The sequence below is a fragment of the Triticum aestivum genome, chromosome 1D (genome assembly GCF_018294505.1).
Source record: "Triticum aestivum cultivar Chinese Spring chromosome 1D, IWGSC CS RefSeq v2.1, whole genome shotgun sequence".
NCBI classification, from domain to species: domain Eukaryota; kingdom Viridiplantae; phylum Streptophyta; class Magnoliopsida; order Poales; family Poaceae; genus Triticum; species Triticum aestivum.
In genome coordinates, this window is record NC_057796.1 from 437,039,158 (window position 1) to 437,110,384 (window position 71,227).

At 46.8% G+C, this 71,227-nt stretch overlaps 1 protein-coding gene and 1 pseudogene across 1 annotated transcript; both read right to left on the reverse strand.

Annotated features, from left to right (window-relative positions):
- Nucleotides 1-28,664: 28,664 nt before the first annotated feature.
- LOC123160205 (putative leucine-rich repeat receptor-like protein kinase At2g19210) lies at nucleotides 28,665-33,186 on the reverse strand. The gene is made up of 12 exons (XM_044578019.1): nucleotides 33,111-33,186; nucleotides 32,888-33,004; nucleotides 31,715-32,779; nucleotides 31,316-31,454; nucleotides 31,109-31,180; nucleotides 30,889-30,960; nucleotides 30,719-30,817; nucleotides 30,477-30,628; nucleotides 30,113-30,381; nucleotides 29,890-30,016; nucleotides 29,453-29,521; nucleotides 28,665-29,359 (listed from the first exon to the last, which is right to left on the reverse strand). Exons 1-12 carry the CDS (start codon nucleotides 33,184-33,186, stop codon nucleotides 28,665-28,667), a joined length of 2,952 nt encoding a protein of 983 aa, XP_044433954.1.
- A 12,971-nt stretch (nucleotides 33,187-46,157) lies between these two features.
- On the reverse strand, nucleotides 46,158-50,919 carry LOC123173411 (putative leucine-rich repeat receptor-like protein kinase At2g19210; annotated as a pseudogene).
- Nucleotides 50,920-71,227: the final 20,308 nt, after the last annotated feature.

Below are 71,227 nucleotides of genomic sequence, written 5' to 3' on the forward strand. Positions count from 1 at the left end.
GTTGTCGGGGGTGTCGTGTCGGGGGTCGGGGTGTCGTGTCGGGGTCGGGGTGCTGTTTCGGGGTCGGGTGGTCGGGGTGTCGTGTCGGGGTCAGGGGGTTAGGGGGTCGGGTGTCAGGGTGGAGTCGGGGTCGGGTGTCGGGGTGTGGTGTCGGGGTTGGGAGTCAGGGGGTCAGGGGGTCTTCTCATTCTTCTACTACTTCTACTTCTTCTCATTCTTCTACTTCTTCTCATCCCCCGTCTTCTACTTCTTCTTCTTCTTCTTCTTCTTCTTCTTCTTCTTCTTCTTCTTCTTCTTTCTCCTCCTCCTCCTCCTCCTCTTCGTCTTCTTCTTCTTCTTCTTCTTCTTCCCCCTTCTACTTATTCTACTTTTCGTCTTCTTTTTTCATCTTTTTTCACTTCCTTTAATTATGACTATTTCACTAAAACCTAACAGTAGTCTAATATAATCCAATCTAATTAATCTAATCTAGCTAACTATATAACCTAAACCTAAACTAAAAACCTAAACTAATTAAAACTAAACTATTTAAACTAATTAAACCTAAACTAATTAAACTAAATAACCTAAACTAATTAATTCTAAACTGAAAAAACATAAACTAAAAAACCTTATCTAAACAGAAAAGAAAAACAAAAAAACAGAAAAAAATAGGACACAGGGGGGCGGCAGGGGCTCACTGTGGGGGGCGGCGACGGGTCGGGGAGGGGGCCGCTGGAGGTTGGGGAGGGGTGCGGGGCGGCGGGGAGGCCGGCTACGCCGGACGGGGTCGACGGCGGCGGCACGGGCTGGTGTGGGCGGGGCGATGTGGAAGAGGCGGCGAGGGTGCGGTGGAGGTCGAGGCGGCGAGGGTGCGGTGGAGGTCGGGCCGGGGCAGCGGGGGGCCGGGCCGGGGCGGGCGGCGGCGGCGGGGTGGGAGGAGAGAACGGCGAGGAGAGAAGAAGTGAGTAACGGGCGGGGGGGGGGGGTACGGGCCGTTAGGTAGTGCCCTCTTTGCCGTCCGCCTATCTTTGTCGTCCGCCCTTTTTGCCTCTTTGCCGTCTGCTGGCGGACGGCAAAGAGGTGGGCCGTTAAGTTTTTTCCAAACGGGCGGGGGGTGGGGGCCACCTCACTCTTTGCCGTCTGCCAGCAGACAGCAAAGATTCTTTGCCGTCTGCTGGCTGACGGCAAAGAGCTCGCAGATGGCAAAGAGCTTCTTTGCCGTCTGCCGTTTCTTTGTCGTCTGCTTTTGGGTAGCTGATGGCAAAGAGCTTCTTTGCCGTCAGCTAGCAGACGGCAAAGAGCCGGCAGATGGCAAATTAGCTGATTCCAGTTGTGAATGCTGGTGCAAGAAGGAGCCCGTGGTGACGGCTCCGGTGACCGAACAGAGTCCGGCCAGGTAAATATATTAGTTAAGCCTGTGTTGACTAGCTAATTGATGCATTCATTGTTTTGGTATGTACACATATTAATTAACTCTCGTCTTTCTTCTTTTATCTAGCCCTCCGGATCGAGCACAACTTCGGTAAAGAGACGAGGCCCGAAGAGAAAGTTGCGCTCGGATGAAAGGTTTGAGATCACAGCAATCGCGCGCGATGGCCAACCGACTGAACCCATTCGGACAAAGGAAGCATTTGCTGCTTAGTGCAGGGTTCTTGTTAGGGACAAGATCCCGATCAGCTTCCAACAATGGTATAAGCCTAAGAAGGAAGACCCCGAGGTGTCTTATGTCAATGATATGCAGAAAGATGATCTTTGGACTGAGCTGAAGGCAAATTTCACCCTACCGCCAGAGGAGGATCCGGAGAAGCCAGTTAAAGAGCAATTAATCAAGTCTCATGCTCTTAAGAAGATGGCAGACCCATTCAGGAGGTGGAAGAATGAGCTGAAAACGTTTGTCGACAAAGAAGAGACACCAGAATTCATCGGCAAATATGAGAAGATCAGAGATCACTGGCCCGCATTTGTGGCCCACAAGACATCGGAAAAGAGTAAGAAGTTGTCAGCGACAAATAAGAAAAATGCTGCGAAGAAGAAGCTTCACCATCGCACGGGGTCAGGTGGCTACCTCAAAGCCCGGCCTAAGTGGGCCAAGGCTGAGAATGATCTGCTTGATAATGGGATCGAACCAGAGACAATGAACTGGCCAGACCGTTCCCGGACATGGTTCTTCGGGGCTGGCGGAACCTTGGACCCTGTATCGGGAAGTGCGTTTGGACGGACGAGCAAATGAGAATACCAGTCAAGAGGCTTCAGCACTATATCGATGCAGCGCACCAAGGGACGTTCGTTCCAGTCAGAGAGAACGACGAGCTCACAATGGCCCTCGGGAATCCTGAGCACCCCCTGGACGGACACGAGGCACGCCAGGCTCCGTTCCGTGGAAGGCTGGTTTTCCGGATGCAGGCGGTTACAAAAGCCAGGAGAGGAGGAAAAAAGTGGAGCAGACCCAAATTCAGAAGCTACACGAAAGGTTTCAAGCACTAGAGGAACGAGACGTAGCTCGCAGCAATCAACCTGCCGAAACTACCCCCGAAGCTACCCCGCCATCTCAGCGGAGAAGCAGCGTGGCTTCCACCAAGCTGCTTCAGCCGGAGCATGTCTTGACGGCTCCTGCTAGCTAGCCCATGGATGCTATCACGGAGTCTCAACATTGCCACCTTATGACGCGATGGGAGAACTTCAAAGTCAAGGCGGCTGTCAGCTCTGTTCGACCTCCTGAACCCGGCGCAACTTTTCACTGTCGTCCGATTCCAGAAGGATAAGCTAGGGTGACAGTGGACGAAATAACGGAGGGACTTGAAGACCTCCAGCTTGACCACCCTAGCGGTGAAGGGGAGACTCGGCTGGGTTCTGCTCTGAAGACTCCAAGCCTATGGCGGAAGGAGCTTATCAACCTTCCGAACTGGACGCCTCCGGCGAGTAAGGGCACTCCGCCTCCTCCTCCGCCTCCTCCTCCGGCGAGTGATCAGGGCACTCAGCCTCCTTCTCCGGCGCGTGGCGGCACTCCGCCTCCTTCTCCGCCTGCGCCGGCGTGCCGGAGCAGCCAGCCTCCTCCTTCTCCGCCTCGTGAGCAAGGGCGGAAGAGACCCGCCGCTGCTCCGGCTGCTCCGGCGCATCGTAGTCCTTCTCATCCGCCTCGTAAGCAAGGAAAGAAGACAGCCACAGCCGCTCCGTCTGCTCTGCAGGCGTCTAGCAGTACAGCCAGAGGCGGGAGGCAATACAGATTCCGTCCTTCTCTGAAGACTCCAGAGAAGTTTCCATACGAGAGGACCGACGAGGAAACCACGAAGATCGTGCGAGCCGAAGTGAAGAACTTCTTTGAAGGGGTGAAAGCAAAGAAACATCCACCTCCGGAGGAGAAGGTAGATCCGGTGAAAGCAAAGCGCACTCTGGCTGCCCTGACAAAACCACCAAAGTTTGCGCCGAAAGGCAACTATGAGTGCATTATTGGAAAGACATTTGCCGAAAGGCAACTATGAGTGCATTATTGGAAAGACATTTGCCGAAGCGGAGCGGTCGGGAAGTACTGTCAGTGATCAAAGGTTAAAAGAACGACGAGCTGGGAAAAAATTGCCCAGCTCGGCGAACAAGCGAACCAATCGTGCCCCCGCTCAAGGTGTCTAAAGACATCGTCGCTAATGATCCGAGGATGGTGGTCGGTTATAGCAATCTTGGAGATTACCTGCCCGACGATGTACATTATGATTTCTTGGAGGTGGACGAACACAAATACCATTACGGGAAGCCTCTCGTCAAAGATGAAAGATCTCTAACAACGATGATACGAAGATTACATGATTGGTACATGAAAACCTGCAGAGAGTCTGGGGGGAGGGATACTTTGATGCTGAGAGTTAAAGAGGAGCATGACCTCGTTGGAATTGAACTGTTCAATGTTCCATTTGATTAGTTCTTCCAGTTTTTCAATCAAAAGGCCCTCGATAAATCAACGGTCACTTGCTACTGTCTGTAAGTAGTACTACTTCTGTCATTAAGTCTCTCTATATAGGTCAGCTCTTTCATTGCATGTATTTATAATTATCATCACTATATTATGCAGATTGAAGATCGCCGAATTGAAGAAAAGACAAGTCAGTGATATTGGATTCATTAACACAAATCTCATAGATGCAACTGAGGTTTAATATCATGCCGAAAATACCGAGGCCAACTTGTTACGATCGTTGGTAATAAATGAAAACAAAGATATAATACTCTTTCCTTACAACTTCAAGTGAGTGTTACTGTCTTGTGCATATTCGGTTTCCCTTATTAGTCCAGGTTATAGTAATGTAATTGATGACTTATGCATGCGTGTGCAGCTTCCACTATATTCTCCTAGAGATTAAGCTGGAGCACGGAGTAGTAACCGTCTTAGACTCGAGACGAAAAGAACCCCAGGAATATGCGGACATGACTCAAATGCTCGAGAAGTAAGTTAAATCGATCATTATCCACCATATCAGCAACTTTGTTCATTTCCTGATATCAAGTAATTGTTTTCTTTGTCTGGCAGGGTTTGGAGAAAATTCACCAAAAAAGCTCCGGGACTGCCGAAGAAGCTGCAATTTAGACACCCGAAAGTAAGTACTATAGTAGCATGTTCCGCGCATCTCCTAGTGATTCAAGCGCTAGTTTCATCAATACCATTTAGCATGCTTGCTTATCAGTTTGATTGACCTCTATTTCTTGTAAAGTGGTTGTGGCAGGAACAAGGGAATGATTTCTGTGGATACTACATTTGCGAGTCCATCCGCCACACGACCTATGAGCGGGGCTACTCTGATGAACAATATGAAGTGCGTAAGCAATAATATTCACAATTTTATTTTATTACCATCGTTTGTGTTGAGTTTCATTTATTCATATATATATGTATTGACCCCCTTCTTCAAATTAGATCTTTCGGATGCGGGATGAACTCCTACCACCAGATCGTATGAAAGCAATTCAAGAGGAATTGGCGGCATTCTTCCTTGACCACGTGATCGCTAAAGACGGAGAATACCATGTGGACCTTGCTTCGTATATAATTAGGATATTATATTGTAAGAGATAATTATCGTATATATGTAGCCAGTATTGTCGGATAGATATACGAGAACTTGTTGTTCGACCAATCTCTCGGAGAAGGAGAGGTGGTCGATATCACTTCTCTCTGTATGCATATGTTCATGACGATCTTCTGTTTCCTTCATTTTCTTACTAGCTAGCGTGTCTAGTCCTCTCTATACGTATATAGTACGTAGCGTCGACCAAGCACGGAGATAAGAGAGGACACTTCTCTCTATTAATTAGCTAGCTAACACAATATATGAAACACCTAAATTAACCCCCCGAAACCCCCAACCCCCCCCCCCTTTAAAAAAACAAAAACCCCAACCCCTGAAATGCTGACGCGTGGATGCCTATTGGTCCCGGTTAGTGCCACCAACCGGGACCAAAGGCCCTCCTGCCTGGGCTCGCCGCACTGGCCACGAGGAGGCCCATCTGTCCCGGTTCGTGTAAGAACCGGGACTAAAGGGCTAGGGCATTAGTAACGACCCTTTAGTCCCGGTTCAAAAACCGGGACAAAAGGCCCTTACCAACTGGGACAAAAGACCCTTTTTCTACTAGTGGTATGGTGGCTGTTTTGAGGAAAGATATATGGTGGGTGTAATGCACAAGTGAAAGTTTCGCTGTACTAGAGAAGCTAGCAATGATGGAAGGGTAAGAGTGCGTATAATCCATGGACTCAACATTAGTCATAAAGAACTCACATATTTATTGCAAAAATCTATTAGCTATCAAAACAAAGTACTACACGCATGATCCTAGGGGGATAGATTGGTAGGAAAAGACCATCGCTCATCCCCGACCGCCACTCATAAGGAAGACAATCCATAAATAAATCATGCACCGACTTCATCACATAACGGTTCACCATACGTGCATGCTACGAGAATCACAAACTTTAGCAAAGGTATTTCTACCAATCCACAATTACTCACTAGTATGACTGTAATATCACCATCTTTATATCTCAAAACAATCATAAGGAATCAAACTTCTCATAGTATTCAACGCTTTTTATATGAAAGTTTTTATTATATCCCTCTTGGATGCCCATCATATTAGGACTAAATTCATAACCAAAGCAAATTATCATGTTGTTTAGAGAGACTCTCAAAATAATATAAGTGAAGCATGAGAGTTCAACAATTTCTATAAAATAAAACCACCGCCATGCTCTAAAAAGATATAAGTGAAGCACTAGAGCAAAATGGCCTAGCTCAAAAGATATAAGTAAAGCTCATAGAGTATTCTAATAAATCACGATTCATGCGTGTCCCGCTCAAAAGGTGTGTACAGAAAGGATGATTGTGGCAAACTAAAAAGCAAAGCTCATATCATACAAGACGCTCCAAGCAAAACACATATCATGTGGTGAATAAAAATATAGCCTCAAGTAAATTTACCGATAGACGAAGACGAAAGAGATGGCATCCCCGAGCTTAGATGCCTGGTTGTCCTTGATTATTACCTTGGGGTGCCTTGGGCTTTCCCAAGCTTAGGCTCTTGTCACTCCTTATTCCATAGTCCATCAAATATTTACCCAAAACTTGAAAACTTCACAACACAAAACTCAACAGAAAACTCATGAGATCCATTAGTATAAGAAAATAAATCGCCATTTTTTGGTACTGTTGTGAACTCATTATTTATTTATATTAGTGTAATATCTACTGTATTCCAACTTCTCCATGGTTCATGCCCCCCGATACTAACCATAGATTCATCAAAATAAGCAAACAACACATAGAAAACATAATTTGTCAAAAACAGAACAGTCTGTAGAAATCTGTATACTTCGTATACTTTTGTAACTCCAAAAATTCTAAAAAATTAGGAACTCCTGGGAAATTTGTATACCAATCTTGTGTAGAAAAATCAGGATTTTATCTCGCTTATGTGAATTACGAAAATTATATTACTGGGCGCAAAAGTTTCTATTTCTCAGCAAGATCAAATCAACAATGTTCCAAACTATCCCAAAGGTCTTACATGGCTCAAACACTAATTAAAAACACCAAAACACAACTACTACAGATGTAATAATGTGTATTCTCATAAAAACAGAAAAGAAAAATATTGGGTTGTCTCCCAACAAGCACTTTTCTTTAAAGCTTTTTAGCTAGGCATTGAGATTTCGATGATGCTCACATGAAAGATAATAATTGAAACACAAAGAGAGCATCATAAAATATGTGACAAACAAATTTAAGTCTAACATTCTTTCTATGCATAGGCATTTTGTAAGCAAACAAATTATCAAGGCAAGCAAAAACTAGCATATTCAAGGATGAAGAAAGAACAATAGCAATCTCAATCTCAATCAGGTTAGACATCATGCTCCTACGTCTTCAGGTTGGATGGCCCGGGCTCCCTCTGATGCTGGATTGCGACGATCGCCACTGGTGTGGCCTCGCCATGAAGTAGGGTGGCCACGTAAAGGTCTTCGTGAGGTGTCCTCTGTGACACCCCAAAATTTTGGCCTTGTTTTATTTATTAAAATGTTGCCAGGAAATAAAACTTTTCCATTTTTGTCAAGTTTTACCTGTTGTGATTTTGGATTTTTGCCTCTAGTGGGGAAAAACCTTCAAAAGTATTATTGGACTTGAATACTCTCTTTTATAAAACAATTCCTCATCAGTGGATCTAAATTTTCAAGATTTATTTTTCCTCAAAGCTTTATTCCTCTAAAATGATTTCTTTTGCATTTGGAGCCTGTTTTGCACTACAACCATTTGACAAATGCATTTAAAATTTCCACCAAGATTTGGGGATGTCATGTGATGGTTCCACATCACTTTTATGCAAAAATACCTTCTGGCCATTGGAAATTTTGAGCTCTACACCAACTTTTCCAATCTGGTCCAGTAGGCACTTTTGCACTACAACCCATTTAATTATTTCTTTAAAAATTCTTCCAAATGTTTGGAGATGTCAGTGGATGCATACAATTCATCTTCAAGCAAAAACCCAGTGATGTCCTTTGAAAAATTTGAGTGGATCAGCCTCTTTTGCATTCTGGTCCAATTCGATGATTTGTACTGCAACCTTATTTTCCTTTGCTCTAGTAACCCTGAGCTTTTTCCTACTTGTAGCCCTCCCTACCAAACCCTTAAGTCCAGGAGATTGGGCTCATTGGGGGTTTTGAAGTGCATGCTTTAAACCCTTTTTCTTTCTGTCCAAAACTGGAGTTTTGCAAAACTTGCACTAACAAGTTTCTGGTTTTGCCCAAGTGACCTTACCACCATCTTCTGCATCTAAAGAGACCCTGATCTGGAGATTTTGGCCACTCCAAGAGTTGCATAAATGCACTTGGCATTCTGTCGAACAGTTGGTGTGCACAGCCTGTTTTTGCATGAGTTCTTTGTTTGCACTGTGGACTTGCTCCAATGACCCAACAACCTTGTCCACTGAGCTCCTAGCCACCCCTACCCTTGTTATGTTCTTTGCCAGCCTCACCCAAGCACTCTAGAGCGCGCTGGCATTGCGTCGAACACCTGCCGTGCGTGCTCTGGGCGCGCCCAGAGCAAACGTTTTGCACGCGCGCGCGCTGAGCCAACACGCCGCACTGCCGCCCTCGTCGCGTCCCATCTCCGACCCCTGCTCGCCTGCCGAACCACGCCATGCACTCGCCCTCTCCAGTACCCTCCGAGCTCTCCCTGGCACCCTGCAGCGCCGCCTTGGCAGCACGCCGGCGTCGGCAGCGGATTCCGCCACGGACGGCGCCGCCCAAACCACCAGCGCACGCCAGCTGCCCCAGAGCACATGCCGTGCTTATCCTCCCACTCGTCGGCACGCTTTCGTCGCCGCCACGATGCCCTGCAACTACAGGAAAGTGGTCGCCGGCGATCTTATCCTCGGCCACCGCGGGAGCCAGCCTCGAGCGCCTATTTAAAGGGACCCCGAGCTCGACCGATCCCTCAAGCAACCCCAGGCCACCCCCATAGCCCTCCCACAGCCAGCAATCGACGGGAAAGCCCTTTCTTCCCCGCCTCCGGCAAGTTTGGTCGCCGTCGCAATCCCGTGTCATGCATCGCAGCTAGGCCCTCCCCCGCCAATCCAATGCCACCAAGAACTCCCCCGTAGTCGTGCGGAGCTTCCTAGCACCTCAGCTTCGGCCAAGGATCACCGGAGCCCAAATGTCACTTCACCACCGTAGCCTCCCTCCGCCACGGAGCTCGCCGCCGGTGACCTCCTCCGTCCCCACCTGCCTAACGCCCACCGAGAGGACCGCCTCGGTCTGGCCAACCCATCCCTGCCCTCAGATGCCCTCAAGGAGCCGTCGTTCGTCGCGGGCGATCGCCGGAGCCCCCCGCCGGTCGGGCACAGAGAAAGGAGGGAGAGGGAGACCAGTCAAACCTGACCAGTGGGCCCTCTGGACCCACTGTCAGTGACCCGCTCCCCCGCCCTCTCTGGTTAAGTGGTAGCGCAAAGACCGGAGTACGTCTCCTCTATTTTGAAAACGTATTCTTCCCCGCAGCGCTTTCCTTTTTTCTGATTTTATTAAAACAGAAGTTTGACTAATGTTTGACTGCCTATAACTTTTAAAATAAAACTCCAAATGAGTTGATTCTTTTTCCTTCCTCTCTCAAATTTCATCTAATTTATTTTAAGATTTATTTCAAAAATATTTGAGACAACTTTTGGTACTGTGTTTGAAATATTTGTTATTTGGATGTTTTGCAAAAATAGGATTTTGGAGAAAAGGGAAAGCTTCCAAAAAGTGCATCCTTTGCATACTCTTGAAGGCAAGCATTTCTGAACTCTGGCATAATATTTTGTTGTGGTGTTTTGATACGATCACAACACCGTTTGACTTGGAGTATGTGATAGCTTTATGTATCGATATACTCTCGTGCATGAGTTCACTTTGGAGTTGTTTTGTGGTCCGCAATGGCTACACTAATGATTTGGATCATCCTCGTGAGCTTCTCATGCATACCGGTAGGAAGCCGGGAAAGTCGTGGTCTTGGGTAGCCACGAGCTTGTCCCCTAGTCCCTCGTCGAGACGAGTATGCCCGGTATGGCACGGTGAGGCTCGAGGAGTGGTGATTTATTTCACTAGTGGTAATATTGTTGGAGGATACTTGGACCACCAGAGTCGGTCGTAGATCGAGTCTTGATCAATAGCTTCCTTATTTGTTGGTACCACCACTTGTCCCTGCAGGGGACAGGGTATGGTTCAGTAGGTTGTCAACCCCTTTCCAAAGCACACACCGTACAGAGGGGCCATAGTGGAAGATACCGGAGGCCTCCGGTAGGCATGCCACTTGGTCAGGGGGCATGGGTGTTTCCGGTTGGAGCCGAGGGGGGTAGCTCCCCTAGTATGCGCGCGTTATAAATTTTGTGATCCCATGCTACGTTGAGGTTGTAGCCTCCCCACTTAGAGTTTTGCTTGGCAGGTGTCGTGGGTGATTCCAGACACCGGTGAGTTAAGCTGGTGTGTGCAGGTCAGGCGTGTTTTCAACTAAAAGACCGTAGACGGAATTAGACCCGAGGGACTAAGTAAACCCGTTACTCGTGGAAAATGGTACTCCCTCTGCAGAGGATATATCCTGTTGGATAGTCATGTTCTTGAGTAAGGACCACAGTCTGAGTTGAATCTAGTAACGGTATTCGGATGTAGAACGATTTAACTAGAACTCAGTAACGGTATTCGGATGGAGACACGGCTAACCGGATCGTAGTAACGGTATTCGGATGGAGATACGACCTGACTAAATTATCGGTTTTCGGATGGAGAAACGACTGTACTAAATATTGTTTATGATTATGGCACCTATGGATTATGATCTTTATTATTTTGGACTAACCATTTATATTACGTATATTATTGAGTATCCCTGGGATGGTTCTACCTCCTGGATATTCACTGTGATTATTCTCTTATAAGCCCTTTCTGTGGCGTCGCTCAGACGCCCGACTGCGGCATGCTTGTTGTTCATTTACCTTTCAAAAAGCCCTTTATGTGGTGTCGCCCCGACGCTCGACTGCGGTATTATTATTCTTGCAGTTTCCTCTCGAGGAGTCATTCAGACCCTCGCTTGGTACCAGTATTACTATTCTTGCAGTTTCCTCTCGAGGAGTCATTCAGACCCTCGCTTGGCACCCAGTACTTTATATTCGTTTATTTCACCCACATGTGTGCATCTTGGTTTTTCATACATTTCGTGACAGACGTGTGATCACCTAATAATCCGGAGCTTGTTTGATATATTATACCCATGTTTCTTAATGTTTGCGAGTACATTCAAACGTACTCACTGGCTTGTCCCTGGCTATTGTCTTGGCCAGATTCCTTGCTGGGAGATAAGCCTCGCGGTGACAACCTCGGAACCTACGTGTTGACATTTGCAGCCTCGCGAAGATAGGAGTTATCCTGGTCAGTTGTTCTTGTGGGAAATGGAGTCCCATAGACGCAGATGTAACCAACCGCTTCCGCCCTCAACCACTAGAAACCAAGTGTTGTGCTCCTAGGCCTAAATGGTCTTGTACTACATATTTTTGTACCTCGCTTGGAATTCTTGTATCAAGTTGGTGCCTCACCAGCTAACAGTAATCCTGGGGCTGGTGGGCACAAGGCCGTTTTTCTGGGAAATTATTATCCCGAAAATCCGGTCGTGGCAGACTTGGTATCAGAGCCAGGCTGACCATTGGCTAATCCTATCTTAGCCAGGTCAATAAAACCAGGTTAACCCAAACCACCAGACCTTAGCCTAACCCCGGTCAAGCTTCCCGCGTAAGATAGCTCCACAGTGACCCGACACCCTTTTCGGCGGACGGTGCCCAACCTATCAACCTAGCCCGTCGATCACGCGCCAGTGACCGACACCCAACCCGTCTCTATCGCAAGCGTGCGGAGGAAGACTCCGTCCCCTTTCCCTATAAAAAGGGCACGCTAGCCTCAATACAGCACAGCCTCTTTCCCCCAAACCGAGCCACGATGCCTGGTCCCATCGTTCACAATGAGACCACAGCGACCAACCTTGGAGGTTTTGTGACCGTGCTCGCAAACATCACCCGCCGTGCCTATGCATTAGAGGAGCCTCCTGAGTATGTTGTGTACCAAGGACCCATGTACGGTGAAAGCCATCAGTACTGGGCCACTGTGCACATCTACGGTAGGGGTCTGTCGCCAGAACGCCCCTACAGGTTCACTGGAAGGACAACTTCCTTTGAGGCACAAGCCATCCAACTGGCAGCCCGCGAAGCTATAGTTCAACTCCGGCACTTGTCGCCCAGAGTTAACTGTCGCTCGTTCTACTACTACCCCAGTCGTGACGGGTATGGTAGGCCGCCCCAGGTTGCCAACGGAGACCACGAGACAGACCCTGCGTTGTTACATCTGGTGCGCTATGTAAGCGCACTAGAGCAACTATTCGATCAGGTCACTCTCGATCTGATCGCAGCTCGTGGAGAACTGGTTCGCCGAGCCCCGGCAAGGAGAGAAGCGGAGCCCGATGCCGATAACCCAGTCGTGTTGTTCGGACACCCGATCGATTCCTTGAGGTCTGCGCCAGCCATCAGCCAGAGTGCTTTGGTGACCCCAGAAGCGCTTCGTCGCCTTTTGGGAACCCATTCCAACGGGATTGTGGCCAACAACCCCCGCGATGGTCAGCACCACTTCCCCGACCCTGCAGCCCCTCAGCCTCAGCCAGCAAATCCCGACGGTGAGAACCGTGGAGAAGCATCGGCGTCCGCAAGGCCAGCCCACTTAGACATTAACGAAGTAGACTAAGTCGCTCAAAGTTGTATCGAGCCTTAGTTTTCCTACGCTTTGTAATGTGTGGCCTTGTATCGCTTTTGTTACATGCTGTCTGTTTGAGCGCTCTTATTTTTGGAGTAGTAGCTATGCATGTGTACGTTGGCGTATAGTTGCATTTTTATATTTCGGGCGCAGCTACCTAGACCAAACTCGACAGCACCCACAGTAATGCGTCACATTTATGTGATGTGTATATCTGTGGCCTTGACCCGAGTACAGGATCGGCATCCAGTCACCTTTCCTCCAGTGATTAATCCCAGCCCCGGTGCTATATAAAGGCCACTTCGTGACCTTGACGAGCACCCTTCACCTTTGTGCGTAGCACCCACAACTATTCCTTGCCATGTCGACCCCCAGTATTTATCTGAGAACCCCAGACGCAACCCCCGGCAGTTTTGTCAAATTATTGTGGGACTTTACCTGCAGTACTATGAGTGCCACCCGTCCACCCCAGTACGAGTTGCTCAAATCGAGGATCACTCCATCCACCTCAAAATATTGGGCAGTGGTGCACATCCCTCCCGCCTACCCAAACCAAGATCCCACGGAAGTCTCCTTCGTGGGAAAATCCATGCCGACTCCGCATATGGCCATAGAAGCTGCTGCGTACGAGGCGCTCACTCGTCTTCGATTCGCAGTACCCTATGCCAGCGAGCGAGGATACTATTATTTTCCGAGTCGTGCAGCACCCGGAGAAGTTGCATCTTTTCCTGGTGGGCGCATTGAGAGAGATCCAGTACTGGCCCACCTTGCCCAGTACGTCATCGCTCAGGAGCGTTTAACTCAGCGAGTAATGGGTTATCTACAGAGCCTCGCCGATTTAAATCCTCGGATCGCCATTGGCAGACCACTGAGGCCTGACCAAGAAGGGCCCATTCATCGACTGGTCAACCCGCTTCCCCCCATAGAAGAGGAGTGTGCCCCAGTGCCAGAGGCGTTTTCTCAGGACCCTGTCTTTTTACCGTTTTCTTTGTAAACGCCTCCGATGTATTTATTGTCCAGTACTTGTATTTATGTGTTGCAGCATGTTCGTAAAATTTTTGTGCGGCGGATCCTATTTTCTTTAGTTCCTGTTTTGTGAGCATTTTTACTGCTGTTAGTTCGGTTTTAATTATTTCTTCTCTCGCAACATGTTTTTCGAGGAGATTTCTTTCCCCGAGTCACTGCCGCGTCTATATTTTCACGACATGGATTTTTTATTCGCGCAGCATCGTAACAGCAAACTCTCATGCAGCAACCACTCGACCTCGAGCACTGTTACAAATCCTTGAGCACATTTTTGCGCCTATCTAACCGCACTCGAGGACACCACAGTCTCAGTAAGAAAGATTTGTGGGTGTTCATTCGAGCGCGAGTTGCCCCAGCACACCGACAGCAGTCAACCCCGATGCCGCGCCTAATCCACATGATCGCCGCCACCGCGGAGAGCTAACACTCGTGCGGCAGCATCACGACGATCATCCAGGATCATCGCGCACAGGATCACGGAGAACCCCAGCAGCACCGCCAAGCCTCCACACACCAGGACCACATACCAGTCCGGCATTGCCTCCGCCATTAGAGCCTCAGCTCGAGCTCCTGCCAGCAGCTATGGAGGAGAAGGAAGGAGAAGTAGAAGCGAGGCCAGGTGTGAGGAAGAAGAGAGGAGCACCGCGGTCGTTTTATAGCCCGAGATCGGTGTACGGTGGGCGAGGTCCACCAGCGCCACTCGTCGCTCGACCGCCGGTGTTCGGAGGCGAGTCCGCGAGCAGTGCCGACAGCGCCCTGGCCCGCGAGGTGAGTGCACGCTGCACCGGCAGCTAGCACGCCGCGCACTACCACGGTACGGCCTCGATGCCCTACGAGCTAGGCATCGCCGGAGGAGGAAGCGCGGGAGAGCGCGCGAAGGAGAAGAGAGTGCCAGAGGTAGGAGAAGAGGCCGACAGTGGGCCCTAGGTCCACCTGTCAGCCAAAGAGAGCACTGTGCTCTCGGGTGCGACCAGCGTATTTTAGTAATTTAGAATTTATTCTAAATTACTGTATCCGCGTAGAAATATCTCGTTTTCCCTAACCGTGGATTTTTCCACACTACGCCAGTGTAACACACTGTGGTTTTACACCACTTATTGCCCTCTCACTGTAGCCGTTTTGTTTTTGTGCAATTGAAGGATTTCTTTGATAAAAACAAATTTATTTCAAAACAGTTTTAACAAATCTCGACGACGAGATTTTTCTTAAGGGGGTAGTGTTGTGACCCCCCAAAATTTTGGCCTTGTTTTATTTATTAAAATGTTGCCAGGAAATAAAACTTTTCCATTTTTGTCAAGTTTTACCTGTTGTGATTTTGGATTTTTGCCTATAGTGGGGAAAAACCTTCAAAAGTATTATTGGACTTGAATACTCTCTTTTATAAAACAATTCCTCATCAGTGGATCTAAATTTTCAAGATTTATTTTTCCTCAAAGCTTTATTCCTTTAAAATGATTTCTTTTGCATTTGGAGCCTGTTTTGCACTACAACCATTTGACAAATGCATTTAAAATTTCCACCAAGATTTGGGGATGTCATGTGATGGTTCCACATCACTATTATGCAAAAATACCTTCTGGCCATTGGAAATTTTGAGCTCTACACCAACTTTTCGAATTTGGTCCAGTAGGCACTTTTGCACTACAACCCATTTAATTATTTCTTTAAAAATTCTTCCAAATGTTTGGAGATGTCAGTGGATGCATACAATTCATCTTCAAGCAAAAACCCAGTGATGTCCTTTGAAAAATTTGAGTGGATCAGCCTCTTTTGCATTCTGGTCCAATTAGATGATTTGTACTGCAACCTTATTTTCCTTTGCTCTAGTAACCCTGAGCTTTTTCCTACTTGTAGCCCTCCCTACCAAACCCTTAAGTCCAGGTGATTGGGCTCATTGGGGGTTTTGAAGTGCATGCTTTAAACCATTTTTCTTTCTGTCCAAAACTGGAGTTTTGCAAAACTTGCACTAACAAGTTTCTGGTTTTGCCCAAGTGACCTTACCACCATCTTCTACATCTAAAGAGACCCTGATCTGGAGATTTTGGCCACTCCAAGAGTTGCATAAATGCACTTGGCATTCTGTCGAACAGTTGGTGTGCACAGCCTGTTTTTGCATGAGTTCTTTGTTTGCACTGTGGACTTGCTCCAATGACCCAACAACCTTGTCCACTGAGCTCCTAGCCACCCCTACCCTTGTTCTGTTCTTTGCCAGCCTCACCCAAGCTCTCTAGAGCGCGCTGGCATTGCGTCGAACACCTGCCGTGCGTGCTCTGGGCGCGCCCAGAGCACACGATTTGCACGCGCGCGCGCTGAGCCGACACGCCGCACTGCCGCCCTCGTCGCGTCCCATCTCTGACCCCTGCTCGCCTGCCGAACCACGCCATGCACTCGCCCTCTCTCTAGTACCCTCCGAGCTCTCCCTGGCACCCTGCAGCGCCGCCTTGGCAGCACGCCGGCGTCGGCAGCGGATTCCGCCGCGGACGGCGCCGCCCAAACCACCAGCGCACACCAGCTGCCGCAGAGCACAGGCCGTGCTTATCCTCCCGCTCGTCGGCACGCTTTCGTCGCCGCCACGATGCCCTGCAACTACAGGAAAGTGGTCGCCGACGATCTTATCCTCGGCCACCGCGGGAGCCAGCCTCGAGCGCCTATTTAAAGGGACCCCGAGCTCGACCGATCCCTCAAGCAACCCCAGGCCACCCCCATAGCCCTCCCACAGCCAGCAATCGACGGGAAAGCCCTTTCTTCCCCGCCTCCGGCAAGTTCGGTCGCCGTCGCAATCCCGTGCCATGCATCGCAGCTAGGCCCTCCCCCACCAATCCAATGCCACCAAGAACTCCCCCGTAGTCGTGTGGAGCTTCCTAGCACCTCAGCTTCGGCCAAGGATCACCGGAGCCCAAATGTCACTTCACCACCGTAGCCTCCCTCCGCCGCGGAGCTCGCCGCCGGTGACCTCCTCCGTCCCCACCTGCCTAACGCCCACCGAGAGGACCGCCTCGGTCTGGCCAACCCATCCCTGCCCTCAGATGCCCTCAAGGAGCCGCCGTTCGTCGCCGGCGATCGCCGGCGATCGCCGGAGCCCCGCGCCGGTCGGGCACAGAGAAAGGAGGGAGAGGGAGACCAGTCAAACCTGACCAGTGGGCCCTCTGGACCCACTGTCAGTTACCCGCTCCCCCGCCCTCTCTGGTTAAGTGGTAGCGCAAAGACCGGAGTACGTCTCCTCTGTTTTGAAAACGTATTCTTCCCCGCAGCGCTTTCCTTTTTTCTGATTTTATTAAAACAGAAGTTTGACTAATGTTTGACTGGCTATAACTTTTAAAATAAAACTCCAAATGAGTTGATTCTTTTTCCTTCCTCTCTCAAATTTCATCTAGTTTATTTTAAGATTTATTTCAAAAATATTTGAGACAACTTTTGGTACTGTGTTTGAAATATTTGTTATTTGGATGTTTTGCAAAAATAGGATTTTGGAGAAAAGGGAAAGCTTCCAAAAAGTGCATCCTTTGCATACTCTTGAAGGCAAGCATTTCTGAACTCTGGCATAATATTTTGTTGTGGTGTTTTGATACGATCACAACACCGTTTGACTTGGAGTATGTGATAGCTTTATGTATCGATATACTCTCGTGCATGAGTTCACTTTGGAGTTGTTTTGTGGTCAGCAATGGATACACTAATGATTTGGATCATCCTCGTGAGCTTCTCATGCATACCGGTAGGAAGCCGGGAAAGTCGTGGTCTTGGGTAGCCACGAGCTTGTCCCCTAGTCCCTCGTCGAGACGAGTATGCCCGGTATGGCACGGTGAGGCTCGAGGAGTGGTGATTTATTTCACTAGTGGTAATATTGTTGGAGGATACTTGGACCACCAGAGTCGGTCGTAGATCGAGTCTTGATCAATAGCTTCCTTATTTGTTGGTACCACCACTTGTCCCTGCAGGGGACAGGGTATGGTTCAGTAGGTTGTCAACCCCTTTCCAAAGCACACACCGTACAGAGGGGCCATAGTGGAAGATACCGGAGGCCTCCGGTAGGCATGCCACTTGGTCAGGGGGCATGGGTGTTTCCGGTTGGAGCCGAGGGGGGTAGCTCCCCTAGTATGCGCGCGTTATAAATTTTGTGATCCCATGCTACGTCGAGGTTGTAGCCTCCCCACTTAGAGTTTTGCTTGGCAGGTGTCGTGGGTGATTCCAGACACCGGTGAGTTAAGCTGGTGTGTGCAGGTCAGGCGTGTTTTCAACCAAAAGACCGTAGACGGAATTAGACCCGAGGGACTAAGTAAACCCGTTACTCGTGGAAAATGGTACTCCCCCTGCAGAGGATATATCCTGTTGGATAGTCATGTTCTTGAGTAAGGACCACAGTCTGAGTTGAATCTAGTAACGGTATTCGGATGGAGAACGATTTAACTAGAACTCAGTAACGGTATTCGGATGGAGACACGGCTAACCAGATCGTAGTAACGGTATTCGGATGGAGATACGGCTTGACTAAATTATCGGTTTTCGGATGGAGAAACGACTGTACTAAATATTGTTTATGATTATGGCACCTATGGATTATGATCTTTATTATTTTGGACTAACCATTTATATTACGTATATTATTGAGTATCCCTGGGATGGTTCTACCTCCTGGATATTCACTGTGATTATTCTCTTATAGGCCCTTTCTGTGGCGTCGCTCAGACGCCCGACTGCGGCATGCTTGTTGTTCATTTACCTTTCAAAAAGCCCTTTATGTGGTGTCGCCCCGACGCCCGACTGCGGTATTATTATTCTTGCAGTTTCCTCTCGAGGAGTCATTCAGACCCTCGCTTGGCACCAGTATTACTATTCTTGCAGTTTCCTCTCGAGGAGTAATTCAGACCCTCGCTTGGCACCCAGTACTTTATATTCGTTTATTTCACCCACATGTGTGCATCTTGGTTTTTCGTACATTTCGTGACACACGTGTGATCACCTAATAATCCGGAGCTTGTTTGATATATTATACCCGTGTTTCTTAATGTTTGCGAGTACATTCAAACGTACTCACTGGCTTGTCCCTGGCTATTGTCTTGGTTAGATTCCTCACTGGGAGATAAGCCTCGCGGTGACAACCTCGGAACCTACGTGTTGACATTTGCAGCCTCGCGAAGATAGGAGTTATCCTGGTCAGCTGTTCTTGTGGGAAATGGAGTCCCATAGACGCAGATGTAACCAACCGCTTCCGCCCTCAACTACTAGAAACCAAGTGTTGTGCTCCTAGGCCTAAATGGTCTTGTACTACATATTTTTGTACCTCGCTTGGAATTATTGTATCAAGTTGGTGCCTCACCAGCTAACAGTAATCCTGGGGCTGGTGGGCACAAGGCCGTTTTTCTGGGAAATTATTATCCCGAAAATCCGGTCGTGACACCTCCAGATCCGGTGGTGGACTTCGATGGTGAGATGCAAACTACGATGACTACTTGACGCAGAAGGGGCCGTTGCGCAGAGATGAAGGTAACACATTGCATGTACATGCTGGGACGGAGGAAAGTGGTGGCGACAACACATGATTGATGTCGATGGTGGTGCCACTCCAGCACCAGGGCTCGAGCTCTGGGGTGAAAGCCTAGGTTACCTGAGTTGGTTGTGCCTCGCAATGATGATGTTTCTACATCATTACCTTGTTGAAGGTATTGCTCGGACATGCTCGGACTAGTTCTTCAGGGTGAAAACCTAGATTCTGACCTTGAATGGTTGGATCCGATGACAGCGGTGATTGAGCATCTCTCCCTCCCCGAAGGCGTTGCTGTTGAAGAACATCGTCGTTCGTGTTGTGTCATAAGATGATTGGTGCAGATATGGTCATTGATGCAGTTTGTCAATTGTGGATCTAATCGCTTTGTTTATTTTTCATCGCCTACACATAGCTTTGTGTTGGAAATATGCCCTAGAGGCAATAATAAAATGGTTATTATTGTATTTCCTTGTTTATGATAATTGTCTATAGTTCATGCTATAATTATATTAACTGGAAACCGTAATACATGTGTGAATACATAGACCACAACATGTCCCTAGTAAGCCTCTAGTTGACTAGCTCGTTGATCAATAGATGGTTATAGTTTCCTGACCATGGACATTGGATGTCATTGATAATGGGATCACATCATTAGGAGAATGATGTGATGGACAAGACCCAATCCTAAGCATAGCACAAGATCGTGTAGTTCTCTTGCTAAGAGCTTTTCTAATGTCAAGTATCGTTTCCTTAGACCATGAGATTGTGTGACTCCCGGATACCGTAGGAATGCTTTGGGTGTACCAAACGTCACAACGTAACTGGGTGGCTACAAAGGTGCACTACAGGTATCTCCGAAAGTGTATGTTGGCTTGGCACTAATCGAGACTAGGATTTGTCACTCCGTATGACGGAGAGGTATCTCTGGGCCCACTCGGTAATGCATCATCATAATGAGCTCAATGTGACTAATGAGTTAGCCACGGGATCATGCATTACGGAACGAGTAAAGAGACTTGCCGGTAACAAGATTGAACGAGGTATGGGGATACCGACGATCGAATCTCGGGCAAGTAACATACCGGTAGACAAAGGGAATTGTATACGGGATTGATTGAATCCCCGACATCGTGGTTCATCCGATGAGATCTTCGTGGAACATGTGGGAGCCAATATGGGTATCCAAATCCCGCTATTGGTTATTGGCCAGAGAGGTGTCTCGGTCATGTCTGCATGGTTCCCGAACCCGTAGGGTCTACACACTTAAGGTTCGGTGACGCTAGAGTTGTTATGGGAAATAGTATGTGGTTACCGAAGGTTGTTCGGAGTCCCGGATGAGATCCCGGACATGACGAGGAGCTCCGGAATGGTCCGGAGGTGAAGATCGGTATATTGGACGAAGGGTATTGGAGTCCGGAATTGTTCCGGGGGTACCAGGCTATGGCCAGCATGTCCGAAAGGGGTTTCGGAGGCCCCGGCAAGCGTTGGGGGGCCTTATGGGCCAAGGGGAAGGGGCAAACCAGCCCACTAAGGGGCTGTGCGCCCCTCCCAACCCCTCTCACGTAACCAGGACAGGTGGGGGCGCCACCCCTAGGGCAGCTGCCCCTCCCGGCTTGGGGGGCAAGTTTCCTAGGGGGTGGGGGCGCCCAAACACATCTAGGGTTTCCCCTGGCCGCCGCCTCCTCCTCTAGATCCATCTAGAGGGGCCGGCCCCCTCTCCCCTTCCCCCTATATATAGTGAGGGGGTGGGAGGGGAGCCACACCCTTCCCTGGGCGCAGCCCTCTCTTCCTCCAACTCCTCCTCCTCCGTAGTGCTTAGCGAAGCTCTGCCGGAGAACCACGAGCTCCATTGCCACCATGCCGTCGTACTGCTGGAGTTCTCCCTCAACTTCTCCTCTCCCCTTTTTGGATCAAGAAGGAGGAGACGTCCCCGGGCTGTACGTGTGTTGACGCGGAGGCGCCGTCTGTTCGGCGCTAGATCGGATCTTCCGCGATTTGAATCACCGCGAGTACAACTCCATCAACCGCGTTCTTGTAACGCTTCCGCTTAGCGATCTTCAAGGGTATGAAGATGCACTCCCTCTCTCTCGTTGCTAGCATCTCTTAGATTGATCTTGGTGACACGTAGAATTTTTTTGAATTATTGCTACGTTCCCCAACAGTGGCATCATGAGCTAGGTCTATGCGTAGATTCTATGCACGAGTAGAACACAAAGTAGTTGTGGGCGATGATTTGTTCAATTTTCTTACCGTTACTAGTCTTATCTTGATTCGGCGGCATTGTGGGATGAAGCGGCCCGGACCGACCTTACACGTATTCTTACGTGAGACAGGTTCCACCGATTGACATGCACTTGATGCATAAGGTGGCTAGCGGGTGTCTATCTCTCCCACTTTAGTCGGATCGGATTCAATGAAGTTGTCCTTATGAAGGGTAAATAGCAATTGGCATATCACCGTTGTGGCTTTTGCGTAGGTAAGAAACGTTCTTGCTAGAAACCCATAGCAGCCACGTAAAACATGCAACAACAATTACAGGATGTCTAACTTGTTTTTGCAGGGTATGCTATGTGATGTGATATGGCCAAAAGGATGTGATGAATTATATATATGTGATGTATGAGATTGATCATGTTCTTGTAATAGGAATCACGACTTGCATGTCGGTGATTATGACAACCGGCAGGAGCCATAGGAGTTGTCTTAATTTATTGTATGACCTACGTGTCAATGAAAAACACCATGTAATTACTTTACTTTATTGCTAACCGTTAGCCATAGTAGTATAAGTAATAGTTGGTGAGACAACTTCATGAAGACACGATGATGGAGATCATGGTGTCATGCCGGTGATGAAGGTGATCATGCCGCACCTCGAAGATGGAGATCAAAAGGCGCAAGATGATATTGGCCATATCATGTCACTTTATGATTTGCATGTGATGTTTGTCATGTTTACATCTTATTTGCTTAGAACGACGGTAGCATAAATAAGATGATCCCTCACTAAAATTTCAAGAGATGTGTTCCCCCTAACTGTGCACCGTTGCGAAGGTTCGTTGTTTTGAAGCACCACGTGATGATCGGGTGTGATAGATTCTAACGTTTGCATACAACGGGTGTAAGCCAAATTTACACATGCGAAACACTTAGGTTGACTTGACGCGCCTAGCATGTACAGACATGGCCTCGGAACACAAGAGACCAAAAGGTCGAACATGAGTCGTATAGTAGATACGATCAACATGGAGATGTTCACCGATGATGACTAGTCCGTCTCACGTGATGATCGGACACGGCCTAGTTGACTCGGATCATGTATCACTTAGATGACTAGAGGGATGTCTATCTGAGTGGGAGTTCATTAAATAATTTGATTAGATGAACTTAATTATCATGAACATAGTCAAAAGGTCTTTGCAAATTATGTCGTAGCTTACGCTTTAGTTCTACTAAGATATGTTGCTAGAGAAAATTTAGTTGAAAGTTGATAGTAGCAATTATGCGGACTGGGTCTGTAAACTGAGGATTGTCCTCATTGCTGCACAGAAGGCTTATGTCCTTAATGCACCGCTCGGTGTGCTGAACCTCGAGCGTCGTTTGTGGATGTTGTGAACATCTGACATACACGTTTTGATGACTACGTGATAGTTCAGTGCGTAATGTTAAACGGTTTAGAATTAAGGCACCGAAGACATTTTGAAACGTCACGGAACATATGAGATGTTCCAAGAGCTGAAATTGGGATTTTAGGCTCGTGCCCACGTAAAGAGGTGTGAGACCTCCGACAAGTTTCTTAAGCCTGCAAACTAAGGGAGAAAAGCTCAATCGTTGAGCATGTGCTCGGATTTTCTGAGTACTATAATCGCTTGAATCGAGTGGGAGTTGTCTTCCAGTTGAGATAGTGATGGTTCTCCAAAGTCACTGCCACCAAGCTACTAGAGCTTCGTGATGAACTATAACATATCAGGGATAGATATGATGATCCTTGAGCTATTCGCGATGTTTGACACCGCGAAAGTAGAAATCAAGTAGGAGCATCAATTGTTGATGGTTAGTAAAACCACTAGTTTCAAGAAGGGCAAGGGCAAGAAGGGATACTTCATGAAACGGCAAATCAGTTGCTACTCTAGTGAAGAAACCCAACGTAGAACCCAAACCCGAGACTAAGTGCTTCTGTAATGAGGGGAACGGTCACTGAAGCAGAACTACCCTAGATACTTGGTAGATGAGAAGGCTGGTAAGGTCGATAGAAGTATATTGGATATACATTATATTAATGTGTACTTTACTAGTACTCCTAGTAGCACCAGGGTATTAGATACTGGTTCGGTTGCTAAGTGTTGGTAACTTGAAATAAAAAGCTACGGAATAAATGGAGACTAACTAAAGGTGAGATGACGATATGTGTTGGAAGTGTTTCCAAGGTTGATGTGATCAAGCATCGCATGCTCCCTCTACCATCGAGATTGGTGTTAAACCTAAATAATTGTTATTTGGTGTTTGCATTGAGCATAGACATGATTGGATTATGTTTATCGCAATATGGTTATTCATTTAAGGAGAATAATGGTTACTCTGTTTATTTGAATAATACCTTCAATGGTCTTGCATCTAAAATGAATGGTTTATTGAATCTCGATCGTAGTGATACACATGATCATGCCAAAAGATATAAGATAGTAATGATAGTACCACATACTTGTGGCACTGCCATTTGAGTCATATTGGTATAAAACGCATGAAGAAGCTCCATGTAGATGGATCTTTGGACTCACTCGTTTTTGAAAAGATTGAGACATGCGAACCATGTCTATTGGTATATATGCATGAAGAAACTCCATACAGATGGATCGTTTGGACTCACTTGATTTTGAATCACTTGAGACATGGAAATCATACCACATGGGCAAGATGACTGAAAGGCCTCGTTTTCAGTGAGATCAAATAAGAGAGCAACTTGTTGGAAGTAATACATTTGATGTGTGCAATCCAATGAGTGCTGAGGCACGCAGTGAATATCGTTATGCTCTTACTTCACAGATGATTTGAGTAGATTCTAAGTATATTTACTTGATGAAATACAAGTCTGAAGTAATTTCAGAGTGAAGTAGAAGATCGTTGTGACAAGAGGATAAGATGTTTATGATATGATCATAGAGATGAATATCTGAGTTACGAGTTTGGTACACAATTAAGACATTGTGGAAATTGTTTCACAACTAATACCGCCTGGAACACCATAGTGATGGTGCGTCCGAACATCATAAATGCACCCTATTGGATATGGTGCATACCATGATGTCTCTTATCGAATTACCACTATCGTTTATGGGTTAGGCATTAGAGACAACCGCATTCACTTTAATAGGGCACCACGTAATTCCGTTGAGGTGACACCGTATGAAATATGGTTTAGAGAAACCTAAGCTGTCGTTTATTAAAACTTTGGGGCTGCGATGCTTATGTGAAAAAGTTTCAGGCTTATAAGCTCGAACCCAAAGCGGATAAATGCATCTTCATAGAATACCCAAAACAGTTGGGTATACCTCCTCTTTCTGATCTGGAAGCAAAAGTGATTGTTTCTAGAAACGGGTCCTTTCTCGAGGAAAAGTTTCTCTCGAAAGAATTGAGTGGGAGGATGGTGGAGACTTGATGATGTTATTGAACCGTCACTTCAACTAGTGTGTAGCAGGGCACAAGAAGTTGTTCCTGTGGCACCTACACCAATTGAAGTGGAAGCTTATGATAGTGATCATGAAACTTCGGATCAAGTCACTACCAAACCTCGTAGGACGACAAGGATGCGTACTACTTCAGAGTGGTACGTAATCATGTCTTGGAAGTCATGTTGCTAGACAACAATGAACCTACGAGCTATGGAGAAGCGATGGTGGGCCCAGATTCCGACGAATGGCTCGAGGCCATAAAATCCGAGAGAGGATCCATGTATAAAAACAAAGTATAGACTTTGGAAGAACTACTTGATGGTCATAAGGCTATTGGGTGCAGATGGATTTCAAAAGGAAGACGGACAATGATGGTAAGTGTCACCATTAAGAAAGCTCGACTTGTCGTTAAGATGTTTTCTGCAAGTTCAAGGAGTTGACTACGATGAGATTTTCTCACTCGTAGCGATGCTAAGAGTCTGTTGAATTATATTAGCAGTTACTGCATTATTTATGAAATCTTGCAGATAGGATGTCAAAAACATTGTTTCCTTGACGATTTTCTTGAGGAAAGGTTGTATGTGATACAACTAGAAGGTTTTGTCAATCCTGAAAGATGCTAACAAGTATGCAAAGCTCCAGCAATCCTTCTAAGGACTGGAGTAAGCATCTCGGAGTTGGAATGTACGCTTTGATGAGATGAGCAAAGATTTCGGGTTTTTACAAAGTTTATGAGAAACTTGTATTTCCAAAGAAGTGAGTGGGAGCACTATAGAATTTTTGATGAGTATATGTTGTTAACATATTGTTGATCAGAAATGATGTAGAATTTCTAGAAAGCATACAGGGTTATTTGAAAAGTGTTTTTCAATGGAAAACCTAGATTAAGCTACTTGAACATTGAGCATCAAGATCTATAAGGATAGATTAAAAAATGCTTAATAGTACTTTCAAATGAATACATACCGTGACAAGATTTTGAAGGAGTTCAAAAATAGATCAGCAAAGAAGGAGTTCTTGGCTATGTTACAAGGTGTGGGTATTGAGTAAGACTCAAGACCTGACCACGGCAGAAGAGAGAGAAAGGACGAAGGTCGTTCCCTATGCTTTAGACGTAGGCTCTACAGTATGCTATGCTGTGTACCGCACCTGAAGTGTGCCTTGCCATGAGTTACCCAAGGGGTACAATAGTGATCCAGAAATGGATCACATGACAGCGGTCAAACTTATCCTTAGTAACTAGTGGACTAAGGAATTTTGTCGATTATGGAGGTGGTAAAAGAGTTCGTCGTAAAGGGTTACGTCGATGCAAACTTTGACACTAATCCGGATGACTCTGAGTAGTAAACCGGATTCGTATAGTAGAGAAGTTATTTGGAATAGCTCCAAGTAGCGCGTGGTAGCTGCATCTACAAGATGACATAGAGATTTGTAAAGCACACACAGATCTGAAAGGTTTAGACCCGTTGACTAATAACCTCTCTCACAAGCGAGATATGAACAAACCCCATGGGTGTTGGATTCATTACAATCACATAGTGATGTGAACTAGATTATTGACTCTAGTGCAAGTGGGGGACTGTTGGAAATATGCCCTAGAGGCAATAATAAAATGGTTATTATTGTATTTCCTTGTTTATGATAATTGTCTATTGTTCATGCTCTAATTATATTAACTGGAAACCGTAATACATGTGTGAATACATAGACCACAACATGTCCCTAGTAAGCCTCTAGTTGACTAGCTCGTTGATCAATAGATGGTTATGGTTTCCTGACCATGGACATTGGATGCCATTGATAACGGGATCACATCATTAGGAGAATGATGTGATGGACAAGACCCAATCCTAAGCATAGCACAAGATCGTGTAGTTAGTTTGCTAAGAGCTTTTCTAATGTCAAGTATCGTTTCCTTAGACCATGAGATTGTGCGACTCCCGGATACCGTAGGAATGCTTTGGGTGTACCAAACGTCACAACGTAACTGGGTGGCTATAAAGGTGCACTACAGGTATCTCCGAAAGTGTATGTTGGGTTGGCACTAATCGAGACTGGGATTTGTCACTCCGTATGACGGAGAGGTATCTCTGGGCCCACTCGGTAATGCATCATCATAATGAGCTCAATGTGACTAATGAGTTAGCCACGGGATCATGCGTTACGGAACGAGTAAAGAGACTTGCCGGTAACAAGATTGAACGAGGTATGGGGATACCGACGATCGAATCTCGGGCAAGTAACATACCGATAGACAAAGGGAATTGTATACGGGATTGATTGAATCCCCGACATCGTGGTTCATCCGATGAGATCATCGTGGAACATGTGGGAGCCAATATGGGTATCCAGATCCCGCTATTGGTTATTGGCCAGAGAGGTGTCTCGGTCATGTCTGCATGGTTCCCGAACCCGTAGGGTCTACACACTTAAGGTTCGGTGACGCTAGAGTTGTTATGGGAAATAGTATGTGGTTACCGAAGGTTGTTGGGAGTCCCGGATGAGATCCCGGACATGACGAGGAGCTCCGGAATGGTCCGGAGGTGAAGATCGGTATATTGGACGAAGGGTATTGGAGTCCAGAATTGTTTCAGGGGTACCAGGCTATGGCCAGCATGTCCGAAAGGGGTTTCGGAGGCCTCGACAAGCGTTGGGGGGCCTTATGGGCCAAGGGGAAGGGGCAAATCAGCCCACTAAGGGGCTGTGCGCCCGTCCCAACCCCTCTCACGTAACCAGGAGAGGTGGGGGCGCCACCCCTAGGGTAGCTGCCCCTCCCGGCTTGGGGGGCAAGTTTCCTAGGGGGTGGGGGCGCCCAAACCCATCTAGGGTTTCCCCTGGCCACCGCCTCCTCCTCTAGATCCATCTAGAGGGGCCGGCCCCCTCTCCCCTTCCCCCTATATATAGTGAGGGGGTGGGAGGGCAGCCACGCCCTTCCCTGGGCGCAGCCCTCTCTTCCTCCAACTCCTCCTCCTCCGTAGTGCTTAGCGAAGCTCTGCCGGAGAACCACGAGCTCCATTGCCACCATGCCGTCGTGCTGCTGGAGTTCTCCCTCAACTTCTCCTCTCCCCTTGCTGGATCAAGAAGGAGGAGACGTCCCCGGGCTGTACGTTTGTTGAACACGGAGGCGACGTCCGTTCGGCGCTAGATCGGATCTTCCGCGATTTGAATCACCGCGAGTACGACTCCATCAACCGCGTTCTTGTAATGCTTCCGCTTAGCGATCTTCAAGGGTATGAAGATGCACTCCCTCTCTCTCGTTGCTAGCATCTCCTAGATTGATCTTGGTGACACGTAGAATTTTTTTGAATTATTGCTACGTTCCCGAACACTTTGGTCTGATATGACTTTGGTATTTGCTTAGCTTGTTTTTATGTATGCGCATTGGTGTTGGATGTGTGCATCTTAAATATGCAGAGGGCGGGTGGGCTCATTATATTTGTATCCTCTTGATGCTCTATTTTGAGCTAATAAAATTCACCCTTTGTCGAAAAAAGATTGCCGGATTTTGCCAAAAAAATAATAAGCATCAACCCCCCAATAAACTTGAAATGATACACTTTAGACATCTAAATATTTATACACTTGAAGTCGGTTCTCTAAAAATCAACATGTTTAGAAATCACATACATACACTTCAAGAAGAAAAAACTATAATTGATGGCCCCCTTTACGACTGACTGGCAATAAAGCATAGAAGTCTTCAACGTAAAGCAGGACATGTGCACATTGTAGGCACCCTCATACAATTATGCTCCATCTCAATTGTTGTGCTGTTATGGTTCACACTAGTGGACTGATCAGTTGTGTAAGAATCATAACTCAAGTTTGGGTCATTGCCACTGCTGCCCGTGTAGAAACCCTTGTTTGTGTTGCCTTCGACGTGTCCATTCTTCAGCTCAACACATTCCTGCAGTTGCGCCACTATGTCAGTCATGGTGGGCCGCTGCACTGAGGCTTGTGCAGTGCACTTGAGCGCGATGTCCGCAACCTTCCACACCACGTTAACATTATAACTATCGTGCATGCGTGTGTCGACCACACCCTCGATGTTGCCTCGTGCTAGCTGTTGTCGCGTCCGCTGGATGATGCTAATGGGAACCAGCTCCCGCAAGATGGCCGGCTTTCCCGTGACTAGTTCCAGCAGCACGATTCCAAAACTGTAAACATCGCTCTTAGTTGTCGGCTGCATTGTCGCATGGTACTCTGGATCAACATATCCGGGTGTGCCAACGAGTGTGTTAGTGGACACATGGGTGTCATTATCGCCGTTGAAGGCCTTGGACAAGCCAAAGTCAACAATTCTAGCCTCTAGCCTTGTGTTTAACAGAATGTTGGTAGTCTTCACGTCCCTGTGGATGAGGGGAGGACTGCACCCCTTGTGCAGGTACTCTAGCCCTGCACATCAACAGACCAGTTGATGCTTTAGATTTTGAGAACACAATACATTCAATAGCAAACAAGTAATAGAATCTACATTCACGATCATACCTTGAGCAGATTCAAGCGCGATCCGGAGTCTCTGTATCCATGGCAGACATGCTTCGTTGCGGTTGCTTCCTGCAAATAGATTGAAACTGCAAGATGAATAACAATATCATTCTTTTCATTGTCAAATACGACGTTAGTCCACTAAATCAAACTGGTTGCACACTTTAGGCCAAGAACTTGGGAAGTGATCCATTTTATGACAAAAACTCCTTTATTAAGGTCAAAACTGATCTAAGAGAGAGAGAAAAACACCGGCGTGGCTGCCATGTTGGCATACCTTGGACCGCTCGCTAACTGATTAATCTTTACAGTTTTTTTGTCAAAAATGTCAACTTCCCATAACTCGCACTTTGAACTACATGCAATGAAGTCTAAAGCTATTTTTTTTCTCTAAAAACGTCTGAAGAAGAAGTTATCCCGCTAAACAGCTTCCATACCATTAATGTGCTCTTGCAAGGTTCCTTCCGACATGTACTCATAGACGAGTGCCATGTACTCTCCATCCTTGCAGTAACCAATCATGGAGACAAGATTCTTGTGATGAATTCGGCTCAAAATCTGAGCCTGCACAAATTTTAATAACTTGTCAAATTTCACACTAAAATTTCCATCACACATTCTATCCGCAAATATCAATTGCAGTCAAAGGAACTGATCTACCTCTGCGAGGAACTCCTTAACACCTTGACTAGAAGAATGAGACCTCAACTTCACTGCAACCTGGGCTCCGTCCTCCAAGAAGCCGTCGTAGACGTACCCGAACCCTCCCCGTCCAAGCACTCGCTGGAAGTTGTTTGTTATCATCTCTAGCTCCTTGTAAGTGAAACGACGGCTCTCAAGTTTCAGTGAACCATCCTCACAAATACCATTTGACAGTTGGTAGCTCGTCCTCATCTCGTTTTGCGGCTTCACAGAGTTGCCCATTGATCCTTCACAAAAAAAATGATGGCATGTCTACGTTAGTAGTGTTCACTGATATGGAAAAAAGGCCAGAGAATTTTTGTGCTTATGCCAAAGCCCTCACCTGTTTTTTTTCGTCCTAGAAAGCAAAGGAGTAGTACTAGTACCACCAATACTATCACTAGAATCACAACTACAGGGACAACAATGTAAATGGCCAGCTTGCTGGGCTGGCATGAATCACCATTGGAGCAAAGGTTGGGATTGTTTCCGTATCTAACAAAAAGTGAAATCAAAATGCTTAATGAAATTTATCAAGTAGTACATATACTTATCTGTTAGTTGTACCGGATGGGGAAATTTTACCTCAGACTCAGGGAGCCATCTTGAATTCTTCTGAGAAGTCCAGAGGGGATTGATCCATTGAGCTTGTTGCCTGATAAATCTGTGTATAGAAACATAATACTATATGCATGATTCAAAGTAAAACGTGGGAAAGGAAGCGGTATAAATTTGACATAATTTACTCAACTCACAGCACAGTTAGTGAAGTCAACTGTGAAAGGGCATCTGGAATTGTGCCTGTCAAGTTATTGTTTGACAGATCCCCGAAACATATGAAACCAATAATATTCTTAACCAGGTTTTTTGTAGCAGTAAAATAAGCTACAGGCAAATCTTCTGCAAAAACAAAAGAAAAAAAAACTGCAAAGAGCAAATAATTAAGGACAAACAGATTTAGAACTCTTAACATACAAGTATTGGACAGCCATGAGAACTGCCAAAGAGGATGATATATCACCAGTGAGCCCAGTGGAGGACATGTTTCTGGAAAGAGCATATAGCCAGTAGATCAGTTTCACCGCACTACATAGTCATATAAGTTTCACCGCACTATATAGTCATATAATTTATGATACGTATTACTTAAATTAATATCTTGAAGAGATACGGACTACTTACACGCTTACGATCCTTGGAGAGCTGCCAATGGCGTAGCTGCAGGTCAACTTATCCCAAGCCATGGTTTTGGGAACGCATGGGTCACCCATCCAATTCTTCTTCACCTGATATTTCGTCTTGATGGCCGTGATGGCAGACACTGCAGGTAAGTGACCGCATAAGGTTGAGCTTAATCATAAGCACGATCACGGATGTATTAGCAGTATATGCTGATTAGAAATAGTAATTAATTCCATCCATAAAGAACCATCTGATCTGAAAATTCTCATTCGTGTAAGTGCAAAGGGATGATCTTCGTTTAACAGTTATGAATATCATCGTAGACATAACTATTTTCTAATGCTCGCAAAATAAAAAGTTTGTGAAAAATAATCCCGGGAGTTACCACAGTGTACGTACCATCTCGGGAGTCTGTGCCAACATTGGTGGTGGGGATGACGGAGAACACCTCGACGGCGTTGAGGATCGGCGGCATCGTTGAGGTGGCAGTGATGTCGACGGAGATATTGTACTTGCTCTGCTGGAATGGGAGTCTGTTGTAGGTGGCGCCGGTGTAGAGGTAGCGCGGCGTGAAGCTGCCGCTCCCGCTCGAATACAACTGCTGGCCGTTGAGGTTGGCGTAGAACTGTCGCACTGTGTTGCTAGGGAGGAGCTGCAGCTCGGAGAAGTGCAGGATGACGAAATATCCCGGAGATGGGTTGTGGTGGAGCTGAGACTCGAAGTCCCAGGAGAGCTCTATTTTATCAGAGCCGTTCCGTGGGCTGATCGCCGTCTGCATCACTGCTGTGGGCACCTCGAAGGGGTCATGTTCTGTATTCTGCACCTTCTTCTCCGTCGATATCTCAGTCGAGCCTACCGTGTTAAACCAAGGCATCCATATACGGTCGTATGGATCGTCGGGATACCTGACGACGGCGCTGATGTCATCTATCGGGCCGAAGTTGAGCCTGTGCAATAGGACCAGCCCCTGCGCAGTGGTTACCTGCGGGTAGAGCGTCATCTTCAGCGGCCTCAGATCCAGGCCAGAAATGAAGGGCGTCCCATCGCCGGTGTTAACCAGGCAAACCTGTACGAAGTCGTCCGTCACGACGACGATGGCCTCCACCATTATCGATTCGTATGGCTCCGAGATGTTCACAGTGTGCCAGTAGTTGACGCCTATGTGGAGATCGAACACTGGCGGACGGTTGAGACCGTCGTAGTTGCCGTACTTGAATCTGGCCCGGATCAGGTACTTCAGCCCGGGCACGAGGAAGCCAAGCTTGTAACAGTTCCTCGTGCCGCTCGCGAATCTGCGCAAGCTGTACCAGCTCTTTGCCATGGATGCGCTGACGAAGTCGGACGAGATGACATGGTTTGTGCCGGCATCGGTGAAGCCAGCGTCCGGGGCATACGAGAGCTGGGTGACATGGTCCACGTCGTAGCCCGTTTCGCCTTGGAGGCCGCAGTCTATACTTATGAATCCTGCATTAGACGGCACGGTGATCAACTCACTGCGTTGTGTGATTTTTGGAACATGTTGTAAGAATGCTAACTCCAAATTTTTAATAAATGCTGAGCGAGTATGCATACCTTTGTTGTCAGGCTGCGCGCCGGCTTGGAACACACTGCCGGCAGCAGCGGCCACGACACAAAGAAGCAGCACCCACGGCCAAGCAGACGCCATCGTTGGCGAAGTTGATTGCTCTACTACACATGCAAGAGCAGCTAACGGAGCATAGTATGTATGTTTCGTTGCTCAACAGATATATGATTGATTGCTCTGCTAAGCATGAAAGCCAACTCTGTCAGGCACTGATCAGGCTGTCATTAGCTAGCAAAATGATCACATCAACACCATCATGCATGATTGACCGGATCAGCACATGCATGCGTCCACAACATGCACAGTGCGTTACGCGAGTGGCTGATGAGGGGTCTTTTCTATCCATGATGGTTGGTGGCCACTTCTCTGGCTTGACTTCCCTTGGAACTGTTCAGCGTATTTTCTGGGCACAAAAAAAACATGGGATGTGCTTAGCGTCGGCCGGATGATAATCCTACAAGATCCTTCACCACTTTCCCCCGCTTTCCCCTGGAAAGATTGGATCCTTCACCACTCACCGATGCATATAGGTCTAGGTAAAAACGCCTCCTTCCTTGGTAGAGTTATCTTCAAACACCTAAATGCTCTCCGCGAGATATCACATGTGGCTATTGGCGATGGCTCCGCCACTTTCTTTTGGCTAGATCGTTGGATTCTTCCTGAACCTCTCTGTGTTGCTTTCCCTGCCCTCTTCTCTCACCACACCAAACCAAATGCTTTTGTAGCTAAGATCATGATGGATGGGATTGAACTGGGCTTGCGTAGCCGGCTAACCTTAACTGCTTCCGATGAACTTGTTTCTTTGAGATGTCTGTTGCAGGAGGTGTGTCTGACAGCTGCTCCCGACGTCAGGACCTTGCTTAATGGTGCTCCTTTCACCACCAAGGGGGCCTACGAGGCCCTCGCTACACAACTCGCCGACCCCACTCTGGCCTGCATTTGGGACTCGCGAGTGCCGAGCCGGGTGCGCGTCTTTGGATGGCTATTCTACCTCGACCGGCTCAACACTAGGGCAAATCTTCATCGGAAGACCATCATCGACTCCTCCTCATGCGCTAGATGTGCGTCTGCGCCGGAAGACCGAGCCCACCTGTTCTTCCACTGCCCTGCCTCGCGCAGCATCTGGGACGCCATTGGGTTCCTCCCTTGCTCCTCTCCCTTGGCAGCTCTTTGGTCACCACCGACCCAAGCGGGGCTCCCAGGGTCTGTTTGGCCCTTCATTCTTATTCTCATTTTATGGAAAATTTGGGACGCGCGAAACGCAAAAACTTTCCGCCAGGTCGTTCTCTCGCCCAATGATGTACTTAAGGGAATCATTGCGGATCTAACGCTTTGGTCTCACCGCCTTAAAAAGGCCGAGGACAAGTCCCATGCCGGTCTGTGGCGGGACTTCTTCTCCTCTCGCCTTCTCTAGTCTGTAAACTCTCTCAACGCTTTTTGAAATATATTCAGGTGGGGAGCCTCCCCCCCCCCCCCCCCGGTGACAGTTTCAAAAAAAATCCTACAAGATCGACCACCCGACCTGCCGTTTGATGGAGTCACGGATAGCCGTCCAATCTGTTCCCGTGAGCCGCTGAGCCTTTGCATCAAGTCTCAAGCTGTGCTAAGAGGTTTGCAACACGAGTCTTGTCACAATCCTACAAGCTATTTTTTTACCCAACAGTTGTCCCGATCTGCTCGCTGATGCTTTGCAACAAGCCTTGTGTTGCACTTAGCGCTTTGCAACATGAGCCTTGTTGCAATCCCTCGAACAGTTTTCTTTCTTTCTGCACGACAAGCCTCCTGTTGCACTCACTACTTTGCAACATGAGCCTTGTTGCAATCAACATGGCTAACGCTGAGTTGTATCCTCTGCCTAATATAAGGTTATGCTTAGGTGGAATTTTTTTTGTTCAGCAAGTTCTGCCTATTTTACCGTTTGATATTTTCTTATTATTTTTCGGGTCATTTTTTCACGTGGATTGTGAAATGTTCAATGAAAGGGAGTTCAAAAGCATCCCCCTTCACTCTTGTCAACAAAAATATAAAAAATTCCAATTAATAAATAAAAATTAAATATTTGATACTTTCATATCAATAAAAAAATATCTTAAAAACAAGAAGTACAAAAAAGCCTAAATGTATATTAGTACAAGCGTTAAATAAATAGTTTGGTAGACGATGACCATTCGACACCACAACGATAGGTTGAAATTGTAATATCAAAAATCCAAATTAAATCACAAAATATCTACAACAGATCCAAAATAAATAAATAATGATAGCCTAGGGTTTGCCCCTTCCTGCTGTAGCATTTTCTGGTTGACCTTTACAACTTCTCTTTCCCCCGTCGCAAGGCGGCTATGGAAAGTCTTTCTCCCGTTGATCTGCGCTGACGAGCCAATGAATTCTCCTCTCCTCCGCCTGCTGCTCCAGTGGCTGGTGGTAGGGAGGGGATTTCTAGCGCCTTAGCTCCGGCTAGTAGATAGGTAGGGTTTTAGGCAGCGGATTCTAGGCTTTGATCCTTCTCAAGTTTGTCTGTCGCGATCGATGAGACGGTGGTCCGGTATAGATTCATGTTAGCTCCTCGGGATGGCAAGGTTAGGGTTCCTCGTCGTGTGCACACAATGGTAAGATTTGGTGTCAGGTTCTTCAGCTCAATTCAAGGATTCAAGGACGACGATTGCGGCTCTGGGGCGCTAGTACTTAGGGGCATGTGCACGAACACTTCCGGCTATCATCGACAGGGTGATGTCTACTACGCAACTTTCTTCATGTAGACTCGTGTTGGGCCTCCAAGCGCAGAGTTTTGTAGGACAGTAGCAAATTTCCCTCAAGTGGATGACCTAAGATTTATCAATCCGTGAGAGGGTAGGATGAAGATGGTCTCTCTCAAACAACCCTGCAACCAAATAACAAAGAGTCTCTTGTGTCCCCAACACACCCAATACAATGGTAAATTGCATAGGTGCACTAGTTCGATGAAGAGATGGTGATACAAGTGTAATATGGATGGTAGATAAATGTTTTTGTAATCTGAAAATATAAAAACAGCAAGGTAAATAGTAACGAAAGTGAGCGAAAACGGTATTGCAATGCTTGAAAACAAGGCCTAGGGTTCATACTTTCACTAGCACAAATTCTCTCAACAATGATAACATAATTAGATCATATAGCAATCCCTCAACGTGCAACAAAAGTCACTCCAAAGTTCCTATCGCGGAGAACAAAAGATGAAATTGCTTGTAGGGTACGAAACCACCTCAAAGTTATTCTTTCCGATCAATCCATTGAGCTATTCCTATAAGTGCCACAAACAGCCCTAGAGTTCGTAGTAAAATAAAACCATATGACACACATCAATCAACCCTAATGTCACCTAGATACTCCAATGCCACCACAAGTATCCGTGGGTCAATTATACGATATGCACCAAACAACTTCAGATTCATAATATTCAATCCAACATAAAGAACCTCAAAGAGTGCCCCAAGATTTCTACCGGAGAAACAAGGACGAAAACGTGCATCAACTCCTATGCATAGATTACCCCAATGTCACCTCAGGAATCCACGAGTTGAGTGCCAAAACATACATCAAGTGAATCAATAGAATACCCCATTGTCACCACGGGTATCCCACACAAGACATACATCAAGTGTTCTCAAATTAATAATAGTATTCAATCCGATAATAGTGAAACCTCAAAGGTAAAACTCAATTCATCACAAGATGGTAGAGGGGGAGGAACACCGTATGATCTAACTATAATAACAAAGCTCGCGGTACATCAAGATCGTGCCATATCAAGAACACGAGAGAGAGAGAGAGAGATCAAACACATAGCTACTGGTACATACCCTCAGCCCCGAGGGTGAACTACTCCCTCCTCGTCATGGAGAGCGCCGGGATGATGAAGATGGCCACCGGTGATGGTTTCCCCTCCGGCAAGGCGCCGGAACGGGCTCCCGATTGGTTTTTCGTGGCTACAGAGGCTTGCGGCAGCGGAACTCCCGATCTAGATTTATTTCTGAGGGTTTCTATATTTATAGGAATTTTTGGCGTCGGGAACAAGTCAGGGGATCCACGAGGCGACGACAAGGCAGGGGGCGCGCCCTAGGAGGGGGGGGCGCCCTCCACCCTTATGGATACCTCTTCGCTCCCTTGGTCAATCTCTAATAATCCGTGGGCTTCTTCTGGTCCATAAAAAAATCATCGTAGAGTTTCAGCTCATGTAGACTCCGTTTAGTATTCCTTTTCTGTAAAACTCAAAAAACAAGGAAAAAACAGAAACTAGCACTGGGCTCTAGGTTAATAGGTTAGTCCCAAAAAAATATAAAATAGCATATAAATGCGTATAAAACATCCAAGATTGATAATATAATAGCATAGAACAATCAAAAATTACAGATACGTTGGAGACGTATCACAGGGTCAGGCCGGCTTTGGTACGGAAGCGTAGGGAACAGTGCGCGGCGGCTTGTTCTAGAGTGATAATGGTCGTTCGGTGGTCTATAAACCTCTATGTAGTTTGTATTATGTTTGAGGTTCTTTGTACTTCCGCTGAGTCTTTTCAATAGACTTGATCCTTTTGGCAAAAGAATAAGTGGACACATATATAACAATACATTGCGCAGTACGAGGAAGAACGATAACTACCGACACTAAACCCTAAGACCTTTATTGGTTAATCCCCTCACCAAGTGAATTGGGGAAGATTAGGGAGGATATATAAGGATTTTGACTTATAAGGGATATAATCCCATTAATCTCTTTTGATCTTCTCCGACCCCACCAAACCTAACAAATCCTATGGTCGATAGCGGTAGACGGTGGTGAATCTTCGTAGTGGGAGCTGGGGCGAGAGGAGGAAAAGAATCATATATCATATATCCAAGTAAATAGGTTATCCCGACTAACTTATTTCTCTCAACATGCAAGCATCCTAACGGAAAAGTTCACCTTATCATCCAACCATGCATAGAAAACTATAATGCTACTTATATTCAATAAATAGGAATAAATATTTTACAACTATATAATAAATCATATCTACTCTTAGTTCTTATATTGTTAATTTAAATACTCACTTTTCAATCTCACTAAGATATAATGCAACCAAATTTTGCAACAGCGAGCAGGGTATCCTCTGTTTTTAACCTCGTGAGGCGACAAAAGAATAATAACTAGACTAATGCTTCTGGATAAGATCCCGCGCCACCCTACTATAGTATGTGCATAGCATAGTTCCTTCCTTTAGTGAAAGGTAAGTGGATCTCCCACACTAACGCTCAACATGAAGCCGTCGAATTTTCGTGGACACGTCTGGACACGTTTGTGCACATCCGGCTGGCAGGAGACCTACCAAGGCTATCCCTTAAATTTCTCCAAGTCAAGCAGTCTGAACTCGCAAATATGATGAAATTTACACTAGGTTGATGTATTACATGCAAATTTGATGAAATTTAACTAGTTTGATATATATTACATCCAAACTATTCAAAATTTCTCTAAACTAATCCAAACCTAAAACCTTGTAGGCATGACCTTTGAGGCCATTGTGACTACTATCATCGTCATTGTGTTTCTATCGGTGGCGGAAACGAAGGTCACGGGAACCGCCCCAGCCGCAGCGACATCCGTCCGGGACGGATTGCATCCCCCTCTGTCTAGCGCCGCTCCTTCTCCATGTTTTTGTTGAGCTCCGCCCCGTGTTGGAGCCCGAGCTCCTAGATCCAACATCACGGTGAGGTGGTGACACGTCGGAGTGGTACCCGCAGAAGTGGTGTGGTTGCCGACGGTTAACGTTTTGCAAGAGGAAAGGAGTGGACGAGTGAGAGTGAGGGACGTGGTCCAGTTAAAAAGCGGTGAAGTCAAGGGGGTGGGATGTCGTCCCGACGATCGAAATCCCCTACACTGCTCCGTGATTTGGAGCTGAACTTGGAGACTTCGAACGCCCGCCCGTGTCTGGCTCATTATAAACGTCCACTTTAGAGGCCTAAAAGTATTCATGCTGATCGCTCCAAACATATAAGGAAGAATGAGCATCCAAGTTAGGGATGCCCTAATGTTATGTAGTGTCACAGAATGTCAAAGGTTCGTAGTACATACTATGCCCACACGCCGCAGTGGCCGCCATGCAATGGCCGAGGATGGAAGGACGGACACTGATGAGGACTCATTGGCAAAGGCTATGCGGCGTAAAGCAGTGCAGAACCTCGACAATCAAGGTACTTCTTCATCACCTAAATCATTTTTATCCTTTTCTACTACATCCATCATTTCTAATTTGAGTAATGTGGGTGTTAGTCTAGGAAATAATGAGAATGATATTTCTATTTCCGATAACGCTTTGAGATAGTTGGAATATGACCGATTAAAGGTTACTCCATGAGTTTCTAGCAAATCTTTTATCTCACATCTAGATGAGGAGGAGCTGCATGCCACATCAGATGGTCAGCTGCTCGCTCATGTAGTAGGGGAGGTTTCAGATGTGGGCTTGGAGGAACCCGGGCTTAGCTCATTGATTGAGCTTACAGCTTCCGGTCATAAATCCAAGTCCGGTCGTTCGAAAAAAAGTCGTAAACCCTCTAAGAGGGCAAAATTTTCTAGATCTTCCATGAATGTCATGTTCTTTAATAGCAGAGGTCTTGGTGACTTGGCTAAACATCTATTCATAGCGGAATGTAATAGGGAGTACAATTTAGACTTTTTGGCTTTGTCTGAAACGGGGAGACGTGATTTCTCAGTAAGTCTGCTTAACCGCCTGTCTAGCGGGATAGACTATATTTGGATTTCACGGCCACCTCGAGGTCGTTCTGGGGGCATTTACTTGGCATTAACATAGGGACTATGGATGTTTTGGCTAGTTCGGATGGAGAGTTTCATATTAAACTCCATATCCGAAACAAAGCTGACAACTTCACATGGACCCTCGTCGCCGTGTATGGGGCAGCCCAGGATGAGCTCAAGGCCATTTTTCTCTGTGAACTTGTTAATCTAGCGAAAGATAATCCCTACCCCATTCTTATTGGTGGGGATTTTAATTTGCTACAATTTCCAAATGAGAAAAGCCGAGGTAGGTTTGATAATCATTGGCCTTTCCTTTTCAACGCTGTCATAGACAGTCTAGATTTGCGAGAGATTTCCATGATTGGAAGACAATTCACTTGGGAGAATAGTCTTCCAGAGCCGACATATGAGAAATTAGATCGCATTTTAATGGACACCGACTGGGAATCCAAATTCCCAATGGTTTCTGTTCGTGCTCTGCCTCGTATAGAGGCTATCTCATACCATGCACCCATCCTCTTAACCACTGGATTACCTCGACCACAACACAGACGCAAGTTCAAGTTTGAACTGGGTTGGTTGCATCGAGATGGATTCTATCAAATGGTGAAGGAGGTGTGGGATAAACCGATTGCCGGGCCTACCCCAATACACATATGGAACAACAAAATACATGCATTACGTAAGTTCCTTGGTGGATGGGCTAGGCACACTGCGGGTATCCTAAAAAAGGAGAAGCTTCGTCTTTCATCTATTATTGATGATTTAGAAGCTCTGGTAGAGATTAGACCTCTCTCTGACTTTGAAATAGAGATCAAGAGTCAATCGAATCCCCAGTTAGCTAGCATGCTGCGCGAGGAGGAACTCAAGTGGTACCAACATTCAAACTCTCAGTTTATCCTGAAAGGTGATTCGAATACGAGATTTTTTCATGGTGTCGCCAATGGTAGACATCGGAAGAAACTTATTCATTCCCTACAACAGGAGGAGGGCACGATTGAAGGGCATGAGCAACTTAAGTCTTATATCACTAGTTATTATAAAAATCTGTTCGGAACCCCTGAGGAAGGAAACTTTTCAATGGATGAGTGTCGAACATATGATATCCCCCAGGTTTCTGATGCGGAAAATAGCCTTTTAACAGCTCCATTTTCTGAGGAGGAAGTTAGAAAGGCAGTTTTCCAAATGGAGCATAACAAAGCACCGGGTCCAGATGGTTTCCCCGCTGAGTTCTACCATAACTTTTGGGAGGTCATCAAACAGGACTTCCTACTCTTGTTTGGATGCCTTCATGCTGGCCAACTAGAGTTATTTTGCTTAAACTTCGGTGAAATTATTTTATTACCTAAGGTTAATGAGGCTGAAAGGATACAAAAGTATCGTCCAATTTGCCTCCTTAATGTTAGTTTTAAAATATTCAACAAAGTAGCGACGATTAGACTAAATTTGGTTGCTGAACATGTGGTTCGCCCTTCTCAAACTGCTTTCATGCAAGGTAGAAACATCCTAGATGGGGTTGTTGTCCTTCATGAAACAGTTCACGAATTGCATCGGAAAAAACTGAATAGGGTGGTTCTTAAAATCGACTTTGAAAAAGCTTATGACAAAGTCAAGTGATCTTTTCTTCAACAAACTCTCAGAATGAAAGGTTTTTCCTGCAGAGTGGCGCGCAATGATCCATAGTTTCGTGACTGGAGGTAGTGTTGCCATTAAAGTCAATGATGACATTGGCAACTATTTCCAAACGAAGAAAGGATTGCGACAAGGTGACCCAGTATCACCCATGCTATTCAATATAGTGGCTGATATGTTAGCGGTCATGATTGAGCGTGCCAAGGTTGATGGCCAAATTGATGGGGTAGTGAGTCATCTAGTGGATGGTGGCCTCTCTATCCTCCAATATGCCGACAATAAGATTCTCTTTATGGATCATGACCTCGAGAAAGCAAGAAATCTGAAATTAATTTTATCAGCATTCGAGCAACTCTCAGGGCTTAAGATCAATTTCCATAAAAGTGAACTGTTTTGTTTCGGCGAGGCTCAAGACGAGGCCCATCCACTACTAGGAAAAGGGCTATAGATGATATGGCCACTAATGGCGCACCAGACTTGTGGTGCGCCATTACTATATACTAATGGCGCACCATGTGTTGGTGCACCATTAGTGTGAAAATACTAATGGCGCACCACATCCACGGTGTGCCATTAGTAATTTTTTTTTTAATTTTTTCAAAACTACTAATGGCGCACCGTGGGATGGTGCGCCATTAGTAGTTCGACTAGTAATGGCGCACCATCCCACGATGCGCCATTAGTAATTATGTTTCAAATTTTTTTTTCAAATTTTTTTTATTTTTATTTTTTAAACTACTAAGGGCGCACCGTGGGACGGTGCGCCATTACTAGTTGTTGGGAAAATTAACAAATATGAATTTCGACTTTATTTGCAAAATCTCTCTGGAATTTCTTAAAATGGGCATAACTTTTGCATACGAACTCGGATGAAAAAGTTTTTTATATGAAAAATCATCTACTCGAAAAGTTACATCCGAATTTAACTGGGCGAACCCCGTTAAACATTTTCAAAATCCTCAAAAACCTAACAGAAAAAATGATACGGGGCTTTTAAGATCTGGAGAGGCAAAAAAATTCAAAAAAAAATCAAACTTACTAATGGCGCACCTGCCCGTGGTGCGCCATTACTATCTTCCCGCCTTCAAAATTCAAAATAAATAAAAAAAATAAAAAAATAGTTACTAATGGCGCACCTGCCCATGGTGCGCCATTAGTATCTTCCCGCCTTCAAAATTCAAAATAAATCAAAAAAATAAAAATAAAGTTACTAATGGCGCACCTACCCATGGTGCGCCATTACTATGCCGTATATATGGCTGGGCGTGTCCTCTCCTCCTTACCTCTTCATTATTCTCCTCCACTCCACCTCTCCTCCACTTCATCTCCTTCTCCCTCCTCTCCGGTGAGCTCCTCCTCCCTCCTCTCCGGTGAGCCCCTCCTCCCTCCTCTCCGGTGAGCTCCTCCTCCCTCCTCTCCGGTGAGCTCCTCCTCCCTCCTCTCCGGTGAGCTCCTCCTCCCTCCTCTCCGGTGAGCTCCTCCTCCCTCCTCCTCCTCTCCGGCGATGTAGGCGAGCACCTCTCCGGCGACCTCCTCCTCCTCCTCTCCGGCGAACTCCTCTCCGGCAAAAGAACACGGCAAAAGAACGTACAAGATCCAAAAACAGGAACAAAATTTGAAATAATATCGTGCAAAAAAACGAGCCAAAAAACGAGCAAAAAATGGGCAAAAAAATCGCGATCCAGATCCAAATTCAAAATTCAAAAATAGCAATGGCGCACGGTGGGGGTTAGACGGTGCGCCACTACTATTTTCCCGCATTCAAAATTCAAAAATATTAATGGCGCACCGTGGCCTATACTAATGGCGCACCAGTGGCCTATACTAATGGCGCACCATGGCATATACTAATGGCGCACCACTGGTGCGCCATTAGTAAAAAATACTAGTGGCGTGATGCTAGTGGCGCACCAGTGATGCGCCATTAGTAGGCAAAACTGGTGCGCCACTAGTAAGCCTTTTTCTAGTAGTGATCTGTATGCTGACCTGTTCGGATGTGGATTGGGCCAGTTTCCGATCACTTATTTGGGGATACCGATACATTATCGGAGACTCACAAATGCTGAATGGAAACACGTCGAGGAGAGACTACAAAAAAGACTTAGCAGTTGGAAAGGTAAATTGCTATCTCTGGGAGGAAGGTTGGTCCTCATAAATTCAGTACTATGTAACGTGGTACTATATATGATTTCCTTCTTCCAATTGCCGAAAGGAGTATTACATAGATTGGATTACTTCTGATCGAGATTCTTTTGGCAAGGAGATAGCGAGAGAAAGAAATATCGACTGGCTAAATGGAGTGTGCTTTGCCGTCCCAAGGACCAAGGTGGTTTGGGCATTCATGACCTTGAGGTTAAGAATAGGGACCTCCTCGGCAAATGGTTGTTTAAGTTGTTGTTTTTTTCGAAAAGGGGGGACTCCCCGCCTCTGCATCAGAACGATGCATACGGCCACAAGTTGTTTAAGTTGTTGACGGAAGATGGTGTATGGAAAACCCTCCTAAGGAGAAAATATGTGGGTTCTAAGGTGGTATCCCAAGTATACTGGAAGCCTGGGGACTCTCATTTTTGGGCCGGACTAATGGCAACGAAGAAATATTTCTTTCGCTATGGTTCCTTCTCAATTAAGGACGGCTCGGAAATTAGATTCTTGGAGGACAAGTGGTTAGGTAATGCTACTCTCCGGGAACAATATCCAGCTCTATACAATGTTGTGCGTCACAAGGGTGATACTATTGCCAAGGTTTTGGAATCATTTCCACCAAATGTGACGTTTAGAAGGGATTTAATTGGACCTAGACTCCAATCGTGGAACATACTGCTCCAGCGGTTAACCACGGTATAGTTGTCACAAGGATCCGATGTCTTTCGTTGGAACCTACATGGGAATGGACAATTCTCAGTGGATTCTATGTATAGAGCTTTGATCCAGTCAGATGTGCCAGTTGATAATAATAAGAAGATCTGGAAGATGAAGATACCTCTTAAGAATAAAATCTTTGCATGGTATCTTCGTCGGGGAGTCATTCTTACTAAAGATAACCTTATTAAGAGGAATTGGCATGGAAATACGCAATGTGTATTTTGTCCGCATGATGAGACAATAAAACATTTGTTCTTCCATTGTAAATTGGCTCGTTCTATATGGTCAGTCATCCAGATAACTTCTGGCCTGTATCCTTCGTGTAGTGTTGCTAATATATTTGGCAATTGGTTACATGGGATTGATCATAGGTTTAGAATTCTTCTCAGGGTGGGAGCGCTTGCCGTGATTTGGTCGCTTTGGCTATGTAGAAATGATAAGGTTTTTAACGATAAAAGTACTTCTCTTATGCAGGTTATCTACAGATGTACCGGGACGCTTTGTTTATGGTCCTCTCTACAACGAGTGGAGAACCGAGACCTGTTTACGGAGGTGTGTACACGATTGGAGGCTGCGACGAGGGATACTTTTACCCAACATGGGTGGCAGCATGATCTTAGGATTGGGTCACCCATGCTTTAGGCGTCATACAGATTTTATCTTTGTATTTCGCCTTCTTCTTTTATTTTGGTTTGTCATGAGGACTTTATTGGCTGTGTACATTCTAGTTATGCAGAGGCCGGGTGTAATCCTTAAACCTTTTAAGTAATAAAGCGCTCCTTTTCAAAAAAAATCACTGGCACGTACTGTCCATCGTGACAAACGCCCATGAAGAGGACAGCAAAGCCAAAAGTCTATGGTCAATCAACCACAGAATCTATGCACGTCTTGTGGCGCAACGGCGAGAGGCGGTTGACCGACTCGCATGCAAGTCAATCCATGGCCCATGTGATCTGCTCATCTATACCCAAACATAGTTGGCTTGGAGTATTATTTTTAGAAGAACCTTGTAAGCGTATGTGAATAGATCTGAATCCACTGGGATATAACTATTACTCATTTAGCTGATATCAACATATGGCATTTTTATAATTGGGAAATCACATTCATAACCTGATTATGGAGCAAAGATTAACGACCCCTAATAAGCAGTCCTTGCAATGATCTCTGCAAAGGATGTAGACTTGCATAATGCATGCAAATTCGCAGGGGCATGCACCGGCCCAGCCTTGCCCAATCGCATGATTGCCTCGCGATCTACGAAGTCGTTGGACCGCACGAGGGCACATCAACTTTTAAGTTTTAGTTTCTAAAACTTACGATTTTCGTCGTTGTTTGTATCAAGTTTCTGCTGAAACTTAACGAAGCTTTTAAAAATTCATCAAAATATATCCAAAATGGGTCTTTCTTGAAAGCCCTCATGACAAGAAACACGAGTATGAAAATGAAACTCAATTTCGTATTCCAGTTCAAAAGATACAAAAGATTGACTGAAAGCCAAAAAAAGGGGGGTCGGTTCCTCCCACAAATCCCCTCTTGCATAATGCATATAAGATGTACTAATGGCCAAGATGGTGCTCTCATGGTTTTCGTTAGTGGCTGTATCCAATGTCCATTGCGAGTTTAATTATTGGAGGTCATTAGTATCGGATTGATATCTTCATATCAGTGATCAAGAACCACAGTCATGAATCTGCGTACATTTCCCAACCAGGGATCCATTATGAATAATACTCTGCACATGCAAATTGCATTTCAAACCGAATCACAAATTACTTCACCAATTCTTAGAATATTATTCATGGCACAAATCTCGAACCTAATGGAAAAATAAATATTTTATTATTGCCTATATGGCATACTTCCACACTCCTACTCACTTAGATAAAATCATAAATGCAAGACATTCAAAATCTCATACATACAAAGAAAGATAAACCGCATAGCTGATACTTGCCTTTAGACAAGCGTGTGAACGAAACATAGAAGTTTTCAACGTGCAGAAGGACCAGTATCCATTGTCGGAAGTCTCTTAAAATTATGCTCCATCTCAAATGTACTGTTGTTTTGGCTCACATTAGTAGATTGATTAGTCGTGTAAGCATCATAACTTAAGTTTGGGTTCTCACCGCTGTTGCCAGAGAGAAATCTATCGCTTGTGATGTCATCACCACCACGAGCCTTCTCGAGCTCAATGCATTCTTGTAGTTGCATCACCACATCAGTCATGGTGGGTCGATGCGTGGACATCTGTGCGGTGCACTTGAGTGCAATGTCTGCAACTTTCCACACACTGTTGACATCGTAACCTCCAAGAATTTGTGAATCCACCACATCCTCGATGTTGCCCCGTGCCAACCGCTCACGTGCCCACTGGATGATACTCACAGGCACCGGCTCCCGGAGGATGGCCGGCTTCCCCGTGACTAGCTCCAGTAGCACGACTCCGAAGCTGTACACATCACTCTTTGTTGTTGGCTGCATCGTCGCCTGGTACTCCGGATCTACGTATCCGGGGGTGCCAACGAGCGTGTTTGTAGACACATGGGTGTCATTGCTGTCGTCAAAGGCCTTGGACAAGCCAAAGTCAGCGATCCTAGCCTCGAGTCTCGCGTTCAACAAAATGTTGGTGGCCTTAACATCTCTGTGGATGAGGGGCGGATTGCAACCCTTGTGTAGGTACTCCAGCCCTACACATTACCAGATGAGTTCGTGCTCAAGTTTGTTGAAAGTTGAAACACAAAACGTTCAACAAAATTGGCAGCGCAAAGCAGTGCACTTTGCCTTCAAGTACATACCTTGCGCAGATTCAAGTGCGATTCGTAGTCTTTCTGTCCATGATAGGCGTGATGCGTTGTGGTTGCTTCCCACTAATAGATTGACATTGGAATCAATTTTGTCAGTTTCAAAATGGACAAATAACCCTAAACTGCCTCAGAGATACTAAAGCCTGAAGCTAGTATCTTCTTTGAACAAATACTGCAAATTTTCAAGCTACTAGTAACATGTGCGTGATACACAATGGAAGCACAAAATTAAGGTGAAACATATTTTAGCTAAGTAATATATTGAATTAATGTAAACTGGGACAAGGTTTATACACCTAATGAACCTCGATACATATCAATGTTTGCTCTCAAGATTCAATTAGCTTTGTCGAGAATGAAGGCATACATCATTGGATTTAGATTTTGAGCCAGGAAGACTGAAATTAGAGATTGGAGGAGGGGTGCGGGGTGTGCGATGGGAGGTGCTACAAGGAGGGGATTTGGGGAGGAGAGGCACAAGAATTACAAGGATTTGGGACAGGATCGTTTGCTGCCATGTTGGCGGTTTTGTATGGAGCCACTTGTGAGGGCTGACATGGGAATGTTGGAAAAGGAGTGAATGTTCGACCACCAACTGAAATATTCATAGGTAAAAAAAGATACTTCTCAATTAAAAAAAGATACTGCTAAACAATGTACATACCCTCAATATGCTCTTGCAGTGTTCCTTCCGACATATACTTGTACACAAGTGCCATGTACTCTCCATCCTTGCAATAACCAATCATGGAGACAAGATTCTTGTGATGAATCCGTGTCAAAATTTGAGCCTAGATAAATGTTCATATACAACTTATCAAATTTCACTCCGAAATCTCTCAAAATCGGAAACATCAAGTTTAGTGAAAGAAAGTATACCTCTGCAAGGAACTCCTTGACGCCTTGATGGGAAGAATGAGACCGCAACTTCACCGCCACCTGGGTGCCATCCTCCAAGAAGCCATCATAGACATACCCAAACCCGCCCCGTCCAAGCACTCGCTGAAAGTTGTTCGTTATCATCTCTAACTCTTTGTACGTGAACCGACGGTTCTCAAGGCGTTGCAGCGAACTGTCGGTGCAGACATTGTTTCCCGGTGGATAGGTTGTTATCATCTCCTTCCGGCGCGTTACGGAGTTGTTCATTGATCCTTCACAGGTGACGAATGGCACTAGCTAATATTAATTGGTGCTCACAAATGGTGAAATTTATCATGCAGAAGCCTCACCTTGCTTCTTTCGTTTTAGCACGCAAAACAGTAGCAATATCACTGATACTATCACCGCAAGAACTGCGGGTACAACAATGTAGATGGCTAGCTTATTGTTCTTTTTAGCAGGCAGCTGACATGAATTACTGTTGGTACAGAGGTTTGGATTGTTGCCATATCTAACAAAATATGCAACGGAAGATATTAATGAAATTCTAATTATCATTGCCAGATAGAACGGGAAGAAATTGAAATGGCTCGTACCTTAGATCCAGAGAGTCATCTCGAATTCTTTTGAGGAGTCTAGAGGGAATCGATCCATTTAGCTGGTTGCCTGAAACATCTCTATGTAAACAAAACAATCAACCTATTCAAATGACAACTCGTGCGAATGGTTTAAAATTTCAAAGAAAGTTTCCGTGCTTACAAAAACGTCAGTGAAGGTAATTGTGAAAGAGCATCTGGAATTGAGCCTGTAAGGTTGTTGTTCGATAGGTCCCTGCAAGATACAAACCAAGATCTTATTTCATATATTTTTTGTTGCAAAACAAAAAAATACAAACTGGGTCAAAATAGATACTTGATCTATCCATCCAAATATATAGTGTGTTTATGTTTGTTTTAATGTCAAACTTCGTAACCTTCTATCAAGTTTGTAGAAAAAATTATCATGAAATATATTTGATATTGTAGATATACTCCCTCCGTTTCATAATATAGTGCATATGATTTTTTTGGAAGTCAAACTTTGACTAAGTTATTAGAGATAGTTATTTATATCTACAATACCAAATATATAAAGTATGAAAGTTCATCTTATAATGAATCTAATGATATAAGTTGGCATTCTAGATGTAATGTTTCTCTCCACAAATTTGGTCAAAGTTTGTGATGCTTGACATTTCAAAAAAATCTATATCCGCTACATTATGGAACAGAGGGAGTAAATAATTGTCTTTACAAATTTGACCAAAGTTTGAGATGTTTGACTTCTGCAAAAACTTGCGCATTATATTAATGAGATGGAGAGAGTAGAAAACTCTCCAAACGTACAGGTATTGGACTGTCTTGAGATTCGCGAGAGCTGATGATATGTCACCATCTAGACCACTGGAGGACAGGTTTCTGCAGGGAGCAAATGAAGTGGATTAGTTTCTCTACAGGCTGCACGACAGGTATGTGATGTGAACCTTCATTTTCCGTTAAGTGCGTCATGAACATAAGTCAGCTAGCCTGGGTACAGATGTGGAAGTACTTACACGCTTGTGATCCTTGTAGGGCTGCCCGGGGGGTAGCTGCAGGTCAACCTGTCCCACGCCATGGTCTTTGGAAGGCATGGATCACCCACCCAGTTCTTCTTCACTTGATACTTCGCCTTGATCTCCATGATTGCAGAAACTGCAGTTAATTGCATCCGTAATTTCAGTACCAGCAAAGATGTGCTTAGCCATGGAGCTAGCTCATTCATGCACACACATAATAGTACGTACCATCCTGGGAATCCGTGCCAAGGTTGGTGGTGGGGATGACGGAGAAGATCTCGAACGCGTTGATGATAGGCGGCAACGTCGAGTTAGCAGTGGCCTTGATGGAGAGGTTGTAGCCGCTGTGTCTGAAGGGGATACTGTTGTAGGCGGTGGAGTCGTAGAGGTGAACTGGCATGAAGCCGCTTGTATACAACGGCTTGTCATTGAGCACGACGTTCAGCTCGCGCACGGCTTTGCTGGGGAGGACCTGCAGCTCGGCGAAGTGCAGGATAAAGATGCACCCCGGGGAAGGGTCGTTGGGGGTGGGCTCCAACCGCCAGTTGAAGTCTAAGTTCCCAGAGGCGTTCCTCGGTCTGATAGCCGTCTGCAACACCGCCGTGGGCGCCTCAAAGATGTCCTTGTTCACGTCGTGCTCCACTTTGCTGGTGGTTGATATCGTGCCCCACGTCACCGTGTCGAACTAAGGTTCCCATATCCGGTCGTGTGGATCATCTGGATACCTGACGAAGGTGGCGGCGTTGGTCACGCCGAAGTTGAGCCTCTTAAACAGGACCAGACCCTGCTCCGCGGTCACCTGCGGGTAGAGCTTCCTCTTCAGGGGCCTCAGGTCCAGTCCAGAAATGAACGGCGTGCCGGCACCGATGTTCACCAGGCACACCTGCACAAAGTCGTCTGGCACCACGACGATTGCCTCCTCCCATGTCACCGTCTCTGGATCGGAGACGTTCACGGTTGTCCAGTAGTTGACGCCGATATGAAGGTCGAAGATGGGCTTCCGGTCGAGGCCGTCATAGTTGCCATATTTGAACTTGGCCCGGATGATATATTTGAGCCCAGACACAAGGGAACGGAGCGTGTAGCAGCTGCGCGTGCCGGCGCTGGTACCAGCGAAGCTGCGCACGTTGTACCAGCTCTTGGCCATGGAAGGGGTGACATACTCGGCTGAGATATTGTGGTTGGTGCCAGCATCGGTGAAGCCAGCATCGGGGACAAATGAGATCTTGGTGGTTTCGTCCACATAGCCCCTCTCTCCCGAGAGACCGCAGTCTATGCTTATGAATCCTGCATTACACACAAGATCCATCCATCGCAATATGGTTTGTGGCAACATGCAGTAAAAATGAGCGAGCACGACATGCGTACCTTTGCTGTCTGGCTGCGCGCGGGCTTGGAGCGTGCCGGAAGCAGCAACACAAAGAAGCAGAAGCCACGGCATTGCCGCCATTGTTCGCTGCGTTGATTGCTCCATTTGCACATATGGAAGAGCACCTAACGCAACGGAGCGTATAAATATATGTTCGATATAGTTCGTAGTATATATTTTGTTGCTCAAAAAAATATACGTTTGATCCTAGGTGTTCCATCCATGTCTCCATACATGCCAAGCATCAATGTAGACTTTTCTTTTTGACATTTCTAATCTAGACTATATAATACATATGATATGACTAAGAATAAAAGCTAATTATGCCAGACTGCCATTAGCTAGCCTAATTAATGTAGCATAATGTACATCAGTACAACCGTAATTATCCACAACTTTTCCCCATTTTATCATTTAAAAATAAAAAGAAAGGAAGAAAAGGTCACCCCAAGACGCAAAGATACACAACGCTCCACCGCTTGTGCCATACTCCCTTCACTACCGGAACAGAAGCTTCTTTCCTGTTTATAGGATTCATTTCAATTTATTTATTTTCATTTTATTACTCTTAATTCTTTTTTTAACACAGTACAGATGAAAACATGCGCACATATACTCATCCCTATGAACACACACATACACCCTACCCCTGTGAGCACCCCCAGAGACTGAGCCGACACATTATCTTGAGATTGACGAAGTCGTCTCAGACGCCTTCGTAGTCGACGGGAAACGCTTCTCTCACTAAACGCACATCGCGGGAAGACCTGAAATAAATTCAGGAAAATGCGAGCACCAATGTCAAGTCTGGGACCTGAACTCTTGTCGGCAGAGGATACCACTGTCCTCCTAATCGTCCAACCAAAGGTTGGTTCGCTATTAGTCTTAGTTCTAATACTTAACATCACATGTTTAGATTTTGAGATGCATTAAATCACTGCATGCAATGATTAAGAAAAAACTCCTCAATGCATGCAAAATTTCTTGCTTATTTAGTGGTCATGCATGCATGTATTGTAATTAATGTCTCGATAAATACAACATTTTTAGAAAACGAGCTTAGGTACTTTTGCAAACTATGGAATTTATTCTACCACTCACCATCTACCCTGGTCGGAGAAAATTTTATATTGATGAGCCTTATAAACCGAAAAGGAGGGAGTACAAACTTTTCCTCCAAGCAGCACCGAGCACATCTGAACAGGGCAGAGTCAACACGGTGCCGCGCCGACGGGACTAGGGCAACACGGCACTATTTCTGACGCCACATTCTAGGTTCCCTCGACAACATGGTGTCCTTGTTCGGCTACGCAACAGCTGCAGGTGGCGCGGTGGATCCTCCTCAATGCAGCATGATGCATGTCACTTACTGGCTACATGAATCTTATGTAGTAAGGTGGCGGGATCAAGCAAGCCTGGATCTGGGAGGTCCTGCCTCTAGATCTTGTTGTGGCAGCTGCGTCGGGCCAATGGGCTGCACCGAGCTTGTGTCATGGGTTGTACAGTATGTTGTAGACTGGGGCGGTGCATAAGATCAGGTTGTCTTGCTCATTGGGTTTTAGGGCGCGTGTGAAAATGTTGGCGAAGGCTTGCCTCTAGCGGTGGCTGATGCTCGCAGTAATGATGCATGTCAGTGTCGCTCGCAACCTTGCTGCAGGCGTTGTCATGGCGAAGTCGTAGTCCTGATTCCGAGCACAAATATCCTAACAGGTTATAAATTAGGCTACCAGCTCAAAAGATAAATAGATTCAACTTTGGAAATCACATGAAAAAGTATGTTTGGATGGATAAATTGGGCGTCGCTCCCGTGTGGGCGACTCGGGCGGAACCTGCAAAACCTAGCCGCCGCCACTAAAAAATCCGGCCGTCCTCCTCTCCGCCGCCGCCGGACGACGCCATAACGCAAAGCCGTGAGGTTGGCGGCGGCGGCGGGGACCTTGCTGCGGCGCCTCAGATCCAATCGGGCGCGAGAAGCTGGGGGCACCCACGGCGCGCGTGGTGGCTGCGGCTGCTTAGTGGCTGGCCTCCTTCCTCGGAGCTCGCCGCCGGGCGCCGCCACAGCCTCTCTCTCCGGCCATCGCAGCTCACCGCCGCCGGCAAACATCGTCGGGCAAAGCCCGGGCGAAGGTGCGGCGGCGGATCCGTCCCGCACGCGTGGGTTTGGCCCTGCTGCCCCGTCCCCTCTTCCGCGACGGGGGGCCGCCAGCTCTGGCCTCGGGCCTCCTCTGGCCTGCTCCCCCGGCGTCGGCCGGCGCCCTCCTTCTAGATCTGGTTAGAGCGCCGCGGCTGCGGGCTCTCGGGTGGCTCCCGTCCGGGCCTCGTGGCTGCTTCGGCGGCGACTGTTACCTTCTGGGCTGGGGGTGCGGCCCGCTCTCCTGCTCCACGCCTTGCACCGGCCTCCGCCGTCCCGTCCTCAACTGCTCGTCGTCGTCATCTGTCTGCCGGGCGCTCCGCATCCTGCCTTCCCGCAGATCTAAACTACCGTGTCCTCCACCTCCGCCGCCGCCCGTTCTGTCGTCTTCGTGCTCCTCCGCGCGGTCGCCAAACGAAGGTGGCGTCGCGGCTTCCTGCCTAGGGTGCCCTCCACCTCCCAGTTCCCCCGGTGGGTTGTCGCTGTCTTGTGGCTTTACCTGCAGGGGCGCCACGCCAGTGGCCTTGGCGTCAAGGGTGCCTGCCGGCGTCGCTGCCGGTTGGATTCGCCTGGATCTGGGGCTGCCCATTCCAGCGCCGCCCGGCGCTATTGGCGGCTGCTCTGCGTCTCGTCTTGTGGAGGATGTGACCGGGGTTTGGGAGAAATCCATGGTCGGCCAGCAGCAGTTGGTCGAGACAGCGGCGACGCTTCCCGTCGTTCCCATCTTGATGCCGTTGTCTTCATCCCCCGGTCTTGTGATGTTTTGGGTGTGCTATGTGGAGTTCTATGCTTGGTGATGCCCTTCGACTACGCCGGTGGCACACAGGTGCCGTGGCGTCGTCTCGGCCCGGGTGACCGTTCGAATGTACCCCATGACACAGGTGGTGTCGCGGCGTTGTGCAGTCTTGGTTGCCCGGTGCTTTTCGATTGCGTCGACGGTGCAGTGTCATGGTTTAGTCTCGGCTCGCCGCCGCAGTTCGAGCGCCCGTGGTGCCCCTTGTTGTGATGTTTTGGGTGTGCTCTGTGGAGTTCTATGCTTGGGGATGCCCTTTGGCTACGCCGGTGACACACAGGTGCCGTGGCGTCATCTCGGCCCGGGTGACCGTTCGAATGTACCCCATGACACAGGTGGTGTCACGGCGTTGTGCAGTCTTGGTTGCCCCGGTGCTTTTCGATTGCGTCGATGGTACAGTGTCGTGGTTTTGCCTGGGCTCGCCGGTGCAGTTCGAGCGCCCATGGTGCCCCTTGTTTTGTTGTGTCCCCCCTCGCCATGTGTTTGCTTGTGTGTTATTTTCCTTTATTTCTTCTTCCTGTGCCCCCTGTACTTGAACCCTATCTTGTATTAGGCTGTAAAGCCTATAGACAACAAATAAATACAATTCAGGTGGGGAGAATTCTTCTCCCTCCCGATGACAATTCAAAAAAAAACTACTCATTTATAGTGCGCTGCCACATATGCCATTGGCCGGCTGCGAGCGCACTCGGCTTATACCAACGGCTGTCATGCTAGCCGTTAAGCGCGCCGACGGTGGCCACATGGCAAGCATCATTGCCGGGAATTCTATGTAAGCCATGTGCTTTATGTTTTTATCCCGTACATTTTTTGTAAGCCGGGAACTTTTTCTGCAACCACTCGGCTTACGGCTATGTAAGCTAAGTTCGTTTAGTTTACCATGTGTGCCTACTTTCTTTTTTAACATTGTGTGTGCCTAGTTAGGTACTCGGCTTACAGTCTTTTAAACCTGGCACCCGTGTTTTTACCCTCACTTATATGTAGATACACGACAACGAGTTATTTTCCCGTAGTGACAAAAATTACCTCGCATGTCGTTGAATTAAAGTTGGGTACGTGTGTGTGTGTTTTGCTGTGCAAAGACAGTAGCCACTTTTTTCTTCTTTTTATCAATGTGGAGTTAGAGCAACCCCAATGGGGCGACCATTTCATCCGCCGCCGTCCGTTTGGATCGGCGCGGACACAAAAGGTGGCCCAACGCGCCGATCCAAATGGACGCACGTCGCTTGGCGTCCGCATGCCGACCCATTCCCAGCCCATTTTTGAGCCGGATTTGCGTCGACGCGGACACAAGACGGACACGCCGGTCGGTGGCAGCCACCACCATTTCCCCCCATTTTCCCCAAAACCCTCCCGCCCGCGCGCGCGCTTCTCCGCACACCTGCCATAGACGACGACCTCGACCTCAACGCCGCCGCCGGCCTCGCCTCCCTTGCCTCGTCCGGCATGACAACCGCCCCCTTCGGAAAATGCCAGCCTTGTGCCCCGCGCAAGACCGCTGCCGCGCCCAAGCCAAAGAAGGGGCTGATGCCCGAACAACGGACAAGGGAGTGAGCCAAGACGAAGGGCCGGAGGCACGCCGCGGACGCGAGGGATGAAGCCGTCGCGGCTGCCGCCGTCACCGCCGCCGCGTAGCAGGAGGTCACCAACGCCCGCGTCGCGGCGGCAACGAGGGAGGCGCCCTATATGCTAGGGTTAAACCCTACCCAGCACGGCCTCGTTAACGCCGCCGTGGGCACCGCCGCCAGCACCGGCTCATCCGTGTTCCCTCGGATGGTGCTGCCGGACTCGCCCCGCGCATCGGCTTGCAACCCGATGCCCGGCTTCCACGTGTACGGCCGAAGGGGAAGACCAACTCCAAGAATGAGGACAAGCGGGATGCGGCATCGAACGCCTTGATCGCAAGCGTGGAGGGCATGATGAACAAGAAGGACTCAAGGGAGGAGGAGCGCCGGCGTTTCGAAGAAGAGCAAATGAATGCCTTTATGGAGATCCAAAGGAGGAGGCTTGAGATGGACGCGGAGAAGCAAGCCAAGATGCTTGAGATGGAGGCGGAGAAACAAGCCAAGATGCTAGAGATCGAGGCCGCCAACGCCAAGACCAAGGCGAAAGAAGTGGCTCTCGCGAGCATGATGATCGGGGTGGAGATCATGAAGGTGGATCTCAAAACCGTGTCGCCAAGGAATAGGCCGTGGTTCGAGAAGATGCAGGCCGACATGCTTAAGTTAACCGACGAGTGATCTCGTGGCCGCGAGCACCTTCCTTTTTTGTATGCCGGCTTGTGTGATGGCGTGACCACGGGGCTGCGATGGCGTGATCGAACTCAAGTCCCACCCCTTTTTGTGTGCTGGCATGTGTGCCGGCCGCTGGCGAGTGCGCCAGCATGAACTGCGGTGGTATTTTTGAAGCCGACAATGTAGCTGGCGCTGACAAGGTGCCGGCATGATCTATGGCCGCTGACATGATCTATGGCCGCGGGCCTTTTTTTAAAATTAAGTGCTGACATGAAATGGGTCGGCGCGTAGGGCGCACTGCCAACCCAAATGCAAAACTGGGCGGACGCCGGGCGGGCGGCCGACCCAAACGGACAAAAAACGGACAAATGCGCCGTCCATTTGGGTCGGCCCGTTGGAGTTGCTCTTACATATGCAATCTTGCTCCCCAAGAGTTCCCATATGCATGCCCATCATGGAATGTAGATGCTCTTGGGGTCAAGGGGAGAGTGGTAGAACTATAAGAGTTGGGTTTGCAGTCTAGAAGGTAAGTACATACAAAAGAGTATAAAAGACAATATTATTCCCCCAGCAAAGAAATATAAGAGCGCTTAGATCACTACTTTAGTGATTTAAACGCTCTTATATTTCTTTACAAAGGCACGAGAACAGATTATCTAGCATGCATCTTTCTGCCAAATGCACTGTTGTTGTGTACTACACACGGTACAACCCATTCCACACTAGTAGAAAACAGCGCTTTGGTTCGGGCCTGGCCAGCCCATTAGTCCCGGTTTTCCACGAACCGGGACCAATGGGTGGGATTCGTCCCGGTTCGTGAGCCTAGGGAGCCGGCGGGGGCCTCGTGGGCATTGGTCCCGGTTCGTTTGGACCCATTTGTCCCAGTTCTAGGCACGAACCGGGACCAATAGGCCTCGCTCCTGGCCCACAGCCATTGGTCCCGGTTCGTGTCTCGAACGGGACAAAAGGGTGAGCTTTAGTCCCGGTTCCAGCCACGAACCGGGACAAACGAGTTGCCGATATATACCCCATCGCCGCGGCAGAGCACTCCACAGTGCTCTGTTTTTCGCTGGCCGGCGAGGGGAGGGTATTTGGGTGCTCTAGCTCACCTCCTATGCACATGAGGTGTTCGATGAAATGCCCGAGCCACACTAGTTAAGCTTTCTCCTCTCGAAGCTCGACCTCCGAGCTCCATTTTTGCCGAGATTTGTCTAGGTTTAGCGGTCCGTCACGCCCCGTCCCCGTCTTCACCGCCGTCGATCGCCCGCGCCGATCTCGTCTCCGGCACCACCGTGGCGAGCCTCTTCTTCTTGTCTTCTTTCTGAAAGAAAAAAATTGTTACTTTAGATAGATACTTGTCTAATTTTCTTACTTTTGACACACATAATTATATATAATGCACGCAGATGAACCGGCAATGGATGTACGGTGACAGACACACCTCCGAGTACATTAAGGGCGTGCATAATTTTCTCGAAGTGGCTGGGGCAAACAAGCAGAATGGTTTTATGTGTTGTCCATGCCAGAATTGTGGGAATACGAAGTCTTACTCTGACCAGAAAATCCTTCACACCCACCTACTTTATAAGGGTTTCAAGCCACACTATAATGTTTGGACGAAGCACGGAGAAATAGGGGTTATGATGGAACACAGCGAAGAAGAAGAGGACGATGACAACTATGTGCCCCCTGAATACGGTGATGCTGCAACGGGGGAAGCTGCTGAAGATGAAGAGGAACCAGACGATGTGCCAAATGATGATGATCTCCACCGGGTCATTGTCGATGCAAGGACACAATGCGAAAGTCAAAAGGAGAAGCTGAAGTTTGATCGCATGTTAGAGGATCACAAAAAAGGGTTGTACCCCAATTGCGAAGATGGCAACACAAAGCTCAGTACCGTACTGGAATTGCTGCAGTGGAAGGCAGAGAATGTTGTGCCTGACAAAGGATTTGAGAAGCTACTGAAAATATTGAAGAAGAAGCTTCCAAAGGATAATGAATTGCCCGATAGTACGTACACAACAAAGAAGGTCGTATGCCCTCTAGGATTGGAGGTGCAGAAGGTACATGCATGCCCTAATGACTGCATCCTCTACCGCGATGCGTATGAGGATTTGAACGCATGCCCGGTATGCGGTGCATTGCGATATAAGATCAGACGAGATGACCGTGGTGATGTTGACGGCAAGCCCCGCAGGAAGAGGGTTCCTGCGAAGGTGATGTGGTATGGTCCTATAATACCATGGTTGAAACGACTGTTCAGAAACAAAGAGCATGCCAAGTTGATGCGATGGCACAGTGAGGACCGTAAGAAAGACGGAAAGTTGAGAGCACCCGTTGACGGGTCGCAGTGGAGAAGAATCGAGAGAAAGTACTGGGCTGAGTTTGCAGGTGACCCAAGGAACGTATGGTTTGGTTTAAGCGCAGATGGCATTAATCCTTTCGGGGAGCAGAGTAGCAATCACAGCACCTGGCCCGTGACTCTATGTATGTATAACCTTCCTCCTTGGATGTGCATGAACCGGAAGTTCATTATGATGCCAGTTCTCATCCAAGGCCCTAAGCAACCCGGCAACGACATTGATGCGTAGCTAAGGCCATTAGTTGAAGAACTTTTACAGTTGTGGAATGGAAACGGTGTACGTGTGTGGGATGAGCACAAATATGAGGAATTTAACCTGCACGCGTTGCTGTTTGTAACCATCAACGATTGGCCCGCTCTCCGTAACCTTTCAGGACAGACAAACAAGGGATACCACGCATGCACACACTGTTTAGCTGACACCGAAAGTATATACCTGGACAAATGAAGGAAGAATGTGTACCTGGGCCATTGTCGATTTCTTCCGACCAACCATCAATGTCGAAAGAAAGGCAAGCATTACAAAGGCGAGGCAGATCACCGGAAGAAGCCTGCCATGCGTACCGGTGATCACGTACTTGCTATGGTCAATGATTTACACGTAATCTTTGGAAAGGGTCCCGGCGGACTAGCTGTTCCGAATGACGCTGAGGGACGCGCACCCATGTGGAAGAAGAAATCTATATTTTGGGACCTACCCTACTGGAAAGACCTAGAGGTCCGCTCTTCAATCGACGTGATGCACGTGACGAAGAACCTTTGCGTGAACCTGCTAGGCTTCTTGGGCGTGTATGGGAAGACAAAAGATACACCTGAGGCATGGGAGGACCTGCAACGTTTGCACGAAAAAGACGGCATGCCTCCAAAGCAGTATGAAGGTCCTGCCAGCTACGCTCTTACCAAAGAAGAGAAGGAAATCTTCTTTGAATGCTTGCTCAATATGAAGGTCCCGACTGGCTTCTCGTCGAATATAAAGGGAATAATAAATATGCCAGAGAAAAAGTTCCAGAACCTAAAGTCTCATGACTGCCACGTAATTATGACGCAACTGCTTACGGTTGCATTGAGGGGGCTTCTACCGGAAAACGTCCGATTAGCCATTGTGAAGCTATGTGCATTCCTCAATGCAATCTCTCAGAAGGTGATCGATCAAGAAATCATACCAATGCTAAGGAGTGATGTGGCGGAATGTCTTGTCAGTTTCGAGCTGGTGTTCCCACCATCCTTCTTCAATATCATGGCGCACGTCCTAGTTCATCTAGTCGATGAGATTGTCATTCTGGGCCCCGTATTTCTACACAATATGTACCCCTTTGAGAGGTTCATGGGAGTCCTAAAGAAATATGTCCGTAACCGCGCTAGGCCAGAAGGAAGCATCTCCATGGGCCATCAAACAGAGGATGTCATTGGGTTTTGTGTTGACTTCATTCCTGGCCTTAAGAAGATAGGTCTCCCTAAATCGCGGTATGAGGGGAGACTGACTGGAAAAGGCACGCTTGGAGGGGACTCAATAATATGCAGGGACGGGCATTCTTGGTCTCAAGCACACTACACAGTTCTACAGAACTCTACCTTGGGGACCCCGTATGTCGATGAACACAAGAACAGTCTGCGGTCCAAACACCCGGAGCAGTGTGACGACTGGATTACATGTGAACACATCAGGACTTTCAGCAGTTGGTTGGAAACACGTCTCAGAGGTGACAACACTGTTTGTGATGAGCTGTACTCGTTGTCCAGGGGACCATCTTCGACTGTATTGACTTACAAAGGATACGAGATAAATGGGAATACATTTTACACGATCGCCCAAGATCAAAAGAGCACCAACCAAAACAGCGGTGTCCGCTTTGATGCAGCAACCAAGAGGGGAAAAGACACATATTATGGTTACATAGTGGACATATGGGAACTTGACTACGGACATGATTTTAAGGTCCCTTTGTTTAAGTGCAAATGGGTCAATCTATCAGGAGGCAGGGTACAGGTAGACCACAGTATGGAATGACAACAGTGGATCTGAACAATCTTGGGTACACTGACGAACCGTTCGTCCTAGCGGCACAGGTTATCTATGTGAAGGACATGTCTACCAAACCGAGAAAAAGAAGAGATAAGGAAGAAAATACATCATACGATGAGCCAAAGCGCCACATAGTTCTTTCAGGAAAAAGGGACATCGTGGGAGTGGAGGGCAAGATAGACATGTCTGGAGGGACACGTTCGTCCTAGCGGCACAGGTTTCATAAAATTCCTCCCTTCAAAGTCAAGGCTGACCCAAGCATCCTGATAAACGATGAAGATTATCCATGGTTACGGCGCAATAAGCAAACGACACAAGCGAAGAAAGTGAAGACTTTCTCTCCACAACTATTATGATGATACCATGCCAACTTTCAACCTTTTCGTAGTTCATTTGAAATGCCCGTTGTAACAGACGAGTTTCCGTATGAAACCCTGATATCTCGAAACAAATTATCCGTTTTGTACACGAAGTGCATCCAGTTTTTGCCGTAACCCTCTCAACTTTTCAGCACATGCTATGTGGGTGAAATGATGATACCATGCCAACTTTCAACCTTTTCGTAGTTCATTTGAAATGCTTTTCAATTCAGGGTCTTATAGCTAAAAAAAACAGTAAATGCATGAAAAATAACAAATGAAGACAGAAAGGGTTGAAAATTGATGATGTGGCTTTGAATGTTGCATTTTGAACACACAAGAAGTCCGGAGTTGTAATAAGTTATTAAAAATAAAAGAGAGGCGCAGTGCTCACCTGCACGTTGCTTAGCTTCAGGCCTTGAGGAAATAGTGTAGACTGCACGGAGCTATGTGTAGTTTTCGACCGAAATCCTGATAACTCCGTGCAGTCTACACCACTTCCTCAAGGCCTGAAGCTAAGCAATGTGGAGGTGAGCATTGCGCCCCTCCTTCATCGTCTCTGCACTCAGGGCTTATAAACCGCTGCGAGTGCCTCTCACTTGGCGAGGTGGGACTGAAAAACAGGTGGAGAAAGAATCAACTAGAAAATTCTTTTACCGGTTCATGCCACGAACCGGTACTAAAGGTGCTCGTGGGGCCCCAGCCTTAGAACCGGTACCAAATGAAATGCCTTTGTAACAGCCTTAGAACTGGTACTAAAGGAATCAACTAAAAAGCTTTTGTAAACCTCCAGTATTATTGAAACTAAAATTATATAGAATTTATGCAACCAAAATTATCAAAGTATTTTCTGTTCAAAACATTAAAAGCAAAAACAATTTTCATAAAATAAATACAAAAGGCAAAAATAAAATAAATAAGTCTAAACAAAATAAACTTTTATAAATAAGTAGAAACAAAATAAAATAAAATAAATAAGTAGAAACAAAATAAAATAAAATAAAATAAACTTTTATAAAATAAATACGTAGAAACAAAATAAAATAAACTATAATAAAATAAAATAAATAAACCTTAATAAAATAAATAAAAATAGCAACAGTAAGTATTTTGTTGTAAGTAGAAACAAAATAAAAAAAGCAACAAAGAAAACAAAAAAATAAAAAATGTCACCTACTGGGCCACCACGGCCTGAATACGACTAGAAACCCACCCATGGGCCAGGATTCAGGCCCGTAGAAGGCCGAGTAGGCCCACATGCAGATACAGTGTGTTTAGCCCCGTAAGCCTGCATTTGAGAGGAGCTCGAGAGGGCAGCGGGTTTGGGGCTTATAAACCACTCTCGAGCTCCCTCAACTAGCGAGGCGGGACTAAACTTTCGTGCCGCGACGCGGATAGCACAAGGCCTTTAGTCCCGGTGGGTGTGCATTGGTACCGGTTCATGGTACCAACCGGAACCAATGCCCAACCTTTAGTCCCGGTTGGTGCCACCAACCGGGACCAAAGGTCTCTACTTCCCGCCCTTTGGGCTGCTGAAAAGATACCTTTGGTCCCGGTTGGTGGCACCAACCGGGACTAAAGGGGTGCATTGGTCCCGGTTTGTGGCACGAACCGGAACCAATGCTCTGTCTATATAATCAACACTTGTGAAAATTTTCGTTCAGTTCTTCGATCCCGCCCCGACGACGCTGCCAGGCTGCCCCTCTGCCTCGTCGTCGTCGTCGTCGCCCTACCTCCGACGGCGTCCCCCGCTGCCCCGATGCCATCCCGCGGCGCCCTGACAACGTCGCCGCCCCGCGCCACCCCTGCCCCGACGTGGCCGCCCTCTGCCCCGACCTCGCCGTCGCCGCCCTCTGCCGCGCCTCGTCGTACGTCGCCGCCCAGTGAGCCCTCCCTTCCCCGCCCCGCCACCCCTGCCTGCTCTGCTTGCCGCGCGCCGCCGCCATCGCCCCGGCTTGCTCTACTTTGCCACGCGCCGCCGCCGTCGCCCCGGCCTGCTCTCTGCACTACCAAAAAAATACACTTCCGTGATCATACGTGTTTGTCACAATAGGTCGCGTTTTTCGTCATGCATGTACATCCATGAAAAATTTATGACAAAATCAAGATAGTCATACCTGTGCTGTCGTAGAAGTGTTCCATGACATTACCAAAATTATCATCACGGAAGTGTCCACTTCCATGACGATAAATTGCGCGTCATAGAAGTGCTTTCGTCAAGGGTGACCGACACGTGGCATCCACCGTAACGGAACGCCGTTAAGCTATCGGGTCGGGTTTTGGATCCGATAACCCGTTAACAGCCCCGACGAGTGGGGATTTTCCACGTGTAAAATCATCATTGGCTGGAGGAGACACATGTCAGGTCCGTGTTGGCACAGGTGTCACTCATCCAATGGGCGAGACGCGCCTATGGTATGTTGACACGTGGACCGGCCCATCAAGTTTAAATTGGCCGGCCCAACTGAAGGCCCACAAGATTTTGCGGGCCATAATGGGCCGGCCCAGCTAAAGGCCCACAAGATTTTGCGGGCCATAATGGGCCGGCCCAGGTAAAGGCCCACAAGATTTGGTGTGCCATAATGGGCCGGCCCAGGTAAAGGCCCACAAGATTCTTGCGGATCATAATGGGCCGGCCCAGCTAAAGGCCCACGAGATTTTGCCGACATTAATGGGCCGGCCCAGCTGTAGGCCCACAAGATTTTGAGGACCCTAGTAGGCCGGCCCATTAACTGGCTGCCATGTTTTGGGCCAAATGCCGGCCCATATTTGATCCGGTCCATTAATGGCCTACCACGCTCCGGGCCTAATAGTGGCCCATATGAGATCCGGCCTGTTAAAAGCCTACCACGTTCTGGGCCAAATTACGGCCCAGATCAGGTCCGGCCCTTTAAGAGGCTTTGGGCTCAATTATGGCCCATATCAGATTCGGCCCGTCAACTGGACACTATGCTTTTGGGCCCACTTGCTTAAGGCCCACTTACTAATTCGGCCTGATATTAGTTTTGGCCTGTTAAGGGCCCGTTTAACATTTCGGCCCTATATTAATTTCGGCCTGTTAAAAGCTCGTCATATAGTTGGGCCTAACTACGGCCCGGTTTGCATCCGGCATGCTCGCAGCCGATATCTGATTGGGCCAAACAAGGACCGAGACAATTTTGGCCTGTTAAAAGCCCGTGATTTGATTCGCACAATCATGGGCCGGGGTTCATTTCGGGCTGCTGCCGGCCCATGAGCTGTTCGGCACGTTTCAGGCCCAACCTACATCGTGATTGCATGACGGCCCGATTATGTACCGTAATTTTACGGTTTGGCCGGTTTACTACGAAGACAGGATATATATACAGTAAAATAACTGCAGCATCGTGAATAAGAAAAAACCTAGACTATACAATAAAGAAATTATGGCATATTACATCCACTGGGCATCAAAGTTCGCCACTATGATAATAAAGCACAAGCAGACAACAGATTACATACACTGGGCATCAAAGATCGCCACCAGTGCAAATAAACACGCCGACAAAATAATATACAAAACCGACAGCACTTCAATAGAGTTCAAGAAAGGTTAGCCCTGCTGGGGAGCTGCAGCGCAAGCAGCTGAGCAAGATGATGAGACTGCGCTTGTTCAACACTTATATCTTCCTCACTCTGAAAGATAAACAAGCAGACAGATGACAGGTTTTGCACATAAAAGTATCAGTGCTGACAATTCATCACATTTCTTACTGACGAATAAAGTGACACAGTTTAAAATTGCATTAACACAATATGGTATTGTTCAGGTCAAGACATGGCAGGAAATGACATTGTGAAGGAGTTGGCAGCTTCACGACACCACTGGATTACAGATCAAGAACTCATAAGTATCAATGGTTAGTGTGCTGTCAATTTATACCATTTCAGATTGGCAAATAAAGAGACGGTTTAAATAATAGTAGAATGATATGACATTGTTCATAGTTAAGACATTGCAGAATATGACATTGTGCTGTAGTGGGTAGGTTCACCACACCACTGGATTACGGATGAAGAACAGAAGCATACATGCAGTGCAAAAGAAGATCACTTGCTCTGTATAGTTTAATTTACATGGTATGAAGAAGGAACTTGGTTGTACAACTGAAAACTTAAATTGAGAAAGGACAAACTTTTGTTTATGAACTACATAATAAACTTTAAACAAGCAATTTGATGCAAACACCAAAAATAAACAGCTGTTGCAGTCATGCCTAACCAAATATATACAACAAAGTTTGAAGGCTTGAGATGGACAAACTTACATTATTGGTGAAGACAGGCTCTATAAAGGCCTTGTCCATGCTGATGGGGGGGGGGGCAATTCAAGAAGTTTACCACAGAATCTTCTTCAAAAGCATTGCCTTTATTCTACATTTTGTTAAGAGTAAATATAGATGTGATAATATAGAAAAAATGGAGAATATTTAAGATAAGATGAAGAGTGATGCTACATAACCAAGTAGCTATAAATGTAAGTGCAGCGATACAGGCAAAAGGTACAGCCAAGAGCAATGCACAGCTAAACTTCTTCAGTACCAACCTTATGGTAAGAGTAAATATAGATCTGATGTGTAGAAAATGGAGGGCAAAGGAAAATAAGCTGCAGAGTGATGGTACATGAACAACTACCTGTCATTATAAGTACACTGATAAAGGACAGCATGTACTTACAAGAACAATGCAGAGCTAAAAAAACATTGGCATTGGATATATTCTACACTAATGTAACCATTCATACAGATCAGATAATTTGGAGCGAACAATTGATAAGCAAGCTATCATGCATACTGCTGTCACATAATGAACCAGGTATGTATGCAAGTACAGTGATACAGGACAACAGGTACTAACAAGAGCAAAGCAGCGGGCAGCATATTTGCGATATCCTGTCGTTCTTGTCAAACCGGAATTCTTCTTCGAGCAGATTTCCTGCAAAAAAGATCCGTAAGGCACATGCGGAAAAGTAGAAGTTCAAATTGTCATGTGATTTCATAGACAGTACCTCATCCTGGGAACGAGACCAGTGCATAACAAGGTTTTTCCATTCAATGTCTTCTAAATTTAGCACAGGAGACTTCACCGGAAATTCGTTTATAGACTTGCCATCAAAGTGTGATTTCCTCAGGTAACACCGATACTGCTGCAATGCTTCCTTGAAAAGCACAAGCAAGCTTTGCTCGTCATGACTATCCAGATTGACCCTCGCCTAGTTACAACAATGTAATGTAAATCATTGATGTGTTCAATCAGCAGAAAACAGGAAAATAATAACCATGAATAATAGCACTTACACGTAAGTTGGACAGGAAGATGTGAAAATGGTGTTTGTCTTCACAATAATCTTCCCATGATGGGAATATATGCACGTAGTCCCTAACAACATTGAAAGCATTGTCTTTTAAACTGGGAATAAATGGAATGGGGTTCCAATCTGCAGGAATTGGCCGTCTCTGCAGTTGGGATAGGTCTTCGGCCGGTGGACTTGCTGTACTTTTTGCTGGAGTGGGATTTTTCTGTGGTACAGCTGGTGCTATGGCAAATGAAATCGGTATACCTTTTGCTGGAGTGCAGGTCCTGTGTGGTGGGGCTAGTGGTGTGGCCAGTGAAGTATGGGTACAGTCTGCTGGAGTCGGTCCTACGTTTTGTGTCACTGGTTGTACAGCCAATATAAGTGGGGTGCTGTCTGATTTCTCCGGCACCACCACGTTTTTCAAGGACTTTGCTGGTGCTCCTTCAGGTTCGGCAATCACCCTCTTCCTTTTTGATGTCTGATGCACAAGAACAACATTTGAGTGGAAAAACATGGTATGATGACAGATGGAATATGTATTGATAATGGATGGGCATGGCATCTCGACATATATGATGAGTAAACTAAGCAGATGGCGGTGCAACAAAGTAGAAGAAATGCAAGACAACATATGCAAGATACCCGCAATCAATGAAACATTGCCATATTAAAACAGGCACCTTGATGGGTGAATAGGACAGGCCATCTTCCTTTGACTCCTCGAGGTTAGAATAGTCATTAGGATCATATTCTGAACAAGAATCAACAGGTGGGGAGCGTATGAGTTTCATTGCATCCAGAATGGCACTCAATGCCTTGGTGCCAATTTTATAAGTCATTGCAGTGTTTAGCTTCAAGAGTGGACTGCTGCTAGTGCGACACAAAACAGCTACACAGATCATAGAGTAGATATAACGCGAAAACCTTAAGCATCAGAGTAAAATCAGCAAAGTGGAACTTGCTGGAATATATGTGCTAGTATTGCCGGTACGACTAGAAAGGCTTCGGATACCAGCTCTCTTGAAGTGAAAGTGTGGTACTGTTAATATCAGTGTAACTCTCAAAGGCGACACAGCTCCCCGCATTTCCTTGCTATTCTTATAGGATTCAAGTGGGCAGGCCACTACAAATCCTATTCCTATGTTTACAAGATCCTACGAATCAAAGAGGCTCAAAGTGTCCATCACAACCGACCGTATAGACCTCTACACTGCAAATGCCCCTGCTCATCTTCAGTACAAGGAACATACTGTACTACTATCATACTCCCTCTGTTCCAAAATAGAAGTCTTGGTAGAGAGTTCCACTATGGATCACATACAGATGTATCCAGATACATTTTAGAGTGTAGATTCTCTCATTTTGCTCCATATGTAGTCCATGGTGGAATCTATACAAAGCCTTGTATTTAGGAACGGAGAGAGTACATATTAAAGAAGAACGGAAGAGGAACATGGTAAAGAAGAGCAAGCAGATTTTGGATAATAAAATGTTGGTTGCGCAGCGCCCACACATGATGAACCAGAGCGCATTAAGAATGCAACTCCCAGCCGTCTCTCGACCATTTCAGCCGGTTGGATGAAGATCCTACGTCTCCTAACCCTTCTTCTTTCTCGTCTCTGATTCTTCCCATACAGAACACCGCACGGGCCGCCGGCCGGACCACCGGCCCCACCGCCTGTGTTCCTCCGCCACCCCCACCCCCCACCCCCGCCCCAACCCCCACCCGTGTCGAGTCTTCTTCGTTCGGCGAGGCCCCACAACCACTCGAGCCCCTTCGATCGCACCAGCGAACTCCGGCGAGCTCTGAAAAATCGACTGACCCAATTTTGAAATTTAGTCTACTTGGATTTAATTAATGTGGAATATAAAAGGGGAAAACCATAAGCATTGGGAGTATAGTGTTGAGCGTGACATGGCGGATCTGAAGGTGCAAACCGGACAAAGGCAACTTCACAACCAAGACAAGAAATCAGAGTAAAGCAGTGGCAATCTATTTTCTTGCTGCGATAAATAAGTTGAGCAGATACGAAAGAGTATCGCCTCTGGTGCGGCGCTGTGTACGCATCTGCTGAGAATTTGATGGTGCTGCGGTAGCGATGGCTGTCGGCGGCGTGGAAGCAGATCTAGGAGGGTAGACGGTGGCGGCGGGGCGCAGTGGACGAGACGGTCGTAGGAGCGGCGCCGGCAAGGTGGACGACGGCGGGGATGAAGCGAGAGGACGGGATGCAAGGATCCCGGTCCGAAGCCGTGGATGAGAGAGGTCGATCTCTTGTAATGGACGGAGGCATCGGGGTATCAGCTCCGGCATGGTGGAGGTGGACGGCGGTGGATGGGGTGGCGGACGGCGGCGGACGGAGGAGGGTGGGGTGGAGAGGGTGTTTTGGCGCCCACGGAGTACGAATGGGGAAAAGGGAGGTAGAGAGGAAGGGGGAACCATGTATTCAGGGCGCGCTTGTCTCAAATGCGAGGAAATTTACAAACTTAGCCCCCGTTTCAAATTTCTACTACATCATAGCAACATTAGTCAGTTGCAGATAGGACGGTAATCTCGCATACACCGAATATTTGCCGACGAGAGTTTGTTTTTGGCGCCCACCGTGTATGAATATGAATCGGAGAGGGAGTCGATTTCGGCCAAGGACACACTGTGTTTTGGCACCCACCGTGTATGAATCCGGGTGAGAGGCGGTTATGTCACGTTTGGGTGAAATTACAAACCTACCCCTATCGAAACCTATAGAAATCCAGCAGATAGGCTTTGCGTGGCAGGGATAGGCAGTAGTGATTTCCATCTCGCATATTTTGGTTTCAGGCGGTTACTGCGACTTTCCCCGTTTCGTTCAAATTTTGTAGAGTGCACGTTTACCGTGCCAACTCAATTCTAATCCTGTTTGTATTCTAATTTTTTTTCGGGCGGGATCCATTTTCAATTGGAATTACATTCTATATACATCATTTTTTATATATACTTTCAAAAGCACAACACCATTTATACATAAATATGGTTTACAAATGGCATGATCTCAGGTTCGTAAGGTTGTATCCATCAATTTGGATTTTCAAATATTTGAAACCACTTTATGTTGAAATCCAATGTATGCATTCCTCCCTAACTGTCTCCAATTAATGTGCGTTTCATGCGGGTTTTTGTTTTACTTCTCAAACATGTATAATGTGTTTCACACACGCAACATATAGTGTAATCCCGTTTAGACATTAATTGCATATAAACCATGCATTGTTTGTAATTGAAGAATCTATGGATCACCAATATTGATAAACTATATAACATTACACGTGTGCCCAAATTCAAAGGAATATGCATGTTCGATACACCAATTTGCGTTATGATATTATCGATGTAGTGATCTCCAGTTTAAATATTTGAATCCCCTTTAATCCAGATATTCGTCTCATATAGCTATCACTCATGCTTATATAGGACTATCTCTCTGGACCAATACGCGTTCATCGTCTCTCAGGTATCTCTCGTGCTACCTGTATGTCGACAATGATCTTTTATCTTCATAACACACTGACGGTACTCTCTCCCTCGACCTTCATCACTCTATCTCTCTCTAAGTATATCTCGCTCCCTGCTATGTGTCTCTAACTATGATTCTCCATGTGGAATCTCTTTCTCTCACACAAACACAAAACTTTGTCTCCCGGGGTCTCATTTCTCTCTACTATTCCCATGTGTGCCACTCGCACACCCCTCATACAGAGATGTCTTTCGCTCCTTAGATATGAGAACCTACGAATCTTCCTCTTCAATATCTCTTTCTCACACACAAACACAAACTCTGTCTCCCAGGGTCTCATATTTCTCCATTGTTCTCTTGTATGTCGCTCACACACACCCTCTCTCCCTAGAGATATCTTGCGTTCCATCGTATGTCTCTCTAGCTATCACTCTCGTTGTGAAATATCTTTCTCTCTCGCAGACACAAAACTCCGTCTCTCTGGATCTCATTTCTCTCTGATATCTGTTTGTATGTGACTCACATGCACCCTCTCTCTATCTCTCTCACACCCACACACATAACCCAGCCTTCTGATCCACTCGACTCCTATCTCTAACGCACACTAGCTAGCATCTTTATATTTCTATTTATCTGTTTCTCCATCAACCTTCTTTCTCGCCCTCACTCTTGATTCCTATCACGCACACTACATATGTTTCTCTCTACATGCAGTCAACTGCCCTCTCACACACATATATAACTTCACCCTTTGAACCACCCGACGGTCATCTCGAACACCCAAACTAGCGGATGTCCCTCTAGCTAGCATCTCCATCTCTGTATCTATCTGTAGTTTCTCCGTCAACATTTATTTCTCGCACGGAGTCTTGCTTCCTATCACCCACACTATATATGTCTCTCCATACATATGCATTTATAGGTTGGTCTCTTTTGCACAATCGTTGCGCCTCACTCCCTTTGCTCGCCATAGATGCATGCTCCAGCCCACGCCACTATCTCTTAAAGATAAAAACACATGCTCAATTGTCGGGCCTTCTTCCCTGCATTCTGACATGCATGCATATTGTCATACCGATCCGTCTCTCCCATGTCGTTGATCTTATGACTTATGTCTTCTTTCTTTTATCTCGATCATGCGCGCGCGCACACACACACATCCCACGTATACATGTATACCTCTCACACATGCACGTTCAAGGTCTCTATGTCTCCATACGTAGTTAGTTACCCTCAATCCTAACGCCACATCGAATCGTTCTCCTCTTTTGTGCACATAACTTCCGCCTGGATGGGTAAAACACACACTCACACATAACAATCTCCTTCTAGCTACCCCCTCTCCCGCCTCTCACTCTTCCCCTATATCCCCAAAACCAATAAGACCATCCCTTTGTTTAATTCCCGCCTACATGCACCATCGATATATAGTAGTCTTCCTCGGTGTCTCTCGAACAAACACATTCTCTCGATGTCGACTCCTCTCACGCGCAGACACCTTCTCTTCCCTCTCTACGGGCATTTTCTCTCTCGCACCCCATCGTTGGTGGCCTCTGCCATACACATCACCTCTCTATGATGAAGCCATGCACACTTAAATTACATCCACCAGAGAGGACCCCGCGACACACACACACACGCACACACACACGCACGCACGCACCCCCCCACACACACACACTAAGACTCCATCTCTCTCTCACACA

Excerpts from the sequence above, each read along its gene's own strand:
- LOC123160205 (XM_044578019.1), bottom strand. The coding sequence starts at position 33,186 with ATGCATGTGCTGATCCGGTCAATCATGCATGATGGTGTTGATGTGATC. Across the intron at positions 31,455-31,714 it reads TGGCACAGACTCCCGAGATG|TGTCTGCCATCACGGCCATC; the intron begins GTACGTACACTG and ends ACTTACCTGCAG. Across the intron at positions 31,181-31,315 it reads TCTCCAAGGATCGTAAGCGT|AAACATGTCCTCCACTGGGC; the intron begins GTAAGTAGTCCG and ends TGCTCTTTCCAG.